Source organism: Mus caroli, unplaced genomic scaffold, assembly GCF_978045245.1.
Source record: "Mus caroli unplaced genomic scaffold, Mus_caroli_1 scaffold_14, whole genome shotgun sequence".
Lineage (NCBI taxonomy): Eukaryota > Metazoa > Chordata > Mammalia > Rodentia > Muridae > Mus > Mus caroli.
Genome location: NW_028227269.1, coordinates 95,739,676 through 95,811,764, shown reverse-complemented (window position 1 = coordinate 95,811,764; position 72,089 = coordinate 95,739,676). Strand labels below are relative to the sequence as shown.

At 39.3% G+C, this 72,089-nt stretch overlaps 1 long non-coding RNA gene across 1 annotated transcript; it reads left to right on the top strand.

Moving 5' to 3' along the window:
- The first annotated feature begins 40,085 nt into the window (after window positions 1–40,085).
- On the top strand, window positions 40,086–62,078 carry LOC110307515 (uncharacterized). The gene is made up of 4 exons (XR_002379404.2): window positions 40,086–40,149; window positions 58,329–58,422; window positions 59,381–59,533; window positions 61,731–62,078. It is a non-coding gene; the product is annotated as an uncharacterized LOC110307515 (long non-coding RNA).
- The last annotated feature ends 10,011 nt before the right edge of the window (window positions 62,079–72,089 follow it).

The following is a 72,089-nucleotide window of genomic DNA, read 5'->3' as shown; positions in this document are numbered from 1 at the left end:
AAATTCTGGTGGTGGAGGGAACAGCAGGGGGTGCGGTAAGGATCAAGGGAAACTATGTGTTAAAATGCTGTAAAGAAACTATTTCATTGAAATCTAATTTAACGAAAGAAAGAAAGAGAGAAAGAAAGGAAGGAAGGAAGAAAGAAAGAAAGAAAGAAAGAAAGAAAGAAAGAAAGAAAGAAAGAAAGAAAGAAAGAAAGAAAGAAAGAAAGAAACAATCTACTATAGTGGCCACAGATTTCCATTCAAGAAGCTCTAAACAATATCAATTTTTCTGTCTCTCTTTCTTTTCTTTCTTTCTTTCTTTCTTTCTTTCTTTCTTTCTTTCTTTCTTTCTTTCTTTCTTTCTTTCTTTTTCTTATCTTTTATTTATATATTTGTTTATTTATTTACACTCCAGATTTTATTTCCCTTCATGTCCATCTTCTGACTTTTCACTTCCCATACCTCTGTTCCACATCCCATACCTCCTCTTTGGCCCCCTCTCTCCACGAGGATGTCCCCACCCCCCACCTCCAACGCCACCAGACCTCTAAACTCCTTGGGGCCTCCAGTCTCTTGAGGGTTAAATGCATCTTCTCTGACTGAACCCGGATCCAGCAGTCTTCTGCTGTATATGTGCTGGGGGCCTCATGTCAGCTGGTGTATGCTATCTGGTTGGTAGTGCAGTGTTTGAGAGATCTCAGGGGTCCAGGTTAATTGAGATGGAAATGGTTTGGGTCTGAACCACAGAATGTGCATTCCTGTATGGCATGGCTTCTTGTTCCTTCCTGAGCTTCAGTTCCTTTATTTGTATTATGGGATGGCAATGATTCACATCGAGAATAATTTGGGTCTTCTCATTCAGATGAAGCTGGAGTTTTGGCAGACACTGGGAGGTCCAGCCAAAGAGTTATGGAAGGCAGATGAATCAGACACGACTCCCACTCCTCCCGTGAGTCAAGCCTATGAATCTGTGAGTATCTGCATTGAGCTAGTATTGGCTTTCACCCTCACGTTGAATGGGCTTGGCTTATGGATGTTTAGTCTCCTATAATTTGGCCAAAAAATGGAGATAGTAAAGGGCTCTTGGGACAATACACCAATGTGTATGTGACAAACATAGAAGCCTAGACACACAGACAAAACTTTTCAGACTTTTTTAGATAAATCATAGAATCAGTGTGCTCCTGACTTTTCTGAAATATCATGGGAGTAAGAATAACCCCACAAATCAACATGCAGTGGAGCGTGCTCTGTCATTTGCTGCCATTGCACTTTTTCAACTAAGGTTCTTTTCTGGTGTTTGGTACATCTGTTCTTCTTTTTCTCTATCAGATACAGTGATCTCACTCAGAGTATGTGGTGCTTTCTGTTATTTCTGATCCTGCAGTGCTTTCCTTTGCAGTTAACCAACGGTGCCAGGTCAGCATCTGAAGTCACTTTTCTTGAGCTCATCCTGCTGACACATACCTATGATCCCAGCATTTGGGAGGCTGAATCCAGAGAATCCTTGAGTTCAGTTTTCCTACTAAATGCTCACTCATGAGAGATTTGCATTTTAAACATTCTCACCGCCATTGATACTGACCTATGCCTTGAGCCCGCAGTTTCCATTCTTTTCTTTATTCTGCAAATGATGCTTTCGTCCCAGACTGGGTATACAAAATGTAGAGGATTTAAGACAATCTGTTCCCTTCTCTGGTGGTAATGATGCTAGACGTATGATGGGAATACAGTCAGCCAGAGGCTGTGTGCATAAAAGCCCTCATTGAAAATGAGTTCCTCAGGATGAAGAGTGTTTACATCTCAAGACTTATTCATTTGAGGCTGGCGGCACACACACCGTGTGTTCCTAACCTATAAGTCATCTTACACGGTCTCATTAGTCTACCAATTTGTCACCAAGCTTTAAAGGTTGCTTGGTTTTAAAAACCATTAAACGTTTTAGTGGAAGGCTAACCTGTCCTCGACCTCTTTAATAAAGGTTTAATAACCGTTTTTTTTTTCTCCCCACATATAAATAATTGTTCAACATATTTCAGGGGAAGGAAAACAAAGCGAGTACTAATGTAAGCCCCTGTAATTACCAGAGGCTTCATTATTTTACCAATAGTCTACCTCTCAGCCCTAAAAATAATCTTGGCAATTAGATAAGTACTTCACAACATTGGAAAACAGTCAGCCTTTGAAATGTGAAAAACTGGCCTCGTTGCTTTTCTAATTATGAAAACAGCGAGGCACTGATCTGAATTCATGTAGCAGTGAACAGTTTTATACAACGGTGGAGAATCTGAAGCTGTCTTTTCATCATGGATTGATATAAGGATTTTTGTCCTTTTCAAAATCAGCACAATTTAGCTCTATGATCCCAGCATCTGATACATGGGGACTTTCATTTGGAGAGACTGGGATTCCTATTGTATAAAAGCTACCTCTTCTGCTGCTGAAACACATTCTAGGATTTTAACACAAGGCTAATTATTAGACATATGGTCTATAATATCAAATGCCGATTTGAAATACTTGCTGAGAATGCGAATAGCTTCACATTGAGCTGAAACAATCTGCCAAGTCTTTTATTAGATAGCTGGAGGCAGATTCAAAAGATTTGGGTCTGACCCTTTAGTCTATTTCACTGTAACTGAATCATTTAATCAGATTTTATAAAACTTGGGGCTATAGTGCAACGAAATGTTAAGCACATCTTGCTCATTAGAAACAAATGAAAAACTCATCAGCCTTGAGACTCAGCCATTTATATTAAATATCTTCATAAAATGCTACCATAGACATGGGGACTTGGCTGCTGTAATCTCTGATATAGCCTATTTAAGAGATTTATAAAAATATATAGTCTATTTAATACTAATATTTCCATGGCACAAATGAATAAAAATCCAATGAATAGAATTCTAAAACCATATTTTACTTTTTATTCACCATTTAAGTATTCCATTTCTTTCTGTTTAATTTGGAATAGTCTTACTGCTATTGTCTAAGAAAACTTGAGTGTAAGGCTAAATAAAAGCCATCTAGAAGCCCTGTGTTTGGTCTGTCAAAATGGAGACATTTAAAATTTAGCAGAGAAAAACCATAATATGCTACAGGTCACCATAGAAGTCAACACCAATGATCAAGCTTCAGTTAGAAAACAGTGACACTAGTTACTATAAGCACTTGAATAAGGATTGGTTTCTTGCTCCTTCACTATAGACTGATTTCTTTAAGTAAGAGGCCCTTTGACCCCAATAGCCAGGGGCTTATAGTGGTTGCTCACTAAAGAGTGTCTCTAAAAATGCAACAGAAGTTAGTTATACAGCTTAAATTCTGCATTTCTGGCTGGAATAAAATCTGGTAAAAGGTGAAAAAGAATTTCACAAAACAGTTTATTTTTTATTTTTTATTTTTTGGCATAAGTGCTTAGACATGTCCAAATATGCAGGTGTGGGGGGAAATTTTTTAGTAACAGGATGAAGGCACCCCTGTGCACAGTTTCTGGTCATGTTTCGAGGGAAGATATTCTAACTTTCATAGGAGGGTCTTGAGAAATGTGGTACAATACAATTGTTCATTTAGTCAAAATAGAAAACTTCATTCAACCCTTGATCTCCTGAATTCCACAGTTTGAGATAAGACAGGCTTGGATACATTTTATAGAGATGGCAATTAGATCTAGAAAGAACAGGCATCCCTTAAAGAAATGTGGAGAGAGAAATTTGCAGATATTAGAAAACACAGAAAACTGTCATCAGGTGAGATCACATTTGGGCATGGATTGAGTGATTCCATGAATATGAAAATTTTTCACATTTTCAGAGGAGTAGAAGGACCCTATGTGTATGCCAATAAATCACTTCTAAAATTATGCTCTTATTATTTGTGTTTATGAAAATGTGTAAGTCAGGTAACTTACTACAGAAAGGTTATCTATATGTCTTTTAAGTTTCATTAAGTTATTTCATATTAATTTAATTTTGATACTAAAAAATTCACCTACACCGTAGATGATGTTGACATTCACTTATAAATAAAGTTGATGCCTTTCCCTCTGAAGATCAACTCTAGGGCCTTATGCTTCTTAGTCAATTATCTTATTAGTGAACTAGACCCCCCAAGCCCCCTGGCTGCTTGCAAACACAATGATGCAATGAACACATTGCTTTTAGTGAATGAAAAACTCACATCTGGTTTCATAATTTGTAATCTCATAGTAGATCTGTGCTTCAAAGTAGGAGAGTTCATCTAAGGTACTACCTAAGAGTCTGATTGAGTGCATCAAGTTAAATATTTAATGCAGTTGATATGAAGGAAAGTTTTCAGTTCCTCTCTGAACTAACTCTCTCTCTGTCTCTCTCTCTCTGTCTCTCTCTGTCTCTCTCTGTCTCTCTCTCTCTCTCTGTTGGGATGTGGGATGTAGTCATACCCATGTGTAGACATGTAGATGCTCAGGAATCTTTAGTATCCTCCTTCTTAGTTTTTGAGACAAGGTCTCTGATTAAATGTTGAGCTCACCCATTGCCTAGCTGACTAGCAAGCCCCTGTTGACCCCATGCTTCTGATTTTCAGCTCTGGGGTTACAGGCTCATGCTGTCACATCCAGGTTTTAAATGAGTTCTGGGTTTCTGAACTCATGTCCTCTTGTTTGCATAGAAAATAGTTCATCCACCAAGGCAACTCCCCAGTCTGAATTTTTTTTTTAAATTTAAACAGATGGATATATATTGAAGAATATAGAGCACACAAGTAAAACTCTGTAACAAAGTCCAGATTTTCCTTTTTTTCATCTACAGAAGTTCTGATGTTCATATATGAAGGAAGGAAGAAATGAAGCTCAAAAATAATGATGATTAATCATCTCAGATTGCTGTGAAGGTCAAGTGCACTAGAACAAGTCCAGCATGAAGGACACCCTCAACAGATGTTTCTCGTTATTGATTGAATTGTATGCCTTCTCACGCCACACCAGTTAGTAGTCAGAGTTCCTACTCTTCATTACCTTATTTGAAACAGGTTGTTTGCAGAGGGTACTAAACAAGTTAAAATGATGTGAACAGGGTGGACTCTAATGCTTATAACCAGATCCCTTATCTGGGATAAGATAATAAAAGCAAGAATTTGGAGACCAAAACTGCAAGAAGACTACAGAAAAATGAACATCTGGGTGGTGTGTCTTTTTTAAGATTGATTTTCTGACTAGTGTGTGTGTAGAACAGGGGCTGTGGAAGTTTATACCTACCATGCGCATTCAGGTGCTCATGGAGGACCAAAAAGGGTATCGGATTTTCTGGGACTGGAGTTACAGGTGTTTGGGATCCAGCATATGATGCTGGGAAATTCAATTTTATCTTTGGAAACAGCAATAAGCCCTCTTAACCACTTAAGACACCTCCCCAGCCCCTAGGTGTTGCTCTTTTATGGCAAAGAACCCCAAAGGTCAACAGAAAGCCACTATGAGATTGGAGAAGCATAGGTGGAAGTTTGTCTCAGTGCAGTTAGAAGGAACAAACCTATTGACACAAACCTCAAACTCCTGGCCTTCAATACATAAAGAAGTTGCTTTTCTATTGTTAAAGAATGGTTTCTATGACAGCTATAGGAGATCAATACCACTTTCTTGCACTTCCCAGCTTATGTCTTTATCCTCACTTCTAAATGTAACAAGAAAGAAAAAAATGTCCAGAATTTTAATAAAATCTCAAAATGATTACAGCATGTCTAAATAACTTTTGAAGCATTTAATGCAGTTTGTGTTGTATTTATAGAGAGCTTATGCTATGTGGAGCTGTAACGTATGATGTTTCATTTTTGCCAAACACCTCCGTAGAAATTTAATTTGCTTGGTATTGAACTTGGTTTTTCATTGGATTTTACAAACCACAAAAGTCTTTTATATACTCTCGACTTTTCTGATCCTAGAAGTGTGATTTCAAGATGAGCCAAATGCCTTGATCCGAAAAAGCATTATGCTAGCTGTCTCCATGGAGAAGGCCAAGGAACATAGTGGTATTTTACATTATGTAATATAAAACCTGCCTTGTTCTTGGCTCTTGGAAAAAACAAAAAACAAAACCTCTGAAGCCCTGGGGAGCTTTGGAGGGTTTTGAAACTAGGATTTTTCAAATCCTTACCCAGCTTCATGGAATATGGGCACCGCTCATTCTTCCCCTGCTGTGGACCCTTCGTCCGGTGGTACCAGGCCATTTGTGCCTCTGGAAAGAAGAAACAGATTTCAGTGTTCTCTGCAAGCTTGGGGGAATCCCAAGGAGCAGCTGTTAAGGTGCTCAGCAAGCCCCTTTCCAGAGATGTACTGCAAGTCAATCCTTCCAGGCATTCCTCGGCTACCACCCGGTACCTTGTACCAGAGGCATAATTATCTATCCACATGTGTATCACTTCCTCCTGATGCTGGGTTCTTAGACAGTGACACTTGGATCTTAGGCTTTTCTATAGCAGCAGTAATTTGCAGAATGCTTGCCTGGCTGAAGTACAGACTCCTTCTTTATATGGGTGCATAGCTGCACTTAGGCTCAGCTAACTTAGAGAATGTGAGGGAAGAAGAGACTAAATGTCTCAGCATTTTCCCCATGAGGGCCGAGTGTGGTGGAGTGTGGACTCCTCAGGTACCATCAGCTGGAACTAGGTCCTGCATACTCATGCTTTATGGGATGAGCTAGTTTTGGTAACCATAGAGACCTAGGGTCAAATAACATAGATGGTCAGGCACAAAGAGGACTATATTTGCCCTACCTCCCTTAACTACCCAGCCCATATTAACTTGCCTTAGGCCTTTAAATTAGTTTGAACTCTAGATCTATCTAGATTTTTTTCCCCATAAGATCTGTTCCATAAATTATTTCAGTGCTTCCATTCATAATCAGGTATTTTTGTGTGTGTGTATTTTGATGGCAATAGCCACAATGTATGTGACAGGTGATAGCCACAGGGTATGTCACCATGCTCTTCCTGTTCAATTCTCCTGTAGGCACATGAGGTCATTCATTCATTTCTACATTATACCAGGGTCTGAGCTCCATGCTTCAAAGAACAAATGGCTCTTGCCCCTCAGAGTGCTCAACATGAGGAGAAAAATAGATATTCATATATTAAAAATATATATATTATATATATATTCATAGATACACTATCTTAGTCAGTCAGTGTTCTGTTGCTGTGAAGAGATACCATGACTACATGACTCACATTTTGTTGGGGCTGGCTTACAGTTCAGAGGTTTAGTCTATTGTCATCATGGTGAGAATCTTGGCAGCATGCAGGCAGACATGGTGCTGGAGAAGGAGCTAAGAATTCTACATCTAGATCTGCAGGCTGCCTTCAGGAAGAGCCATTCAACCTGTCTTGAGTTTCTCAAACTTTGAAGCTCACACCCAGTGACACACTTCCTCCCACAGAGCCACATCTCCTAATAGTGCTATGCCCAGGTGACCAAGCAATCAAATGTATAAACCCATTGGGGGGCAATTCTTATTCAAACCACCACATACATATTGTCACATATACATAAACATTCTCATATACAACACTGTATGGCACATCTCTCTTTTCCTTTGGAGAATTCCAGCCCTGGGTTAAAGTTAAACCCAGCATCGGATGAATGAGACTGCCATTTTAATGCAAAAGGGAAATCCTTCTCAACACTTTCCAAGATAGATTTCCAAGGTTTATCTTTGCACATCTGTTTGTACAGCCTTGATTGTTAACAGTTTTGACTTAAGACATCTATTGAAGCTTTAACAAAAATAGAGATGGTTCAAGGTACGACGACTTTATGGAGACTGAGAACTCCCTGTGTTGGTGTTGGCCCCTAGAGAGGCATCCACCTCCAGGGAGTAATGGGTCAGCTACTTTACCTAGAAGTCTGATTTCTGAGGGACCACTTCTGTCAGACTCACTGTGGTTTGAGGCAGGGAAACAGTTTGTGTCTGAGCATTGCTTACACACTACTGCAAGGGACAAGAGGGGAGAAGCTGAAATAAACTATGTCTTAGAGCATGAACATATTTTATAATTGAAGACCCATCTTGAAATTTCATCTTGAGTCACCCTTAGCTTGGGCTAGTTCATTAACTTGTTCATCGTCATTCATTAGGTATCCTTGAACATTGATTACGTATGTTGTAAGATACGGAGAATACAAATCATAGAGGGTTAACACAGTTTACAACAACAATGAAAGCATTATCAATAACAGAAATCTCTCCATCAAGTCCTTAGTTAAGGCGATGATTTAAGCAACTTATTCCTATGGCTTTACAAAGGAGACATTATTTCTGTGTCGCTGAGCAGATGCAGAGATTGGGGCTCACAAAGGTTAAGTAACTTGTCCATTGTTATAGTGGTCGTAAGATCTAGAGAAGAAATCAGAGCCAGGTCATCTGGACCTCTCTTATTACTCAGATTTCAAATAAAAAAAAATCCCTGGGATTTCAGAAGAGAGACAGCTAATGAAAAGAGAAAGGGTGGGGTCAGGAGATGGGTCCCAGTAGTTAGAGTGACTATGGAGTATGCATGATACCCTGGGTTTGATATCTAGCAATACATAAAACTGGTGTGGTATGTGGTATTCAGAGGGTGGGAACAGGATGACAAGAGATTTCAGATTGCCTGGTGTACATGAGACCATGTCTTAAAACCCAAACAACAACATATGCAAAACAAAGATGCAACATATTTATTATAAGACAGGACAACTTGAGTAGCCAACTGAACATTTTAAATGTTGGTCTTCAATCAGTTCTCACCACCAATCTCTAAAAAGGGGGCATTGCCACTATTCTAAATTAATAGTTAAAGAAACTAAGGCTCCAGGCAATGATTTATATAGCTGACAAATGGCAGAATCCAATTCATGGAGCAGGAATCCTAGGCTCCTAGCAACATCTTTTTTGTCTCTTTGTCTATGTCTGTTGCAGTGAACCCAAAGGGCTGTGATTCCAAAGAAAACGTGTCATCTGATACATTAGATGGAAGATGGTGACTAAGTCATCGGAATTTTGGAGGCTGGATAGTGTTGGGCCAGGTGATGAGACTTATGGGAAAGATAAGGGTCAAGGCAGAAGCAAATCAAGGGAGAATTCAGTGTCTGTATGAGGGTGCCTGCTTTGCTTCACAGAAATGCAAGTGACTCTGCTTCATTCATTCTTGTATAATCAAGATGGAAGAGTGAATGAGAAATGGGATGAGTTAGTAGGGACCAGGGCTTAAGAACACTGAGGGCAGCTGGATCCTGTCTAAATAATGAGACCCCTGGAAGGTTTTTATGCAAAGTATATAGGTCTCAGCTCTGTGTTCCATGAAGGTCATTCTGCCTTATGGGCTATGACTCAAGGCGGGGAAGCATAGAGCATGCTGATACAGCACTTTTTGGAATGGAGAGACCGTACATTGCTTGCTAAGATGGCAAACTGGGCAAAGACAAATCATGTTAGGAGCTAAACAAAAGGGAATGTGGTTGGACATGTATGAGGGGGAGGGGAGGGAGTGAAAGAGAGCCCCGTGCTTTAGACTTGATCACGTGGGTAGAAGGGAGGCTATTTGCTGAGGCAGGATGCTGGATAGCTTCTCTTGACGGTCTATAGAGTTATTGGCTATTGGAAAAACCTGTCAGCTGCCCAACATGACATCAGTGATTGGAGGGTACTCCACAGGGGTTCCAGGCGCTTATATCTGTGAGTAAAAGATTGAACTAAAACACAGCTGAAACAGAACAGGGCTATTCAGTAGGAAAGGCTAGGCTTCACAAGCATAGGAGCTGCCTGGAGCAAAAAAGGAGAAAGTTTCACAGCTCAGTTGCCATGCAGAAGGACAGGAATTTTTATGCTTTCTTGTGCATGCATTGTCTATCACATGCTCTGTTATGTGCAACTTCGAGCATTGAATGTCTCATTAGCGTCTTCAGTCTTTATAGGACTTTACATTTTAGTATTACAATGGACCACAGGTAGGTCACCGGCAGATGCTCTGTGCCTTTAACGGTGGCCCGATTTACTTTTCTCTCAGCTTTCTTGGCCCACAGGTCTATTTCCTGTGCTAATTTTGCATCCTTCACACAAAGCTTTCTGAATCTCACTCTCTACCCGAGTCTCTTCTCTCAAATAGGTAGTGTGAAGACTGAACCAGGAACTCTGGAGAGCCTGTCTAGACTTCTGTAAGAACTGGGGAGAAAAAAACAAAACAAAACAAAACAAAACATCCATATTCTAAACCACGTAAACTTTAGAATCAGTGGAAGAATAGGTAGAATAGGATAAGTGCCAGCTTGAGAATTAAGTGGCCACGTTATAACTGGTGAGCTCCAATCCAAGCCTAAAAAAGAATTTCTTATAGAATCCTAATTCCTAGTTCATTTTCTTTTGAATAATTCAGTAATATTCTGTATCCGCTTAGGCCCGTGTAGTCTTTCCAAGACTTTCATGTGTGTTATCTCCTTGACACACATGGAAGGGCTGAAATTGTTGACTCCTCTCTAAAATAGGTATGGTATTTTGGAGGCAGGGAGAACTTGACTAATTCCTGGTTAGACTAGGACAGGACAGGGATGGATGGGGAGTTGCTCAAGTGTACATCAGTTTACTGGGATCCGTTAAGGATCTGACAGATTCTGATTTGATGTTGCTGGTGACCAGAGTCTCAATTTTCAAAGTACTCCATGGTAATGAGGCTGCTCCAGCTTGGGGAAGTACTGTAGGCTGGATCAGATGACCAGAGGATTACAGTTTCTCCTTTTCTCTCCTTTGTGTTCTTTTGCTATAAATGGGAAGAGACACTTTCCCCTCCATTTCCTGCCACCCCAGCCGCAGCAGCAAAGGCTTCAGTTCTTGTGTTCCAGAACAACTGAAGAGTGCACATAAGAGCTCCAACAGAGAAGGCAGGTGATTGAAGTTTATTTCACAGAAAACAAAAGGAGGGAAGGAGAACACCCTCAACAGTTGAGGGTGTATCCAACCTCCTGGCAGGGGCAGAAGGCTATGCCTAGTATCTGGACTTCTAAATCTGTATCATTTTGCCTCTCTTTTTCCACTCCAGGGCAGTTTGGGGGTGGTCTTCTTCCTGAGCTAGACAGAGGATTTCTAAAATAATAATAATAAAAACAACATTCTTTTGCACAATTTAGTTTATTATTTATTTATTTATTTTACAACAAATGAACTAGATGCAAGAAGCTATGTAAAAGGGCAATTACCCATAAAGTTGAGACATTTACCAGATGAGAGGACAGTGGTGTTTTCTACTTGCTTCTTGAAATTCATGGCAGAGACTTCACGGGAGGCTGCTGGAACATGGTGGTGACTGGGCTTGTTGTCTGTTTCCCAGAACCTTGTTCTTCCTCTTGCCTAGTCAGCTTGGCTGTCCTGGTTGCAACCTCTCTCTTTTGCCTTTCCCCAATTACTATGTTCTCATCCCAATGTTTACTTCGTCCTTAAATTGTTGACGAATTCCCATGCTGAAGTTAGATATAAAGCTGCGAGTGAATCAAGGGGAAAGACTTCATTCCAGGACCTCAAGTGACAGGAAATTTTACATCTTAGAAGCACGTCTTTGAGATCTGGGTGCCAAGTTTCTTCTGCTTTAGGGTTGTTATAATCTGGATATTTGTCTCTGTAACTCACACATTGAAGTCCTAACTCCTGGTGTAACATCAAGAGGTGGTACCTTTGAAAGATAATTCAGTTTTGAAAGTGGTGCCTTCATGGTGAAATTAGTATTTTTAAGAAAGATGTCCTAGAGAGATCTGTCTACTTCTATCTTGTGAGGTCTTTACAAAAGGAGAAGTGCAACCTACAACAAGCTGAATTTCTCAGTACCTATATCTTGGGCTTTCTTGTCTCCAGGACTTTGTGATATACAATGTTGTTGCTTTGCTAGTCATCTAGCCGATAGCATTTTATTATAGTAATGTGAATAGCTTGAATTAGGTTCTGTCATACTGAAAGAATGACAGAATCCGACATCCCCTTGGCTTATAGTCTGAAACAGATCTGGAGGCATCTGGAGTTCAGTGGGCTTCAGCATATTCAATTCACACAGAAAGTCTTACTCTTTAAGCTTATTCAATTGCTCATATGTAGAAGCAAAGGGTTGTGTTTGGAGGCGAGGGGGGGGGGCGGCTTTTATTAATAAACTCAAATAGAAAAAAAAGAGACAGGCATTGATTCTGATGTTAATACTAATCAGATGTTGCACCAAGTCCTAGTCTTTCATTCTTACAGGAAGATTGGGGTCCCTGCTGACCCCATAATTATTTATCTGTGCCCCACCGCCTCTGAATTACAGAGTTACATTTTAAAGGTAATTCCTCTGTCTTTGGCTAGCAGTGGTGTCATTTTCATGAGATGATCTTCACTTTTGTATTTAAATCCCGTTTTCTTTCATTTAAATGTTGCTGAAGGCAACCATGCTGCTGTATGTGTAAATGAAGGTAGATGAACACTTATGGTGTCACTTCACAGCTGTTCTTAAATAATGACTGCTTACTCCCTTGGATCTCAGTCTGAAATGCCTACACTAGTCCATTAAAGCCGCTTTCCTTATCATTAGGAGTTGGCCAGGTGGAAGAACCTACCTGGGCTATCAGACATAGAAGCAAACCTGAGACTTACTTAACAAAACAGAGCTTCTCTGTGTTCTGGCAGAATCCAGGAGCACTGTTGCCTTTCTGGATTTATTATATTTTCTTAAAAGCATCTAAATTAATGCCACATTAATTACTGCTGGGTATGCACCCTGCAGCATATGTTGCTATTAATTGTATCCATTATCACAAAATAAACATCTCTTTAAAACAACAAATGATGCTTCGTTTTCATATGTGGCTTGAAACGCCCTCCTCCCCAGCTGCTGTTACTTCTGTTTTGGTGCATTCTTTACAAAGAGCCACCTGTTACAATAGATATTTCATTTGCTTTTGTTTGGAGAAGAAAAAGCCTTAGCAAACAAAACCCTACCACCTTAAAACACGACACTCATACTAGCAATAAAACACGATGACATTGGAAAAGCCAGAGGAAGTTAGTTTTATTCCCATCACATGGTCTCAACACAGATGACCTCCATAGCTTTCCATTATATCCCTCATCAGTCAATCTAGATTTGCTCGTTTGAATATCATATCCAGAAGTATATCCTTCTAGTCCAAATATTTTCATGGAGCAGATTGAGAGGCTAGGAGTAGCTAGTGTAGGTGCAAGGCAGGATTCATGTCCCCTAGTTCTGTAATGGTTATTTTGTTGTTAAGCATTCGACCGTTTTGAATGCTGTGGACTGCACAGAGGAGCTGTGTGACCTTGTATAAATTACCCAACCACTCTGACCTTCAATTTCTTTCACTTCACAAGGGGTGAATAATTAATTCGTTACAGCTAATGAGAAGAACGAATGGGTTGACACAAACTTATTGGCTAGAAAAGTGTCAGGAATTTAGTTGGTCCTCAATACTATTGACTAGTGTGATAATTGATGTCATTACTGTTAGTGGAAATAATGAGCATTCCATAGTCAATATTTAAAGCATCTGCCAATGGTGTTTTCTTCCTCACTCCCATGCATCCTCCTTCAGAGACCTTGCGTGTCATGTTTCTACAGTCCTTGATTTTTCAGGGATGGAGATTGAACCTAGGGCCTTGCACTTACTTGTTATGCAAGTATGTTAGTTAAGATTACCATAGGTAAAAAATGGGGCTCAGAACTGAACAAAGAATTCCCACCTGAGGAATACCGAATGGCAGAGAAACACCTGAAAAAATGTTCAACATCCTTAATCATCAGGGAAATGCAAATCAAAACAACCCTGAGATTCCACCTCACACCAGTCAGAATGGCTAAGATCAAGAATTCAGGTGACAGCAGATGCTGGTGAGGATGTGGAGAAAGAGGAACACTCCTCCATTGTTGGTGGGATTGCAAGCTTGTACAACCACTCTGGAAATCAGTCTGGCGGATCCTCAGAAAATTGGACATAGTACTACCGGAGGATCCAGCAATACCTCTCCTGGGCATATATCCAGAAGATGTCCCAACCGGTAAAAAGGACACATGCTCCACTATGTTCATAGCAGCCCTATTTATAATAGCCAGAAGCTGGAAAGAACCCAGATGTCCCTCAACAGAGGAATGGATACAGAAATTATGGTACATTTACACAATGGAGTACTACTCAGCTATTAAAAAGAATGAATTTATGAAATTCCTAGCCAAATGGATGGACCTGGAGGGCATCATCTTGAGTGAAGTAACACAATCACAAAAGAACTCACACAATATGTATTCATTGATAAGTGGATATTAGCCCAAAACTTAGGATACCCAAGATATAAGATACAATTTGCTAAACGCATGAAACTCAAGAAGAATGAAGACCAAAGTGTGGACACTGTGCACCTTCTTAGAATTGGGAACAAAACACCCAGGGAAGGAGTTACAGAGACAAAGTTCGTAGCTGTGATGAAAGGATGGACCATTTAGAGACTGCCGTATCCAGGGATCCATCCCATAATCAGCTTCTAAACGCTGACACCATTGCATACACTAGCAAGATTTTGCTGAAAGGACCCAAATATAGCTGTCTCTTGTGAGACGATGCCGGGGCCTAGCAAACACAGGAGTGGATGTTCACAGTCAGCTATTGGATGTATCACAGGGCTCCCAATGGAGAAGCTAGAGAAAGTACCCAAGGAGCTAAAGGGATCTGCAACCCTATTGTTGGAACAACATGATGTACTAACCAGAACCCCGGAGCTCTTGTCTCTAGCTGCATATGTATCGAAAGATGGCCTAGTCGGCCATCAATGGAAAGAGAGGCCCATTGAACTTGCAAACTTTATATGCCCCAATATAGGGGAATGCCAGGGCCAAAAGAATGGGAATGGGTGGGTAGGGAAGTGGGGGGGCGCTATGGGGGACTTTTGGGATAGCATTGGAAATGTAATTGAGGAAAATATGTAATAAAAATATTAAAAATCAAAAAAAAAAAAGATTACCATAGGTGTGATAAAACACCATAACCGAAGCAACTTGAGGAGGAAAGGATTTATTTGGCAAACACTTCCATATCTTGATAGTTGCACACAGTGTCACCATTGGCACTTGGGCCAAGGGGAGGTTTGTCAATCCAGAGCCTGGCCATTATAAAGAAGACTGCTAGTTTCCCATGAATGAGAGGCATTGGTCCTTGACATGGCCATTCCCATGTCAGCAATGCATAGTCACTGAGGACATGTCTGCTTATTACACATTTACTCTGAGTGTTCGCAGCTCCCCTACAAACCCAAGCAGCCCCTCTGAGGATTGTGAACCCATGTCTCTTCTTAGCTCCACTCTGTTTGGTACGTGGAACACTTTGCATCTAAGTTGTTGATCTTTTTCTCAAAATGGTTCCCTAACACACACCTAGGTATCACGTAGGACATGACTGGTTTTATCCCCTTTCACATCCACTGCCCTTCTTTAGTCTCAGCCTCTATCAATACATAAAATGCAGAAGACTCTCATTAAAAAACAACAAAAAAATACAGCAAATAGAAAGCAAACAGTTATGTGACATTAAACACACATAGTCAAAAAACATACTCTAAGTGGATGCAGGGGTTACTCTGTCAAGTGTGGAGATGAAATGGATTTTAATATATTTTCTTAGCTGACAATCCATCTACTTGAGCCAACTGATACAAGACATATGTATATTCTCATAATTGAAAATAATAGTTATGTATAGAGAGCCTTAGAGGAAGGGAGAGAGGGGCGTTTAACTCTTGCCTGCGATGAGAACAATTACCATCTGGGCATAAGGACCCTTTTGAGATGAAAGCCATTAAGCAGAAGGTTTGAGAAAAGTATTATTTGGTTCCCTATTTACCTAAAGGTAAGGTGGGGCATAAGCTTGTAAAGGCACTACCCTATCTGTCTATAATGGAAAGCATGGGATTTAGTTATCAGTGTCAACGCTAGATTTCTATCAACTCAGAGGGGTTATCAGGAGGAAGCACTATAAGATTTTACCAACCAGGGCTCCTCTTCCATTAGTTGCCCCTTTATTAACTGTCTCCAAAAAGCTGCTCTAGACAGCCAGTGTGCTCCTCCTTTGTCTTGTTACCGCTCTAACGATGCACTGTTGTTTTATGAAGATGTTGGTCAACCTCTGGTTCCAACCACTTCACTGGAGTATTAGCTTAAATGTTCTCATCTGTAATTAAAACTTATCAATTAACAAATGCCCATGGCTTGTTTGTATTTTGCTGAATTTGCAGAACCCAGACCAATGAACTTATGTAGAGGAATACCATTAGTATTTTTTCCTGCTCCTACACTGTTCAGGAAGCAATAGAGAACATTTTGTACTCAAATGAAGATTATACTGGGTTAGAATGTTTCCTTCCAGCACACCCCGCCCCCTTCTCGTCTCCACATCTTTCACACCGACAGTATAATTCACTGCTTAGCTTCGAAAGCTCCATTTACATGAACTGAGAAATTTAATAGACAATAGTCTTTAAGAATATGGGATCTATAGAGGACACTCTCCATGAAAAAAATGTTTTGCGGTTAGAAAAACAAGAACCTAGTGTTTTGATGTCTCCAACACGCTAAGGTTTCATAGAGGTTTCTGAGAGTAGAGAATGCAAGAGTTTTGTTTTGTTTTGAAATCATTTTATAAGTGGCTATAATTTGTGCTGCTTCCCACATGTTGGAGATAATTACATTTTAGAGGAATGTTTAAAAGACACCTAGCACCATTGTCAGCATTATCCCATGGGCCTTGTCTTTCTCGCTAGCTTGTTGCACTTATTGAAGTACCATGTGAAGTTCTTTAACCATTCACAGCTGCTTTGCAGTTCTCTGCATATATATCTGGACACAATTATTTCGTCTGAAATACCTCTCTATCTGACCTAAACTGTTGTTGTTACTCCTTCTTTCTCTCTCTCCCTCTCTCTCTCCCTCACTCCCCCCCACCCCCGGTCTCTAGGTCTCTGTCTGTCTCTGTATCTGCTTCCCCCACCCCCCTTCTCTCTCCCTCTGTCGTATCTGATTGAATCCAGGCAGGGCTTCGTACATAGTACGCAAGTACTCTATTACTGAGCTTCAGGCCCAGCCTTTTGAATTCTTTGGCTTTGGAACTCCTGCTCCTACTTCATTTCTTCTGGGAAATCTTTCAGTCTCCTCAGGCAAACTCATCACATAGCCTTTTGATGCTTTGTTGGCGAGACTATTGGAGGTTGCCTCAGGGAGGATTTACAGCTCCTAGAGTAGGTGTGATAGAGGGCTTATTGGTTTTACTTGCAGTGAGTCATCTGTACTTTTGTAGGGGTTTTAGAAAAGGAGAAAAGAGAACAAAAGTAGATTTTTAGTTTCAGGATTAGTCATTTCTGTAAAGTCTATTATTTCAATTATGTAAAGTGGATGTCAAAACAATGAATTATGCATTGTAATGATTAAATAGTGTGGGAGTGATATTATTATTGGGGTTTGGAGTTTAGGAATAAGGAAGGAAGAATATATATATATATATATATATATATATATATATATATATATATGAGAATGACTAACAAGAATTTTGTTCTTTTTATTACTGTTGGTTTTGTTATTCTTTTCTCATGGGAATGGGGAAAGGTCCTGGGAAGGAATTTGCAATAACATCGAGCATTGAAAGCTTTTCAAAATTCAAAGCTACTGAATCACCTTGGGCATCTTGTCAAATCACACAGGTTTGTCAATCTGGGACAGGTCCTGAAATATTACCTTTTTAAATAATATCCCAAGTGTAAAACAGATGAATAAGGTGTGCTGTTGAGATAAAACAAGTATAGGTAGGTATTTCCCAGGATAGAGGAGATGAATCTGTGCTTAAGAGCTGTCTAAGTTTGAGTTTGGATTTCCACTGATGTGAAAAGATATCATGACCAAGGTGACTCATAAAGGAAAATATTTAATTGGGGTTGGCTTAAAGTTTCAAAGGTTGTTCATTTTTTTTTTTAAATCATGATAGTATGGGAGCATTAGGCAGACATTGTGCTAGAGGAGGCTATGAGATCTACATCTTGATCTGAAAGCAGTCAAAAGGAAGCTCTGGATCACACTGGTTAGACTTGAATGTTTATATGATACCTCCAAGCCCTGCCTCCACAGTGGCACACTTCCGTTAACAAGGCTTCACCCAATAAGGCCACACCTCCTAATAGTGATACTTCCCATGGGCCAAGCATATTCAAACCACCATATTTACTCCCTGGACCCCATAGGCTTGTACAAACACATGAGTCTATCGGTGACATACCTGGCCATAGCATAATGCAAAATACATTTAGGCCAACTTCAATAGTCCCCATAATCTGTAGCAGTCTTAACAATGTGAAAAGTTCAAAGTCTCTTCTGAGATTTATGTATTATTTTAACAGTAATCCTCTATAAAACAAAAATCAAAAGGCAGATCCACATATTTCCAACATCATAGGATACACATTAACACATTAACATTTCAAAATGTTATAGTAAGGAAATACTGGTCCAAAACAACACCAAAAGCCAGCTGCACACATTCTAAACTCAGAATCTCTATGACTGATGTCCCACTCCTTTTAACTTTGATGACAGCAATACAATTCTTTCTCTTGGGTTGGTTTCACTGCCTATTATCATATATCCAATGGCTCTGGCATCTCTAACTTCTTGGGGTCCCCAAAGCAATTTCAACTTAACAGCTTCTTGTTACAATGCCTGGGGTCCATTCACACATGATCTTCTGGGATTCTTTAAAGGGCTTAAGTCACTTCTCCTCTCTGTCCTCTGTAGCACTCTAGGCTCTGACTATATATGGAATATATATATATATATATATATATATATATATATTCCACTGTTGTTGTTCTTGGTGGTCATCCCATGGTATTGGCATCTCCAATATTCTAAGCTACACATTCACCAATAGCCTCTCATAGTCTCTCCTCATGGTACCCAACTTCAGTCCTGGGCCTTAACTGCCATTGAGACTTCACTTTCAGTGATGGCCTTCCCTAGTATCTCACAGTGCCAAGCCTTAGCTGTTGTTCATGACCCCTTTATGCCTTCCAAATCAGTATTACCTGGTGATTCTTACTCATTACCAATCTGTCTCCTAGCATGAGGTCTGTCTTGGAACACAGCTTCTTTGTGCTCTCAGAAAACACTTTTCAGAAGATTTTACCTTAGTGATGCTGCTCTCTTCTTAATCACCACTAATATCTTAGCTCCATCTAAGCAGCATAAATTGTTCCAGTAGTCCCCTCTATTCTTGAGTCTAAAGTGAGAGTTACGTGGCCGAAGTTGCCAAGTTCTGCTGCTTCTTGGGGCTGGAACATGGCTGACTTGTTCAATTATATCTTCATCAGCTTTCTGTTTTCAATGGTGTGGTTCAGTACCTAAGCTTGGCTTTCCTGGGACTTACTCTGTAGATTGACCTTGAACTCAGAGATCTGCATGCCTGTCTCCTGACTTCTGGAACTAAAGGCATGTACCACCATGCATGGACCTAAGATTTTCTTTACTTGGACCTTTCTCTGTACCAGAAAGGTCCTGAGCACAGATATATGCTTGCTTCTGTCTCGTGGGATTAAAGCATGTGTCACCAGGCCTGGGCCTAAGCATTTTTGAAATTCCTTTTTCACAAGATCTTTATAAGTTCTAGATTGTAGTTCATTCCATATATAGTCAAGTAGACAACCAAGAATAGGCATCCTAATCTATCACTTGTCAATCTGACTCACAATTATATCTCTTTATGTCCAAACAAAAACACATCATAATAACGTATAACATAATATACCTATCCCTTGTTCAACTGCAAACACATAACAATAATCTTAGTTGGGTGGGATCTTGCCCCAAGGTCACCATTCCCTTAATTCCATTTAATACTTTTAAATTTAGGATTTAGCTCCTTTCCACTTTCTGATGCTCCTTTAATCATTGAACCATACACTTTGCATTCTTTCCTTTCTAAACTTCCTATGTTGTGGGAAATATTTTAAAAATTCAATTCATACTACACTATCAGGCCCTGGTGGGCTGGCCAGCCTGTTCTCATCTCGTGGAGACTAAGAGCTCCAAAACCCCTCCATCCATCTCTCTAAGTTCCCACTGGCAGGTCACTACCATGCCAACCTGCTTCAAAATTCCCACGGCCTTCTGGGTGCTCTTGTGGCAAACCCATGCTTTGATGCTGTATCTTTCTCTCTGGAACCCAGTCAAGCTGCCGCATGAAGGAAAACACCACCAAAAATTAGTTCAGAATCAGTGTAACTCAATAGCTGGGTGCCAACAACTAGATTCCTATGCCTGACCAAATTGCACTTCATAAGTGTGAACCACAGACCAGAGTATATGCTAGGCTTTTTTTTTTTTTTTTTGAAATTTTAGTTTGTTGATGCAACTAATCCAAATCTCTTCACTTTAGCCTCAGATAGACTCTTCAAACAAGGGCAAAAAGACAGCCACATTCTTCACCAATATATCATAAAAACAATCTCTAGGCAACATACTAAAATTCTTCTCCTCTGAAACCTCTTGAGCCAGGCCACCAATGTTCAGTGTTTACCTCAGTACCACTGTCTTCTATCCTCCTAATAGTGTAGGCTATTAAGCTCTATTTAACTCATTTTCCTGCTTTACTTATCCAAAGTCCCTAAATCCTTATTTCTCTAAACAAAATCATGGACAGGCCTGTCACAGCAGTACCCCACTCCTTGGTACTAACTTTGTCTTAGCTTGTGTGAAAAGACACTATGACCAAGACAACTCTTATAAAGAATGGCTTACAATGTCAGAAGTTCAGTCTAATATCATGGCAGAAAATATGGCAGCATGCAGGCAGACATGGTGCTAGAGGAGAATCTGAGATCTAGATCTTGATCTGAAGACAGTCATGGATATACTGAAGACAGGAAGAAGCTCTGGATCATACTGGCCAGACTTGAACATATATATGAGACCTTAAAGCCCTGCCTCCACAGTGACACAGTTCCTCTAACAAGGCTGCACCTCCTCCAATAAGGTTGCACCTCCTAATAATGCCACTTCCCATAGGCCAATTATATTCAAATTACCAGGAGAGCATTTACTGTACTAGTGGGAAGACCTGAGTTTAAATCTTCAGCATCTACCTAAACAGTCAGGTGTGCCACATGTACTCTTCAGCATTGTAAGGTACAGAGACTACAGGCTCCCTGGGCCTTGCTAGATGTCAGTCAAGCTAAAGAGTCAGTGACATACCCCATTCTAAAGGAATAAGCTGACAACAAGAACATTCTCCCAACACTCTTTCCTTCCTACTGGGTATGCACAAGATTATGAACCTATGAACACATGTATATACAACATACACAGAGATACTCACACGTGCACGCACAATACACATATACACACAGACATACACAAATACACACACATGCATATATGCAGACACACAGAGACAAAGAGACAGACATACACACACACACACACACACACAGATAGAGATAGAGAGAGGAGAGAGAGAGAGAAAGAGAGAGAGAGAGAGAGAGAGAGAGAGAGAGAGAGAGAGAGAGAGAGAGAGAGAGAGAGAGATTTCTCCCAGTTGGAAGTTGCAGAGCTGTAGCCATTTAATCCCAAATAGTCACTCAGGAACTCATGTAGCAAGAACATAAATAAATTCAGACTTAGGCTTTTTTGCCTTTCTACCTGTGATTCAGATATAGCTATTTAATTTTGTCCTCTATAAGCCTGATCTTGAACGTGATTAAATATAAATTGGTTGCTAGGAGAAACAGTAAATGAGACTTCACAGTGGGAATAGATAGAAAATTTAGCTGTTAGGAAGTCAAGAGAGAAGAATGGGAAAGTAAATTATTAGCTATCCACATTTCTATTCATCATATATCTTTTAATAATAACAGGGTATCAATTAGGTGCAGATATCATCTTCCTCCACATTAAATGTGTTAATTGACACTGCATTGCTTTAATCAATCTTGTTAAGCACTAATTACATAGCTGCAGCTTTTCTTCTCATCTCTCTATCATATTTTTTTTGGGGGGGTGGGAAGTGCAAAAGGAAAATTGGTCACCAGCTGATAGCAGTCAATGTAAGCCCCCAGATTTTCTACCCTGGAAGGGGAACTTGTGTTTCTCATCCTGTCATATGGCATGAGGAAGCTGTAAATGATGAAAGAGTAGAGTTAATAAAATGTTACCTGTTTAGCTACTTGTTGCATGGTCTAAACAACAGTTATAAATTGGATCTTGTTCTCTGAAAATTATAGTAATAGTAGTAGTAGTAGTAGTAAGAAATGTAAAACAACATTTAAATATTGTGATGGTTTGAATATGCTTCACTAAGGGGGTGGCACTATTATGAGGTGTGGTTTTGTTGGAGTAGGTGTGGCCTTGTTGGAGGAAGTGTGTCACTGTGGGGTTGGGCTTGATACCCTCCTCCTAGCCATGTGGGAGAGTGTCTGTTCCTGGTTTCCTTTAGATGAAGATGTAGAACTCTCAGCTCTTCCAGTGCCATGCCTGCCTGGATGCTGCCATGCTTCTTGCCTTGATGATAATGGACTGAACCTCTGAACCTGTAAGCCAGCCCCAATTATATGTTGTCCTTTGTAAGAGTTGCCTTGGCCATGGTGTCATCTCTTTACAACAGAAAAACCCTAACTATGACAATTATAGTGGGTCCAATTCATGGTAGAACAAGGTCAGGGGCTTCACTTTCTGAATTCTAGCTTCAGGGTGGCTCAGAGAATAGAGAACAGCATAGGTCTCAGACCTCATCAGAGGTGATTCTTTGGATTCTCTGCACCATGGATGAAGGATAACACAAAGATTTGAAAGTTATCAGAGTTTAGAGAGTAATTATCATTGGACATCTAAATCACAGCCTTACCCCTTTGCAAAAAAAGCATCATAGGGCAGCTGTGTTTGCCAAAATAATCTCTGCATAAGATCAAGACAGTCAGCATTAAATCACAGTAGGGGAAGGCATTCATGAGCCCACAACTAACCCAGGAGCTAGGAGAGTTGATGACGTCCATCGGGAGAGATAATCAGGTCTTCTTGTTGTTGTTATTGTTACTTGTTTGTTTGTTTGTCTTCAAGATGTGGCCTCTGTGGTTGTCTGCCCCCCATTGGATGCCCCTATAGCTGTGAATATGAACCAAGAGTACTTGATGAAGTATTAACAAAAGAGAAGCCAGAAAATTGGGAGAGGGCAAGGAGGTAGGGTGACTTTTGGAGGTGTAAAAGGAAAGGATGGGGTATGAATATAATTTAAACACAGTGTATGGTATTCTTAAACAGTTAAAAAATGTTATGCTTTAAAAAGTGGTAGAAAGAGGGGGACAAGAGGTGATTGGTGGGTGAATATTATCACAGTTATATGCACAAAGGAAAGATACCACATTGAAATTGGGGAAAAAAAAGACTTATGTTTAAATTGCACTAACTGAAATAGACATTCATTACAATTAGAATGTTTATTTGGGAACCTTCATAAGTGTCATGAATGTACCCACTGTGAGGCTAAACTGCTCTGACCCCAATCTCTTAATCTACCTCTCGGTACTTGCATGAACTGCACAAAGAGATTCCAAAATCTCAAGAAAGTACAGTGGCCTGTAAAAAACTACTCAAATTATAGTTTGTATTTTTCTTACATAGTAGGATGGGGGGAGGGAGAAATCATAAATGAAATTAAATGCTTTCTGAGTCTCTGTTGAGCCTATTTTTCAAGCATTGCAAGTGAAGTTTTAAGCATCTATAAGAATGCAATTATGCTTTCATTGCTTAATGTATGGACTTAGATTCCAACTTAATTATTCTGAGACTAAATTTATATGTCATTTGTATAGTAAATCTTGGCAATTGCTCTCCCAACTATCATTGGAAATGTAATTAACTTGGGTTAGATAAGTTTTTACAGTGAGAACTAAATGCAGTGTAATACCACAGCATTATTTAAAAGGCAAAGGCCAAATACATCTTTCTAAAGTTTCTTGTTTGTTTGCAGTTTCTTCTCCTTGAAGGCTAAATGCTGAATTTCTTTCTTTCTCTACTTTCACTTTTTTTTTCTTTTGGCTGTTAATTGGTGGCTCTTTTTATTTTCTCTTTTCTTTTGAAAGAAAAGAATTCTTCTCTTTTGTATTACATGTTTTATGAAAAATACTTTAGAAAGAAGCGTTTCTCTCTAGGATAAAGTTGTTTGATTGTTTTCAAAGCTAAGCTCCTTTTGTGTAGCTAGTTAACTATGAAATTCCTTTTTTTTTGTAATCTGTAGCTGAAACTTCCCCAGAAGGGATAGTCTACTGAACTTAAAACACATTGCATTTTCGCGACAGTGAAGAAATGGTGCCTTGTATTACTTTTATTATGATAGACACAAGGGGTAATTGAAGGGAAAGATGCACAAAGAGGAGGAACATCATCGGGTTATGTAATCAGCCTCTATTTGATGTTGAATCACAGTATCCTGCCAGAGTCTATACAGGCTGCCATATGAAATACTGTAGTTTGTCAGGCTTAAACAGCAGAAATGTATTCCGTGTGATTCTGGAAGTTGGAGGCTTCCTCATAGCAAGAGGCCAGCAAGGCTGGTTTGACTGTGAAGCTTCTTGCCAGAGCCCCACTTAGCATCCTCAGACGACCTTGATCTGTGCAGAAACCGAAGGAGAAAACTCTTTTCTCTGTTTCTTTAATGAGGGCAACAATTCCATCTCTAGAACTCCATTTCCATGAGCGAACATAAACCCAAGTAAAACCCCAAAGGCTCCATCTCTAAATAGCACAAAAATATGGATATTGGGATGGAAGAATGCGTTCCAGTCCATAGTAGATAATTACCTTCCTTGAGATTTGAGATTTGGGGAAAGCATGATATTTTACATCACAATTATATGCTGCCGTGCCTGGGCATGTCATGTCAGATTTTCTGTCTCTTATTCACAGTGGAACTACTATGGGCAGGAAAACCTTTAAGAGGTGGAGCCTAGCTCTTTCTCTCCAGCTTTCTCTTGCTCTTGCTCTTCCCTTCCTCCTCTCTCCTCATTCTCTTCCCCCCCTCTCTCCAAGTGCTCAGGACCAGCCTCATTTCTATTCTTCCTCTTCTCTTCTCTTCTCTTCTCTTCTCTTCTCTTCTCTTCTCTTCTCTTCTCTTCTCTTCTCTTCTCTTCTGTTCCCTCCCCTCCCCTCCCCTCCCCTCCTCCCTTTCTCTGCCTCTACTACCCTCTTAACTCTGCTACCCATGCCCTAAATAACAAAATAAACTCTATTCTATATTTAAAAAGAGGTGGAGCCTCATGTGAGATCCTTAGATTACTGGGGATATGTTTCTTTTATTTTCCCCAAATTTTATTTAAGTATTAAATTTTAAAACATACATCAATCAATCATGTGGTGTACTTTCTTACATTAACATGAGTAATGACATAATTCCATCATAGAAAAATGTTTCATATATATATATATATATATATATATATATATATACACACATATAAGACATATATGATACACATATTTGATATATAACTATGATGATATATAAATATACATATTATATAAATAAATATAAATAGTGGCTTTGACAAGTTTTTCTGCTTTGATGCTCTTACCAGAGGCCCAAATCTGATAGGGTCCCATATCTTATATAAGAACCTCGAAAATTGCAAGACAGCACACACACACACACACACACACACACACACACACACACACACACACATATAAAGTTAATTTTCCCAGAAAATGTATAATATCAATGAAAAACTTGTGACTACAACATTATTTAAATCTCTATCACAAAAGAACTCAACATCTTTTTTATGATAAATTATTTTTTATTAGATATTTACTTTATTTGCATTTCAAATGTTGTCCCTCTTTCCTGGCTTCCCCCCAAAAACCCCCTATCCCCTCCCCTTGCTCACCAATCCACCCATATCTGCTTCCTGCCCCTGGCATTCTCCTACACTGGGGCATCGAGCCTTCCCAGAACCAAGGGCCTCTCTTCCCATTGATGACCGACTAGGCCATCCTCTGTTATATATATGCAGCTGGAGCATGAGTCCTACCATGTGTACTCTTTAGTTAGTGATTTAGCCCCAGGAAGCTCTGGGGGTACTGGTTAGTTCATATTGTTGTTCCTCCTATGGGCTGCTATCCCCTTCAGTTCCTTGGGTCCTTTCTCTAGCTCCTTTATTGGGAACCTTGTGCTCAGTCCAATGGTAGACTTTGAGGATCCACCTCTATCAAGCACTGGTGGATCCTCTCTGGAGACAGCTATAACAGGCTTCTGTCAGTCAGCACTTGTTGGCATCCACAAAAGTATCTGGGTTTGGTGATTGTATATGGGATGGATCCCTAGATGGGGCAGTCTCTGGATGGCTATTCCTTCAGTCTCTGCACCACACTTTGCCTCTGTAACTCCTTCCATGGGTATTTTGTTCCCCCTTCTAAGAAGGAACAAAGTATCCACACTTTGGTCTTTCTTCTTCTTGAGTTTCATATGGTTTGTGGATTGTATCTTGGGTATTCCGAGCTTCTGGGCTAATATCAACTTATCAGTGAGTGCATTCTATGTGTGTTCTTTTGTGACTGGGTTACCTCACTCAGGATGATATTTTGTAGTTCCATCCATTTGCCTAAGAATTTCATAAAGTCATTGTTTTTAATAGCTGAGTAGTACTCCATTGTGTAAATGTACCACATTTTCTGTATCCATTCCTCTGTTGAGGGACATCTAGGTTCATTCCAGCTCCTGGCTATTATAAATAAGACTGTGATGCACACAGTGGATCATGTATCCTTATTACATTTTGGACCATCTTTTGGGCATATGCCCAGGAGCAGAGAACTCAGCATCTTAAGGACTGGAACTTTTTTTGAATCAAGTTTTAAATATTTTTGAATATATATATATATATATATATATATATATATATATATATATATAGAGAGAGAGAGAGAGAGAGAGAGAGAGAGAGAGGGAGAGAGAGAGAGAGAGAGAGAGAGAGAGAGAGAGAGAGAGAGAGAGAGAGAGAGAGGAGAGAGAGAGAGAGAGACTCCAGAGGTTACAGAGGTCAATTGCTAACTTTGCTATTTCTTTAGACTGATGGCTAGCCTTTCTCCCTTGTAGTTGTATCTGTAAAATCTATTACTTTCTGTGAGTTCCATATTGCTGAAAAGCAGCAGTACAGCTTTAGATTTTAAAAAAATAGATCAGTGTAACAGATTTTAAAGAAAATAGTTCCTGTTGATGAAGTGCTAATTCTGAATAGATACAGGTATGTTCAAGGAACAAAAATTAAATAAATGTAAATAAAGTTTAAAACTTGTTTTTTGTTTGTTTGTTTGTTTGTTAATGAATCAAAGCCCATAGCTTACTCATCGGGCTCTGAAAGCATGTTTTATATTGCTTCTCTCTTTTCATGTTTTTATTAGGTTTTATTTGGCATCATCTAGAGTGGCTTTGAGAACAGCCACTGAAGGACGGCTTTTCCGAGTCCAGTCTTTAAAGAGACCATTTAATTTTCGTTTGAAACTAGAATTCTACTCGAGGCTAACCATCTAAAGCAAAATTTTAACAAAAACTAAGTAGCACTTTGCATAATATTTTAATGGTGTCTTTATTTGCTTTCCTCCACATAATCAGAAAGTACCAGTTGTGGAATGTAGAATGACTTATTTTTCCATGAAAAAAAAATAAGACAAATAAAACTTTCGCTGCTTAACTAAGTGCCTCTGTGTGTGCGTGAACAGTGAAGAGGAAAAGGCAAATCACCTGTCTAACTCTGGAAGCTTGCAAGCTTCCTGTTTTGTCCTCACCTATAAATGTGATGGCTAATCTCCTCCGTGAAGGGCTTATTAGAAGAATTTTCTGGATTAGGTTAATGGAGGTGGAAACATGGGCAGCAAATGTGAATGGTATCACAGCATGGGCTGGTGCAAAAGGGAGGGAGTCAAAACTCTCTCCTCAACATCCATCACTCTGTTTTCTGAATGCAAGCACAATATGACAAGATGCCTCCTGCTCTTGCCACTGTGCCTTGCCCAAAATGATGGGCTGTCCATCTGAGCCAACCTGAGTCCTTAAACTGCTTACGTTCGATGCATTGTCTAATCACCCAGACCACTGACTAGTATACTGGCTAACACATTGTTTCATTGTTTTTATTTATTGAAATTATCCACCTCTCATATCCCAGTTCCTATTTTCCCACCCTCTACTCCTTCTAGCTCCTCCCTCCTTCACTTCCCATTAGGATCAACCCGTTTTCTGTCTCTCATCAGAAAACAAACAGGTTTCTAAGGGATAGTCAAATAAGATAAAATAACAAGTAATATATTGTAACAGAATAAAACAAACAGAAGGAAAACATCCAAGAAAAGGCACAAGAAACAGATACAGATGCAGTTTCCACACTCAAGAATGCCATGAAAACACTGACCTGTAAGATATGATATACACACAAAGAGCCTGCGCCGTAAAAAGACAGAAGAAAAATAAAAAATTAGTAAGATAAAAGTTTCAAAAATGGAAAGACCCCAACATGACATTATGAGACAAGGAATCTCCAGAAGTGTTATTGAATTCATTTTCTGTTAGCCATGTATGGCTGGATGCACAGTCTACCCTCAGGAGTAGTTTGTTTTCCTAGTAAGATTCAATTTAATTTGCAAGTGGTTATTAATTGGAGATTGCCTCTGAGTTTGGGATAGGGGCCCATGTCTTTTCAGCTGTAGGTTCCCCAACTGGTGCAGACTTGTGTAGGTCCTGTGCATGCTGCCTCAACTTCTGTGAGTTCATGTGTGCATCTATCCTGTTTGTGTAGCAGGCCTTATTTTCTTCATGTTCTCCATCTTTTTTGTTTTTTACACACTTTCTGCTTCCTTATCTGTAGGGTTCTCTGAGCCCTGACCTGAGGGATTTGACGGAGACCTCCTGTTTAGGGCTGTGTTCCAAGGTCTTTCATTCTCTGTAGTTGATCTCAGTTGTGGGTCTCTGTATTTTACTTCTCAAAAGCAAATGGAAGCTTCTTTGATGATGGTTGAGCAACACACTGGTCCATGATATGATATGGTCATGATATCTTTAGGGGTCATTTTATTTATTTTTATTATTATTTTTAATAGTAGCACTTGCTTTTGCCCTGGGTCTCTGGGCTATATCTAGTTTCAGGTTCTAGGTCACCCAAGCAGTGCTAGGTGTAGCTTCCATCTTTGGAATGTGCCTTAAGTCAAACCAAATGTTGGTTTGTTTGGTGCCACCATTGCACCACCCCCATGTTTGGTGCCAAGATTGCACTAGCACATCTTGCTGGCAAGACATCATCATTGATCAAAGTGATTTGGGATGGGTTAGCATTTCTCCTTTGGTGTCAGGCAGAGTACCTACTTTCCTGTACCAAAGACACTAGCAAGAAAGTAGTGAGGTAGGTGGTGAGGGCTCTATTTAGGCACAAGCTCAACTTCTCTAGCTTCAACATGTTGTATAGGCATTGTCTTCTGCAATGGAGACATTCTGTCAGTTTGTGGTGAGCAACCTACAGTAATGGCAACAGCCTGGGTTGTTTAAGGGCTCCCATGAGACCTTTTTGTGGTTCACGCTTTTGTTTAGTCCAGAGAATGAAAACCTATGCCCTTTGTCTCTGGGAAAAACAACAAACTTAGCAGAAAACAAATGAAGATAATATACAGCTTCATTAGCTTGAAGTTGAGAAGTGAAACCCTGCAAAAAGTTAAGAGATCCAGGAGTCAAAGGAGCCAAAGAAGAGAAGCTCTTTATCCCATGATGGCCACTTGCAAGCATGAGCAGAGGGGCTCCAAGACTCACTGTAGTGGTGTGGATATTGCTTGTTCCACAGGTTGGGATCTTGGTTCTTCCAGGAGCAGTTTTAGAAGATGGGAGCTTAAAGATGTAGGGGTCCTTAGGTTATTAAGGAAACTTACTCAGAAGGAATTGTGGGATTCTGACCTCATGAAAGAAAATGGCTGTGAGTGGTACAACTGTCAGACACAGGTCTCTGAGGACAGAGGCATAGGGGCTGGGATGCCTCTCATTTCCTGGTTGATGACAATGGTTTCAGATTAGATCACACCCTGAAAGGAGCCTTGAAAATTCTTTGAAATCCCAAGCAATTTCTACCCAAACAAAAGTATATTAATTTTTGCTAGGAAAATTATATTCTTTTTGATGTAATGATCCAAGTTACAACATTTAATTTCTGATTCTTCTAGAGCAAATGTTTTACCATTCTGAGTTGAACTTCCTTCCTGTGCATACCCTAGATCTGACCCAAGTGTATCTGTCCATACAGGCTCAGTGGGTAAAGTGGTTGCTGTCAAGCCTGACAGCCTGAATTTGATCTTTGGATTGTGGTGTAAGAAGAGAACTGATTCCCACAATCTGTCCTCTAACCTCCATATTTCTAATCAGTCATGCTCAAACCCCTGTACATAAATAATAAATAAATAAATGTAACAAAGCAATTAATATGGATACATAAAATTTATTCCTTCAGAAATTCTTCTTAGGGTTGTGCCAGTATGCTATTTCAAGTAAATTAATTGAACTTATTAATTAAGTTCATATCATTTAAATCATACAATATGCTTTTCTGCTTGGCTTCTTTTCCTTGTAGACTACTCATCATTGTATGCAACAGTTTCAGAGATATCTATGTATGTATGTATGTATGTATGTATGTATCTATCTATCTATCTATCTCCCAAAATTATTCTTTCTACATCCATTCATAATGTGCCTACACTGATTCCAATTCTATAAAGATTTTGTTCTTGTCATCTGTAATAAATGTGGTGATAGTAAGCAGGTAGGTTACTAGTTATTTATCAGTATTTCTATTTTAATGATGGAGCTGTTAATCCCATTCATGGGAAAACGTATTTAAATTTGAAACGAGAGAAGCTCTCCATCAAGCATCCCTTTGATTAATTTGTCCTGTACATTTCCTTGATACAGGTTGCTGACCATGTTTCCTCTTCATAAATAAACCGTATGTTAAGGTGTCTTTGTTATAAGGGATGAAATTGATTACTTTATTATGACCCTGCTTTGCAGGTTTAAAATATTATAGCCTAGTAGATTGCTGTCGTCTTATTAATTATGAATTAATTTAATTTGTGGAGGTTGAAAGCATCAACTCGTTTTCTTTAATTAACTGTTTTGTATTGCAGTGCTACAGGCATCCTTTATTACAGTGATATGAGCTAATGACAGGGTCTTCCATTGTGAGAGGATCTTGAATTTCATGAACATCATAAATAATATGAATCCAATCTTGTTTTCATTGCCACTCATGTGTGCTGATGTTACATCCATCAATTGACTTATTAGCAAGAAAACACAGAAGGTAGTTCCCTGAGGTTTGCCATCGGGGGTGTAACAGGGACTGCCTTCTGCTTTTGGTGGACTTTAAGCTCCTATAAGTCCTATCTACTCAGAACCAATAGACTCTTTTAGATTTTGGTTCCCTGAATGCCCATGTTTTGATGAGTTGTTATCATCAGAAGGGGCTAGATATGTCAAGAGGCAGAGTATGGTCAGAGGAAGGAATTTGTTGGTGTTTGCCTTTGGAGAGTTATTGAAATCCCCATTGTGCTCTCTCTCTCTCTCTCTCTCTCTCTCTCTCTCTTTCTTCTTCTTCTTCTTCTTCTTCTTCTTCTTCTTCTTCTTCTTCTTCTTCTTCTTCTTCTTCTTCTTCTTCTTCTTCTTCTTCTTCTTCTTCTTCTTCTTCTTCTTCTTCTTCTCTTCCCTGACATCAGGTGAGCAGCCCGACTCTGCTATGTAGCCTGTTTCATTTTGGGCCTACAGCAATTAGGTGAAATAAGGTAGAGTAAAACCTTTGAAAGCACGGGCTAAAACAAATCGTCTTTATCCTTAAACTGCTTATATTAAATACTTTGTCATAGTGAAACAAACAAACAAACAAAAAGTAGTATAAGATCTTTGGATTATAGAACTTGCAAAAGTTTTGACAAATTGGTTTTACTTCCAGGCTACCATTAGTTCAGTTCTAAACAAACAAACAAAAGCTCAGAGAGATAATGCCTTAGTCTGTTCACAAAAAACCACCGAGGTATACAGTATGTGAATGAAAACATTTCTTGATGTGGTAGAAGTCCAAGTGAAGCTTCTATAGGCAGAGTCAGCGTCTGATGAGGGGGCTGCTCATTGCTAGGAAACGGCATCTTAAATATCCCCAGGAAAAGATGAATGCTTTGTCCTTACATTACAGAAGAGCCAGAAAGAGAAAAGGGCGTTAACAGTTCCCTTTAATCCTTTTAGAAGGTCTTAATCCTTATAAAAGGAGCTGACATGATTCAGTTAATTTATACAGGTCCTACTTAATAATACCATCACATTGGTGATTAACTTCCAGTATATGAGTTTCAGGAGCACAGTCAGATCATGGCTGTTGGTGATTGGAGGGAATGAAATCACAAATGGATCAAGTGGTACCTGACATACAGTGAAAAGCTCATTAGAAGCTAGTAGTATTATAGAAGTTGCTTTTCTGATTATTAATTAACTGTCCTCTAGGACTCCACTTCTTACCCTTCAGTTCTGCCTTCTTTTTCTATTTAATTCTTCTATAAGTCCAGGATTCCCATATATTCTTCCACCTGGTCCCAAGGACGTGAAAGACCAAATAAATCTGTTTTAATGTAAGGGTTTAAAACTGCATTTATTATTCTGTTCCTTCAGATGAACCTTTTAACACAAAAGGCACTTTCTATTTTATCGACTATTGAATAAGTGAGAGATTATGTTAATACCATTAAAAATTGAAGGAAACATTTTAATTCATGCCTTAAGTAGTAATAGATAGATATATATATGAGAGAGAGAGAGAGAGAGAGAGAGAGAGAGAGAGAGAGAGAGAGAGAGAGAGAGAGAGAGAGAGAGAGGTGAGGTGGGAAAGGAATGTGTTGATAATTTGAAGGCAGGAAAGGAAGTTGATGTTGGGTATCTTCCTTAACAGTCCACTCCATTCACTGGGCCAGGGTCTTTAATTGAACCCAGATCCTGCTTGTTTGGTTAATCTAGCTGGCTAGTTTGCCCCAGGGATCCTTTCTTTCTGCTCCTGTAGTATTTGAACTGCAAGTGGGCCACCATGCTCATCAGGTCTTTCATCTGTACCAGGGATGTGAATTCACAGTAAACACTTTATACACTTTATGAACTCTCTTCTTGGCTCTTCATTAAGAAGTTTTGTCAAATATTGTTATTAATTTGTCCCGCGTTACATGCATAATTCTTGGGTATATGACTTAAAAGATGTCATCTTTATTCTAAGCTAGTACTATTCACCCATAAAACCAGTAATTCCTGACACATGTCAGGCATTTTTGTAGTTATTGATGTATTAGTCAAAATTAACCCTATGTTTTAGCATGAGGGTCATTGGTAATCTTGATAGTTGTTAGCATAATTGGACTTGTGTGAGAGAGAAGAATAGAGAAATTGGAGAAAATAAGTGCAGATAATTCCTTTGGGGATTCTTCCTTCAAGAAAGGAACAAAATCAACTTTTGATTTATGGGTAGTATTATTTGTACAGTAATGGAATAACTGAGTCAGGCAGGTCAAGGGTGTTGATACAGAAAAGAAAGGCACCTGCTGATGCAGTGTCCTTGAGAATTGAATTGAGGTAAACTCTTTCCCAAAGCAATGCTGGCCTGCAATAGTTCTTTGATAGAAGAGAGTCACCTATAGTAAAAGGGAGAAGCTGAATACGGGTTGCCACTGTTCCCTATGAGCAAGGCTGCATTTTCCTCACATCAATGTGAGAGAACAAAGCTGCCTCCCACACGGTGGCTTTTTAATATCTGCTCAAATGTACTTGCTATTTTTCTGCTTCTGTTTTGTTCTAATTAATGGCTCTGTATGTAGTCAAAGTCAACCCACAAAATACACACGACATCTTCAGTGTGTGTGTGTGTGTGTGTGTGTGTGTGTGTATACAGCCTTTTATTTTTTAAACCTAAAAATGGTTTTGAATAAATTTGAGGGAAAGTGTGGTTTTAAAAGTATATTGGAAAATATTTTGTTTGCTCTTTGTCCCCAAATCTTGGGTTGCATCATTTGTGGAAAACTACAAGACGACTAGAATTGTCCAGTTGACTGTGGCACACATGCATAGACTTAAGGATCTGTGCTCAACTGATTGCTCCCAGTGACAGGGTGCTGTTTCTGCAGTGGTGCTGATTCTGGTGCAGGAGAGGCTGAGGGATGGATGCACTGAGAAAAGGCTGCTCTTTTCCCTCTTGTTCAGGCAGACGAGGGAGGTTTTAATTGCTTTAATTACTGCCGTAGGATTCTTTGAAATCCCCCAGCATCTCAGCACAGTCTTGGTACCATCACTGCCTCTCTAGGAATCAGGTCCATGAGTAGTGGAGGCCTGGAGTAAGGATGTTGCTCGCATGAAATAGCCTTTGATTTCTTCTTATATAAAAGCTACTTATCATGACTACCACCTTGCTTTCCCAGTTGTTCTGAACTGATTTCTTATTCCTATTGGCAGAGTGATATTTTATTTAAATGAAACATCTGAAGAACTCTTTTTGTTTGGGGTCAGGGTAAAGAAAAAAATATGCATAAAGTTATTTCTCCTGAATATGAGCTTCCAGTGCTCACCTCATGGATAGTCCTGTTTAGAATCTGGAATCAGAATTAGATAAAGGCATAAAAGATGACATTTGAATAAATAAGGGTATAAAGGAGATAACAGTACGATGTCAACGTTGCTTTCCTGAGTTTGAAAATTGTGCTTTGGTTTCTAACATTTGGGGAATCCAGATGAAAAGCACAGTGAGATTCTTTGCCCTCATTATCTGATGCTCTTGCAAGTCCAGAATCATTTGTGTGTGTATGTGACAAGTTAACTTGCTGCTCTAGAGTTTTTTGTATTCTCCCAACTCTGGCAGATGAATTTCCCAATAAAGCCAAATCTAAGTCTGTACTGACCACCACGTGACAATGGGGGAAAAGTGGCACTTTTTTGGGGGGGGAATAGGAAGTCTGTTAGAGATGATGATTTCAGAGAAAGGGCATCCAAGTTCCTGGGGGAATAACTTTGAAGAAGCCCTTGAAGCTAATCAGAGAAAATCCATTAGGAGAAACTGTGGCCACGTGTGTCTTGCTGTCCTGTGGGAGAAGAATCTGATTTCCCTCCACAGACTTAAGGAGTTAAGTGGGACCAATGGATTGAAGATACAAGAATGGAAATTTGTGCTTTTTATGTGGAGGAAAAAAAAATCTAACTTTGATGTAATTAATGGTATTATGTTTCTAACATGTGCTTAGTGTTTACGAATAGAATTTCTGTAGACAACCTTTTTTGTCTTTTTAATACTACAAAAGAAGATTTAGAATTTTCTATAATCAGTGTACAAACAAGATCTGAAGCCTTTGCCACCTTTGGTGGTCTGACAATTTATGTGATAAATTAGTGATGTTTCAACTGACTTATTTACTATATTAATAAAATTTCTTGCACTAAATCACTAATGTTGGTCGTGTGTAAACATGTGTTTACGTGTGTGTGTGTTTTCTTCTTAAGGCACAGTGTTGGAAATCCTTGCCACAAAGCGATTATTTGTATGGATTATTTATGTGGCTAATATTAGATGCTGCACAGTAGCTATTAGGTATGATTTATTTGTCTGTAGAACAGTAGCATAAGAGTGTTCCAAATATACCTACAGGGTGCAAGTTTGAAATTAATGTGCTAGGGTACTTTAATATAGGGAATATGCTGGCTGGGTTCACCAGTGTTTGGTGCAGCCAAAGGTTCTTATCTTGATGGATGGTTGTGTTTCCTCTTGATCAATGAATGAAGCATCTTTTAGGTCAACAAAGAAAGAAAACAGTTGGTGGGCTTGCCTACTGCTGGATTAAGTTCAGAACCTGGAGAGAACTCTGTATTATTAGGACAGATACTAGAAAGTATGTTTATCTGACTCCCCAACACATCATTTTTCAAGTTCAGGCCGCCCACGTTGGATGATAAAGAACCTGTATGCTTTCTTTACTCGTTGAAGTGTCTTAAATTAGCTAAGTACGGTCACAGAATCTATCTTTATATTTGTACTTGTGTTGTGCCAGGAAGCATTTGTGAACTCCAAAAGACCACCAAGGAGCAGATTTTGGTTATTCTAATTTCTTTAGGGTGTCTTAATTTAAGTTCGATCTTGGGCCATGCCACCATCTCAGAATGGGAGAGTACATCCCAGAGCCCAGTTTTAGGCAAACATTCATAGAGGAAGCAAATAAGCAAGGGGTGTTTCTAGCCTGGCACATATTTGATTGGGGGGGTCATTATGGCCTTTCACTTAATTGGCTGGTGCCTGGAGCAAAATCATAAACTTAATTTCTATCTTCCTTCTGATTGGTGGTTGTTAGCAAGTGAAGTGTCGGGGACAGGCTTGTAACCTGGAGGTGCAGATTTGCTGGGGAGTAACCTGGAAACTGGGGCTAGGTGTCTGTTCTTTAGTTAACTCGGGTGTAACCTTAGGTCAGGTTCTCTAAGATGGAGTCTGAACCCAAAGTATCTGGTCTCTCACTTGGGATGATGTTTTCAAGGGATAACAGTTGCCTTTTGACTATCTTCTAGTTAATCATTCTGTGTATATGTGTAGTTTGTGTGGGGGGAGGCATGTACGTGCCATGGTATATGTGTCAAGGTCAGAGGATAACATGAAGGAACTGGTTCTTTCTACTGTGTGGAGTTTAGATATTGAAATCTGGTCACTAGGCTTGACAGCTTTTGCTGTTACATATCTTGCTTGGCCATGGGTTAAAATAAAAATATATGACAGGTGATTTATGTCGAATCACATGAATCACTTAGAGATATCTTTACTTGATTCCAGGAACACGGGAAGTCCTGTAGTTTTAGTTCTTATTTTCTTGAGAGACTAACTTGAGTAATTATTGCCTTTGATGATAATGCCATTGAAGTCAGGCTAGGAGACCAGTCATGGTCCTGGAAAGCTGTGGTTGGCTCTTTTTGTGTGTCAATTCAAAGACTGTTTTTCAACTATCGAAGATCAATCTAAAGGAGATGCAAGTAAATCAAACAACCAAACAAGCATCTCTCTCTCTCTCTCTCTCTCTCTCTCTCTCTCTCTCTCTCAACTTTCTTTTTAGCACCAGAAAGTTAGTCTGCCTTCATTTAGAACAAAGCACTGAAGATTTTGTTGAAAGAATAAGCAGTGGTCAGAAGTATCAGAATGATAGATCCAGGTGGCAGTGGGAGCTGCATCCTTCTGACAGGGATGTTCTTTGCCTTGAAGCACCTTTGCAAGCCCCTAGAAAATCAAGACTTTCTGGAATGATCTTCATTAAAAGTCAGGTGAAGACAGCTGCTTCTTTCATGGCTGGAGCTGGCCTTATTTCTTCAAGATTTGAATACTGTCTCCATATTTCAATTAATTCTAGGGGAAAAAAAGTGGCAGTAACTCTTCCCATGTGGTCTTCAGTTTCCCTGGGAAGCTCTGAGCCTCCACCTACCTCCTGTGAATAGCAAGGACTGTGATCCACAAACAAATGAGTGTCCCATAGCGCAGACCAATTAGTTTAGAAAGAGCCTCATTAGTTTTGAAATTTTTGCTATCAGGTCCCTGTAGTTACATTTCCCAAATGGCCATTTTAATTTAAAAATTATGAAATTATTTTTGCTTCCTTGTCATCATTCCTTGCTCCTTTATATCTGCACAACACTCCTGAAATTTCTGAGCTACGTTTGATCTTTTACTTCTTTTTATAATGATTTTTAATGTTTTATTTATATTAAATGGAGTGAGTAGTTTTATATTAATATCCCAAACCTTCCCAAGCACTCTGCAAGTGTATCTGACTGTTCTCAGGTTAATGGTCATGTAAAGCCTATGGAGAGACCTGAAGAGTTTAAACAAATGATTTTCCTGCTATGACTGGCATTCCTGCTCCACGATAGACTATGAAAACTTCTTGCCACTGATGGAAGTTTTGGAGATGAAGAAGAGCACTGTGGTCCTGTGTTGACTGTATGGCTCTATAGAGAGTTAATTATCAGTGCAGCAACTTGGGCCATCACACTGAATATAAAAGTTAATGAAAGTAAATGGTGACTGTACCAGGAAAAGCATTCATTGAGTTTGATTATATCAGAAACCATAAGCTTTGAAGTCAGGAGGCATCTTGGCTTGTTCTCCAGAGTATGTACACATGTGATGCCTCAGAGACTCCTTATTGTCTCTGGAAGCTACAAAAGCTTATGCGGGCACCCTAGACAGCTATTCAACACCAAATTGAGAGGATAAATAGAGACAGCCCCAAAGACAGCTGTGTTTTCTTTGTTCTCTTACTAATTGTGATACAGGAAGCAGGATCTGGCTTTGAAACATCTGTCACTAGCCATCTACTGGAATACGGGCCCTTGCTTACTTTTGGAATTCTCTTGTTCTTCTGGGGAAATTTAATTTGCTGCTGAAGACTGGATTAATCACCTCTTTGGTTCATTGGCTATCATGGCTGTAGGTGAATTTAAGGCTCCTTTTGGTATCTCACTTCATTCCATTTTTATCCATACTGTTTAGTTCCATGACTCCAGCCTTTCAAAATATTTTAAACTATTGTGTGTGTGTGTGTGTTTGTGTGTGTGTGTCTGTACAGACATACCACAGTGTACTTGTGTAATTATAGAGTTTAAAGAGCAACTTATGAAGCCTATTCTTTCTTTTATTACTGTGTGTTCCTTGAAATGGAAGGCAGTTTCAAGCGTGTACAGCAAGCACCTTCAGCTGCTAAGCCATCTTACTGACTCAACTCTACCTGCTAAATGTGTTTATGTAAGCCCATTACCAAAATATGCTCCCGTAAAACATAGATTCCTGTTTGTTTGAATAAAGTTCTAATTTACACATAATATTCAATTAATTTCTTTTTTATTTTTATTCCCAACAATGTACTTTATAATATCTATCTCTTTTGTATGTATAGAAACCTGAACCTTACTCTATTTCATGTCTTGACCATATTTTAGCTTTCTATTATCCAGTGATGTGTGTGTGTGTGTGTGTGTGTGTGTGTATACACACACACAAAATCTTCAGTTTCTCCCATTGGATTGGCAAAAAGTAGAAAGCTGGAATCTTCTATTGATAAGGACATGTTCCTGATGATAGGATAAATTGGCTTCTCACTGAAAAGTTGTGTGTGTGTGTGTGTGTGTGTGTGTGTGTGTGTGTGCACGAGCCTAGGTATGTGTTGTGTGTGTGTATACATTCACATATTTATTTATATACATTCACATATTTATTTACAAATGAATATGCATCAGCAGAGAGATATATATTCAGATTATGGTAGGTACACACAGCTCTGCATGCACATAAATGCACCATCTGGTATATCAAGTGTGTTTCTGTAAGATCATGGTACTTTAGACTGCAGTACAGAAAAAGAGTCAGAAGGAGTTATAATCAAAGGCTAGGTGTCAGATCATCCTGTTTCCATGTGTGTTACAGTAAACTCGACTCCTTGTATGTCCCTCCTGGTGATGCTAGAGCAGGGGTCACCATCCTTCTCTAGCTGTGACCTATGTCATAACTTGAGAAAGCTCACAGAATCCTTCTCAAGAGAAGATGTTTAAATGCATGAGATAAAATTGACATGATTTCTCAGGTGAGCAATTATGTTTAGACTGTTAGGAAATGCAAACTGTGTGGCACTGTAATTAATGCTGTGTTTTCTTCAATGCCTCAGGCGGTTTCTAGTGACATATACCACAAGCAGTTGCGTATGAAGGGATGGTGATTGAAAGGCTATTTCAAGATCTTCAGTAGTTTTCCTAAGATGTCTGTGATCAAACTGAAGATAAAGTCATGGCTATTGCCAGACTGCTGAAGTGTTCGCAATCCCGAGTTCAGAATCCTCAGTTCAAGCAGAAAAATTAATCTGAGCTTTAGGTCATCGCAGGCTATTAATGACAGTGCTCATCTACAGGCATCCTTTGAGTGTCTGCTCAAAGAGTTAATTCACATTTTAATTTTAGAGTTTCGGCGTTGTGAGGTGTAAGATCCTTTCATGTAACCCTGGAAGTTGCGAGGTGGGGAAATACCTAACCTAGGACACCTGGCCACCAAGGTAGGTTTCTTCACTCTTTTGTTCCAATAGTGTGAACTGCAGGGGGTTGTGAACTCTATGGGGTGATGGTGTAGTCAATGCTTGGTCTCCTTGGCTGTATATTGATGAAAAGCAAAATGTAGAGCTGAGATCTCTTCCCAGCACCCTCCTTCCTTAGCTCTCTCCATTCCCTTGTCTTCACATCACAGCCCTTCTGTGTTTGTAGACATATCCCAGAAAGCAGAAATTTTCAGATTTCCCAAGAGTCTCTGGTGGTTTTGTTATTCGTTGCTCAGGTCCATAATTCCCCTTTTATTCGGTAGCTTCTGCAGCCTTTTACATGGAGGGGAAGGAACCAAGGGTTCTTGGTAATTTGTCATTGTGACAGGAACCTATTAGTTTTACTATTTGAAAAACAGCAACTTCATGTTGTCTTTTATAGGATTGTCACGAGAGTGAAAATATGACATAATGCAAGAAGCTCAGCTGCTCAGCACACATAGTAGGCACACATACGAATTTCCCTACATTTTCTGAGCTTGTAGCATACCAGCAAAAATCCATGTGTATCATCCACTGGGATAAGCAAAGATAAAAGAAATCATATACCCTGGGGCAGGAATTCTCAATATTAACTAAATTTGCAGTCACCTAAGTAGTTCTCATGATCATAGTTCTTTAAGTAAGAAGCCAGGTAAGAATTTGTTTTGTGTGAGTTTTTTTTTTGCTTGTTTATTTATTTTTGTTTATTTGTTCTTAATTGTACAATGGAGCCTCATTGTGTATCCATGGTTGTCCTGGAACTCACCATGTAAACCAGGCTGGTCTAGAACTTCCAGAGATACACTTGTTTCTGCTCCCATGTGATCATATTACAAGCAGCATATCTTCTTTGTACCCAAGTATTTATATATATATGTTTGTCGGAAGATTTCAAATATAAGAATGTCTGAATGACTTTCCTTCCTTTTTTTTTTTTTATATCCACTAACTCTTAGTGGTCATTGTGAATGATAAAACTTCTAAATGAAATATTCAATTATTATTTAAAATCATTTATGTTAATGTTTTATGAACACCTCCTCATGTATACACACAAAATGAACAGATCGACAATATTTAAAAGTACCGAGGAATGGGTTGCATTAAGGAGAATGGAGTGAGATCATGACAGGTTCTAGACAATACAGCATCTATTCTTATATGTTGCAATGAGTATAAAATTCTTAAAATTAGTGAGATGATCCACTTTGAAAAAGGGTGACTAACTTGATAGAAAGAAAGAACACAACAATGTTCCCCAAGATGAGAGTGTCAACCATTTTTATTAAGTTTGCCTGTAACGTTAGGTCTGCAGGAGATTTGACATATGTAGACTGTGACTCTGGCCTGTGTGATGGATCACCTGGCTCCTTATGACTTGAAATCTACCTGATTTGGAATGTATTATCTAGAGTTATTATAAACTCTAGTGTCTTAATGTTGCCTGCCAACTCAGAGTTATGTCTGTATGCTCTTTCCTTGGAGTGAAATGTAGGAGGAGGAAAAACAAAGATTTGGCATGAAGGGTGCTTCCTCGTGGAGGGGGAGAGACACAGATGGCCCTGCTAGTAGGGGAGAGGCAATGTACGCTCTGAAGAATATTGTAACTGGGAATGGATTATGGATTTCCCTCAGAAAGCATTCATAAAGCAAGAGCTGATGGGCGTTTACATAAATACATCAATGAAAAGAAAAACATGACCTCATACAAAACACATCCCCTTTATCCTCTCTCTTCCTTTCTTTCTTCCTTATTTCTCCATTCCCATTCCTTCTTTTCTCACTCTCTCCTTCCCTCCTCCCTCCCCCCCACCCTTCTGAAACAATATATCCCATTTCTTTTTTTTTAATTTTTAATATTTTTATTACATATTTTCCTCAATTACATTTCCAATGCTATCCCAAAAGTCCCCCATAGCGCCCCCCACTTCCCTACCCACCCATTCCCATTCTTTTGGCCCTGGCATTCCCCTATATTGGGGCATATAAAGTTTGCAAGTCCAATGGGCCTCTCTTTCCATTGATGGCCAACTAGGTCATCTTTTGATACATATGCAGCTAGAGACAAGAGCTCCGGGGTTCTGGTTAGTACATCATGTTGTTCCAACAATAGGGTTGCAGATCCCTTTAGCTCCTTGGGTACTTTCTCTAGCTTCTCCATTGGGAGCCCTGTGATACATCCAATAGCTGTCTGTGAACATCCACTCCTGTGTTTGCTAGGCCCCGGCATCGTCTCACAAGAGACAGCTATATTTGGGTCCTTTCAGCAAAATCTTGCTAGTGTATGCAATGGTGTCAGCGTTTAGAAGCTGATTATGGGATGGATCCCTGGATACGGCAGTCTCTAAATGGTCCATCCTTTCATCACAGCTACGAACTTTGTCTCTGTAACTCCTTCCCTGGGTGTTTTGTTCCCAATTCTAAGAAGGTGCACAGTGTCCACACTTTGGTCTTCATTCTTCTTGAGTTTCATGCATTTAGCAAATTGTATCTTATATCTTGGGTATCCTAAGTTTTGGGCTAATATCCACTTATCAGTGAGTACATATTGTGAGAGTTCTTTTGTGAGTGTGTTACTTCACTCAAGATGATGCCCTCCAGGTCCATCCATTTGGCTAGGAATTTCATAAATTCATTCTTTTTAATAGCTGAGTAGTACTCCATTGTGTAAATGTACCATAATTTCTGTATCCATTCCTCTGTTGAGGGACATCTGGGTTCTTTCCAGCTTCTGGCTATTATAAATAGGGCTGCTATGAACATAGTGGAGCATGTGTCCTTTTTACCGGTTGGGACATCTTCTGGATATATGCCCAGGAGAGGTATTGCTGGATCCTCCGGTAGTACTATGTCCAATTTTCTGAGGAACCGCCAGACTGATTTCCAGAGTGGTTGTACAAGCTTGCAATCCCACCAACAATGGAGGAGTGTTCCTCTTTCTCCACATCCTCGCCAGCATCTGCTGTCACCTGAATTTTTGATCTTAGCCATTCTGACTGGTGTGAGGTGGAATCTCAGGGTTGTTTTGATTTGCATTTCCCTGATGATTAAGGATGTTGAACATTTTTTCAGGTGCTTCTCTGCCATTCGGTATTCCTCAGGTGAGAATTCTTTGTTCAGTTCTGAGCCCCATTTTTAATGGGGTTATTTGACTTTCTGGAGTCCACCTTCTTGAGTTCTTTATATATATTGGATATTAGTCCCTTATCTGATTTAGGATAGGTGAAGATCCTTTCCCAATCTGTTGGTGGTTTTTTTGTCTTATTGATGGTGTCTTTAGCCTTGCAGAAGCTTTGTAGTTTCATGAGGTCCCACTTGTCAATTCTCGATCTTACAGCACAAGCCATTACTGTTCTATTCAAGAATTTTTCCCCTGTGCCCATATCTTCAAGGCTTTTCCCCACTTTCTCCTCTATAAGTTTCAGTGTCTCTGGTTTTATGTGAAGTTCCTTGATCCACTTAGACTTGACCTTAGTACAAGGAGATAGGAATGGATTGATTCACATTCTTCTACATGTTAACAACCAGTTGTGCCAGCACCATTTGTTGAAAATGCTGTCTTTCTTCCACTGGATGTTTTTAGCTCCCTTGTCGAAGATCAAGTGACCGTAGGTGTGTGGGTTCATTTCTGGGTCTTCAATTCTATTCCATTGGTCTATTTGTCTGTCACTATACCAGTACCATGCAGTTTTTATCACAATTGCTCTGTAGTAGAGCTTTAGTTCCGGCATGGTGATTCCACCAGAGGTTCTTTTATCCTTGAGAAGAGTTTTTGCTATCCTAGGTTTTTTGTTATTCCAGATGAATTTGCAGATTGCACTTTCTAATTCATTGAAGAATTGATTTGGAATTTTGATGGGGATTGCATTGAATCTGTAGATTGCTTTTGGCAAGATAGCCATTTTTACAATGTTGATCCTGCCAATCCATGAGCATGGGAGATCTTTCCATCTTCTGAGATCTTCTATAATTTCTTTCTTCAGAGACTTGAAGTTTTTATCATACAGATCTTTCACTTCCTTAGTTAGAGTCACGCCAAGATATTTTATATTATTTGTGACTATTGAGTAGGGTGTTGTTTCCCTAATTTCTTTCTCAGTCTGTTTATTCTTTGTGTAGAGAAAGGCCATTGATTTGTTTGAGTTAATTTTATATCCAGCTACTTCACCGAAGCTGTTTATCAGGCTTAGGAGTTCTCTGGTGGAATTTTTAGGGTCACTTATATATACTATCATATCATCTGCAAAGAGTGATATTTTGACTTCATCTTTTCCAATTTGTATCCCTTTGATCTCCTTTTGTTGTCGAATTGCTCTGGCTAGGACTTCAAGTACAATGTTGAATAGGTATGGAGAAAGTGGACAGCCTTGTCTAGTCCCTGATTTTAGAGGGATTGCTTCAAGCTTCTCACCATTTACTTTGATGTTGGCTACTGGTTTGCTGTAGATTGCTTTTATCATGTTTAGGTATGGGCCTTGAATTCCTGATCTTTCCAAGACTTTTATCATGAATGGGTGTTGGATCTTGTCAAATGCTTTTTCCGCATCTAAGGAGATGACCATGTGGTTTTTGTCTTTGAGTTTGTTTATATACTGGATTACGTTGATGGATTTCCGTATATTGAACCATCCCTGCATCCCTGGGATGAAACCTACTTGGTCAGGATGGATGATTGTTTTGATGTGTTCTTGGATTCGGTTAGCAAGAACTTTATTGAGGATTTTTGCATCAATATTCATAAGGGATATTGGTCTGAAGTTTTCTATCTTTGTTGGGTCTTTTTGTGGTTTAGGTATCAGAGTAATTGTGGCTTCATAGAATGAGTTGGGTAGAGTACCTTCTGTTTCTATTTTGTGGAATAGTTTGTGAAGAACTGGGATTAGATCTTCTTTGAAGGTCTGATAGAACTCTGCACTAAACCCATCTGGTCCTGGGCTTTTTTTAGTTGGGAGACTATTAATGACTGCTTCTATTTCTTTGGGGGATATAGGGCTGTTTAGATCATTAACCTGATCTTGATTCAACTTTGGTACCTGGTATCTGTCTAGGAACTTCTCCATTTCATCCAGGTTCTCCAGTTTTGTTGAGTATTGCCTTTGGTAGAAGGATCTGATGGTGTTTTGGATGTCTTCAGGATCTGTTGTTATGTCTCCTTTTTCATTTCTGATTTTGTTAATTAGGATGCTTTCCCTGTGCCCTCTAGTGAGTCTGGCTAAGGGTTTATCTATCTTGTTGATTTTCTCAAAGAACCAGCTCCTTGATTGGTTGATTCTTTGAATAGTTTTTCTTGTTTCCACTTGGTTGATTTCACCCCTGAGTTTGATTATTTCCTGCCGTCTACTCCTCTTGGGTGAATTTGCTTCCTTTTGTTCTAGTGCTTTTAGGTGTGTTGTCAAGCTGCTAATGTGTGCTCTCTCTAGTTTCCTTTTGGAGGCACTCAGAGCTATGAGTTTTCCTCTTAGAAATGCTTTCATTGCGTCCCATAAGTTTGGGTATGTTGTGGCTTCATTTTCATTGAACTCTAAAAAGTCCTTAATTTCTTTCTTTATTCCTTCCTTGACCAAGGTATCATTGAGAAGAGTGTTGTTCAGTTTCCACGTGAAGGTTGGCTTTCTATTATTTATTTTGTTATTGAAGATCAGCCTTAGTCCATGGTGATCTGATAGGATGCATGGGACAATTTCAATATTTTTGTATCTGTTGAGGCCTGTTTTGTGACCAATTATGTGGTCAATTTTGGAGAAGGTACCATGAGGTGCTGAGAAGAAGGTATATCCTTTTGTTTTAGGATAGAATGTTCTGTAGATATCTGCCAGATCCATTTGATTCATAATTTCTCTTAGTTTCTCTGTGTCCCTGTTTAGTTTCTGTTTCCATGATCTGTCCATTGGTGAAAGTGGTGTGTTGAAGTCTCCCACTATTATTGTATGAGGTGCAATGTGTGCTTTGAGATTTACTAAAGTTTCTTTAATGAATGTGGCTGCCTTTGTATTTGGAGCATAGATATTCAGGATTGATAGTTCCTCTTGGAGGATTTTACCTTTGATGAGTATGAAGTGTCCCTCCCTGTCTTTTTTAATGACTTTGGGTTGGAAGTCAATCTTATCAGATATTAGAATGGCTACTCCAGCTTGTTTCTTCATACCATTTGCTTGGAAAATTGTTTTCCAGCCTTTCATTCTGAGGTAGTGTCTATCTTTTTCTCTGAGATGAGTTTCCTGTAAGCAGCAAAATGTTGGGTCTTGTTTGTGTAGCCAGTTTGTTAGTCTATTCTTTTTATCGGGGAGTTGACTCCATTGATATTAAGAGATATTAAGGAAAAGTAATTGTTGTTTCCTGTTATTTTTGTTTTTAAAGTTGGCATTCTGTTCTTGTGGCTGTCTTCTTTTAGGTTTGTTGAGGGATTACCTTCTTGTTGTTTCTAGGGCGTGGTTCCTGTCCTTGTATTGGTTTTTTTCTGTTATTATCCTTTGAAGGGCTTGATTCGTGGAGAGATAATGTGTTAATTTGGTTTTGTCGTGGAATACTTTGGTTTCTCCATCTATGTTAATTGAGAGTTTGGCTGGGTATAGTAGCCTGGGCTGGAATTTGTGTTCTTCTAGTGTCTGTATAACATCCGTCCAGGATCTTCTGGCTTTCATAGTCTCTGGTGAAAAATCTGGTGTAATTCTGATAGGCTTGCCTTTATATGTTACTTGGCCTTTTTCTCTTACTGCTTTTAGTATTCTATCTTTATTTAGAGCATTTGTTGTTCTGATTATTATGTGTCGGGAGGTATTTCTTTTCTGGTCCAGTCTATTTGGAGTTCTGTAGGCTTCTTGTATGTTCATGGGCATCTCTTTCTTTAGATTTGGGAAGTGTTCTTCTATAATTTTGTTGAAGATGTTTGCTGGTCCTTTGAGTTGAAAATCTTCATTCTCATCCACTCCTATTATCCGTAGGTTTCGTCTTCTCATTGTGTCCTGTATTTCTTGGATGTTTTGAGTTAGGATCTTTTTGCATTTTACATTTTCCTTGATTGTTGTGCCAATGTTCTCTATGGAATCTTCTGCACCTGAGATTCTCTCTTCCATCTCTTGTATTCTGTTGCTGATGCTGGTATCTATGGTTCCAGATTTCTTTCCTAGGGTTTCTATCTCCAGTGTTGCCTCATTTTGGGTTTTCTTTATTGTGTCTACTTCCCTTTTTAGGTCTAGTATGGTTTTGTTCATTTCCATCATCTGTTTGGATGTGTTTTCCTGTTTTTCATTAAGGACTTCTACCTGTTTGATTAGGTTATCCTGTTTTTCTTTAAGGATTTGAAACTCTTTAGCTGTGTTCTCCTGCAATTCTTTAAGGGATTTTTGTGCTTCCTCTTTAATGTCTTCTACCTGTTTACCAGTGTTCCTTTGTATTTCTTTAAGTGTGTTATTAAAGTCCTTCTTGAAGTCCTCTACCATCATCAGGAGATATGCTTTTAGATCTGTGTCTAGCTTTTCCGGTGTGCTGGGGTGCCCTGGACTGGGCGAAGTGGGAGTGCTGGGTTCTGATGATGGTGAGTGGTCTTGGTTTCTGTTAGTAAGATTATTACGTTTACCTTTCGCCATCTGGTAATCTCTGGGGTTAGTTGTCGTTGTCACTGTTTAAAGATTGGAGCAGAAGCTGTGTTCCACTCACCAGCAGTCTCAAAATCCTGTGGCGGGGGTCGTGGGTAGCTGGCAGTACCCCGGTGCTGGTCCAGCCGGAAGAGTCCTGTGGTCCTACCAGGCCGGTTTTCTGCTTCCCTAACTAATGCAGTCTCAGGTCCCGCACGCAATTGGATTGATTGGAGCAGAAGCTGTGTTCCACTCACCAGAAGTCTTAAGATCCTGTGGCGGGTGTTGTGGGTAGCTGGTGAGTGTCAGCCGACCCTGCACCCTAGCTACCCTGGTGCTTTTCTGACCGGAAGAGGCTTGTGGCCCTATGTAGGCTGGATTTCTCTCTCCCCAACCAGAGCAGTCTCAGGTCCCGCGTGATTGGACTGGAGCAGAAGCTGTGTTCCACTCACCAGCAGTCTCAAAATCCTGTGGCAGGGGTCGTGGGTAGCTGGCGGGTGTCAGCCGACCCTGAGCTCTAGCTATCTGGCCGGATGAGGCCTGTGGCCCTACTCAGGCCGGTTTCTGCTTCACTAACTAATGCAGTCTCAGGTCCCGCGCACAATTGGATTGGAGCAGAAGCTGTGTTCCACTCACCAGAAGTCTTAAGATCCTGTGGCGGGTGTTGTGGGTAGCTGGCGAGTGTCAGCCTACCCTGAGCCCTTGCTACCCCGGTGCTTTTCTGACTGGAAGAGGCTTGTGGCCCTATGTAGGCCGGATTTCTCTCTCCCCAACCTGAGCAGTCTCAGGTCCCGCGTGATTGGTATATCCCATTTCTTAAGATCACATTTTCAACTTAATTCTGAGATTCTTACATTTTCTTTATATTTTAATGTTTCCCACAATGCTGTAACCTAGCAGGTAAGAGCAGATTGCTGCAAAGTGGCAGAATAAGTAGCACAATAAAAACAATACTTCTGTCTTCCCAGATGAAAAGCTCTGTGATGGCAAAGTGACTAGAATGTCTTTCTCTCCCATTAACAACTTAAATTTTGCAAGCTGCCCAGCAGCCAGCATGGGTGAGTCTGTTCTGTGTGACACAGACTCTGTTTCTTTCCTTTTCTCAGTCATATCTAGCTCTCTTTGTCCTGTTTCCTCACTTTCTACTCTGTTGAATGCCGATTAATTTGATGGATGACTCTTTGCTAATAGTTTGAATGTTAATGTATTCATTAAAAATAATAAAAAGCATTTATCTAATGCTTCTTAATGTCAGAAAGCATGTTACAAGCATCCACATATAGGATCTCCAACCAAGTTAACATTTCCACTTCTGAGGAATCTTGTAATTGATTCTGAGAGAGAAAATGGTCAAAATGGTAGACCTTTGGATTGCTAGCTGAAGAGGGGATGCGTATCTATTGTGTGTCAAATCTGATTGAGCTTCATAAATCACAATGATGATGTGCCATCTACTTAATCTTGGGCAGCCTGTTAGAAAAATATATAAAACTCAGATTAGAAGCCCTACGTTAGACAACACTGTCATTTATTTCCCATGATCATCTGTCATCACCTGAAATCCTTGAGTCTATGTTTCCTATCAATAATAAAAGCAATGCATTTAGAAAGTCTTTCATTGATAGACATTCTATCTGTGGAGATTAGACATTATTGGCCTATTTGTAATTTGAAATCATCCAGTGTTTGTTACTAATGAGGTTTAAATTAGTCTTCTTCTCTTAGTGGTGGGGCATTGATATCAAGGCTTGAACACGCTGGGGAAAAAGTCCCCCAAGCTATAGTACGATTCTTTGATCAGGATTTCAGAAACAGAATCCCTAAGGCCAGTTGATTCTCATTTCCATGAACATTTATTCAGGATGATATCTTGAAACTCTTTAACCTAGCGAAAACTCTACCCTGATATAAGATAGCCATAATAACATGTGCCAGGCTTATTCCAAAATATGATTTAGTTGGGGAATATATAGTAAAATAAGATGTGAGGGGACCTATTTTCACTATTAGGAACTGCACTAAAATTGTATGTTTTGTTATTGTGTTGGTCGTATGTATTAGTGGTGTTTCATGTAGTACTGCACCTTGGACATATGGAGTATTCTAACAGATTTCAATCTTCCTGCCAAGTTCTTCTTAATCTTCAAAGATCCCCATTCTGTATTTTTTTTTTGGCTAGTTTTTTAGTTTCCACTTTTAAAAGAGAACATATCTTTCTGAGTTTGGTTTATTTTATTTAACATGATGTTTTCTGAGTCCAGAAATTTTCCTGAAAGTGGGAAATTCTATTCTTTGTGGGCAGGTAATATTCCATATAGCTGACATATTATTTCTATTCATTCATTCATAGAAATCCTAGGTAAACCATGTATCATCGGTATGAATAATGCCCTGATAACCATGGGCACACCGGTGTCTGTTTATATGCTAATATCAAACCCTTTGGATACATTCATAAAATTAGGACATGTATAATAGGTAAATCAATTGTTAGTCTTTCTGAGAATGTTTTATGCTGTTAACTGTAATAACAACACAAATTTATATTGCTACTAATGATGCTGAAATTTCTATTTTCCCAACATTATTTTCAAAAATGTTTGCTGTTGTTTTTATAATCATCACACTGTAAGTGGGGTGAGATGATATCTCACTATAGTTTCAATATTTATTTCTCTGGAATGTATGTTTCTGCTTGAGATATATCTATTTATTGCATTTGTGCATTTTAAAACCACACAAAATGATTTTATTCTGTATTTTCTTGAGTTCTTTATATATTTTGCATGTTACTTCTTTATGGTAGGCACCATTTTTGTCCTAGTCTGCAGCCTGTTCCTTTACACAACTTGTTCTCTTCTCCCTGCAGAAAAACAAAAACAAAACCACAAAGCCACAGGCAGTGAAAATGGAAATACACAGCTGAGACTGTGCTAAACTAAAATGCTTCTGAAGTCATATTTTAAAAAGTCATTGCCTTTACTAATTAATGTCTTGAGATTTTTCTATTATATTTTCTTCTAGTATTTTGATGTATCCAGCCTTAAATGGTCTTTGATTCATTATTTGTTGAATTTTGAGCATCATGAGAGAGAGAGAGAGAGAGAGAGAGAGAGAGAGAGAGAGAGAGAGAGAGAGAGAGAGAGAGAGAAAGATGAGAGGAAAAAGTCTTATTCTTTTGGCTGTTTCCCAGCATTTGTTAGACTTTGCTAAAATCAGTAGGCTATAGGGATGGCTAGAAGACTCAACAATTAAAGTCACTTGCCACCAAGCCTAATTACCTAAGTTTGATCCTTGGTCCCCTATATGGTGGAAAGAGAGAAGTGACTACTGCAGTTGTCTTTTGAATGGAAGAGAATCAACCAACCATAAATATGTCTATTTCTGCAGTATCTATTACATCTTTTAGTTATATACATCTGTCAGTAAGTTGCCTTTACTTTTTATTAGTATATCTACATAGGATATTTTGAAATCAAGTATATGATACATTGTATCTTTATGTTTTCATTGTTTGTTTGTTTAATGTTGTTTTAGGCATTTGAGAGTCTTTGAATAGTGTATTTGGTATTTTGATGGGAACTAGGTGAAACTGTAAGTTGATTTACATAGTATGGGCATTTAAACATAATCCTTCCATTCAAAAATGGAGTTCTCTTCTCTCTCTGTTTCAGTCTCCCTCTCTCCCTTCCTCCCTCTGTCTCTCTGTCTCTGTCTCTCTTTTTTGTCTCCCTCTACCTCTCTCCCTCCCCTTTCCCTCTCTCTCTGTGTTCAAAAGTTTCTCTCATTAGTGTTTTGTAATTTTCATTCTATAGGCCCTTTTTACTTTGTTAAATTTATTTCAGAGGACTTAATTATTGCGGTTATCATGAAAAGGATTGACTTCATAGTTTTTTGGTTGTTTGTTTGTTTTTTATTTTCATAAAGGTCATTTTCGAAGTCTGAAAGTGCTACTGGCTTCTGTGTGCTTATTTTAGATCCTCCAATTTTGCAGGACTCACTTGTTAATTCTGATAGCATTCTGAGAAAATCTGTAGACTTTCCTAGATAAAGCATCCTATCATCTATAAATAGAGATAATTGATTTTCTCCCTGTTTGTGGATTCTGCCTCTCTTGTGATTGCCTGATTCCATTGGCTAAGATTTCCAGTACTATAGTAGATGAAAGGAGAGTTAAATCCTTTTATTTAGATCTAAAGGAGATAGGTTTTCAACTTTTTCATATTCAATATCATATTGACTATAGGCTAACTATCTACAGTTATAGTTATTCTGAGATACAATCCTATATCAAATTTGTTCTTTAAATGTTGGGTGTTTTTCCTTCACCTATTACAATGATCACAAGGGTCCTGTTCTCTATTCTAATGATATGATATGTTACATTTATTTCCATATGTCAATGTCTTCCTAAATTATTGGTTTAGATCCAAATATATATAGTTGTGGGGGGGATGTATGCGCCATAAGTGTGTAAGTGAGAGATCAACTTTTGTAGTTCTCTTCTACTATGTGGGTCCTGGTTATAAGAACTGGGTTATTATGTTCTATGGCAGGTGTTTTTACTCTTTGAGCCATTTCACCAGCCTCTGTCTGTCTGTCTGTCTGTCTGTCTGTCTGTCTGTCTGTCTCTCTCTCTGTCTCTCCTCTCTCTTTGATTTTTTTGATTTTGTTTTTAGAACTATTTAGTGTTTTAAACATTCCTTTTTGTATTATTTTTCCTGAATTTCATAATCTTTTATTTTTATTTGTTTCAAGTTGTCAAATCCCCATGATTTTCCATAGTTTTTAAAGTTTCTTTTGATATGAAGTCTTGTTTTTTTTTTTTTTCCCCAGTATGGTCAGAGAAGTTACAAGGCATAGTTTTAATATTTCTTTTTTAATTAACGGAACTTGCTTTTTAGTTGAATACAAATTCTATTCTAGAAACAGTTCCAGGTAGTAAGAATATGGATGGTATTGTGCATCTATTGCATGCAAATATCTTTAATGTCAAATTCATGTGTTCTATACTATATAATTCAATTCTACTTTATTGTAGACTTTTTGTCCAGATTGTCTGTCCACTGATGTAAGTGGGTGTTGACATCTCCAGCTACGATTACCCTGGATCCTTTCTCTGACATTAAGTCTAATGACGTGTTAGAAAGCTGGGTGCTCTGGAATGAGGAACAGAGCATTTCTGATTGTTTAGTATTGTTTGTTGACTTGGCCCTTTGATTATCCTCTATCAGCCTACTCTGAGTCTTTCATAGTTCTTGTCTTTAAGTTTTTCTGATAAATTAGTGTTTCCCATTTGTGTTTGGTTTTCATTTATGTGAATTCTTTCTTACAATTTTGCTCTTCCTGTTTCTTCAGTGGTGAAATGAATTCTTGTAGGGAGCATATTTCTGGACTTTGCTTTCATATCTATTCATCCCATTCTATATATCCTAATGGAGTATTTTAGACTATAGATTCAAAGTCACTACAGATATTTAAGGGCTTATTGCAATCATTTTTATTATATATGTTCTATTTGTTTGGACTATTTTGTACTGTATTCTTCTTTTATGTTTTTAATGTTGTGCTGTGATAGTTAATTTTTTATTAGATATTTTCTTTATTTACAATTCAAATGTTATCCCCTTTCCTAGTTTCCCCTCCAAAAATCCTTTATCCTTTCCCCTTGCCCCCTGCTCACCAAACCACACACTCCTGCTTCCTGGCCCTGGAATCCCCCTATACTGGGGCATAGAACCTTCAGAGGACCAAGGGCCTCTCCTCCCAATGATGACCAACTAGGCCATCCTCAGCTACCTATACCGCTAGAGCCATGAGTTCCATCATGTTTACTGTGGTTGGTGGTTTAGTGCCAGGGAGCTCTGAGGGTACTGGTTAGTTCATATTGTTGTTCCTCCTATGGGGCTGCAAACCCCCTCAGTTCCTTGGCCTTTTCTCTAGCTCCTTCATTGGGGACCTTTTGCTTCATCCAACAGATGGCTGTGAGCCTCCACTTCTGTATTTGTCAGGCACTGGCAGAGCCTCTCAGGAGACAGCTTTATCAGGCTCCTGTCAGCAAGCTCTTGTTGGCATCTGCAATAGTGTCCTGGTTTGGTGGTTGTTTATGGGATGGATCCCCAAGTGGGGCTATCTCTGGATGGTCATTTCTTCAGCCTCTGCTTTTGCCTTTGTCTCTGTAACTCCTTCTATGGGTATTTTGTTCCCACTTCTAAGAAGGATTGAAGTATCCACACTTTGGTCTTCCTTCTTTTTGAGTTTCATGTGTTTTGCAAATTGTATCTTGAGTATTCTGAGCTTCTGGGCTAATATTCACTTATCAGTGAGAGCATATCATGTGTGTTCTTTTGTGATTGGGTTACCTCACTTAGGATGATATCCTCCAGATCCATCCATTTGCCTAAGAATTTCATAAATTCATTGTTTTTAATAGCTGTGTAGTACTCCATTTTGTAAATGTACCACATTTTCTGTAGCTTTGATAGTTTATAATATTAATGAAGCTTGGTGTTTTCTGACTTTCTATTTTGTATATTTAATTTACCTGTGAATTTTAAAGAGCATAAGTTATTGTTTCTGGATGAAGGATTACCTTGCATACATTTTGTAAAGTTAACATATCAATCATTAATCTCTTTGATTTCTTTTTATCTTGAAAAGTTTTAGTTTTTCCTCTCTTTCTGAATGATAGCTTTGCCTGGTATAGTATCATAGGTTGACATATGTTGATCTTTAAAAAGAGAATTTAATAGTTCTTTGAGAATTCTATACAATGCATATTGATCATATCCAACCCTCAACTCTTTCTAAATCTACCCTCCTTCCCTACCCACTCACATTTGTGTATTTTATTTTATTTTGCTTTTTTTCAAGTCATCAAAACTAGTTTGTGCTGCTCAAATATTCTTGGATACATGGCCTTCCACTGAAGCATGGTTGACTTAGCAAGGGCTACTCTCTTAGAGAAAACTGTCATGTCCTCTGCTGGCAGTTAACAGTGGTTAACAGGTCCACAGCTCCATATAAGAATTAGCATGCAGGGCTGGAGAGTTAGCTCAGTGGTTAAGAGCACCGACTGCTCTTCCGAAGATCCTGAGTTCAAATTCCAGCAACCACATGGTGGCTCACAACCATCTGTAATGAGATCTGACACCCTCTTCTGGTGTGTCTGAAGAGAGCAACGGTGTACTTAAGATATAATAATAAATAAATCTTAAAAAAAAAAAGAATTAGCATGCAAAGCCCACCTTCAAGCTAAGAATTTTTTTGACTTGGGCTTGCACCTATCTTGTGCAAGCTTTCACAACCACTGGGAATTCATTTGTTCAGCTTCACTACTGTGCCCAGAATATACCCTTTTCTGTAGTCATTCACCACCTCTGTCCCTTACATCTTTTCCTGCTTCCTCTTCCATGATGGTCTCTGAGCATTGGATGGAGTGATACAGTGTATGTGTATCATGTAGCTGTGAACATTCCGCGGTATCTCATCCTCCACAACATACTTAATATAGGCTGTCTGTGTTAGTCACCATCTACTGCAAAAGAAGCTTTCAGATGATGGCTGAAGGATGAATTGATCTATGAATATAATGATAAGTAGAAGCCAGCTGAATCTTATGACCATTCAGTGGAATCAGAATAGTAGGTTCTTCTCTGAAGCCTATGACTTGTATATTCATAAGTTCTTGGCCACAAAATGGTACCAGATATGAGTTTTATCTTGCAGAATGGGACTATATCTTATCAGAATATGTTTGATTATGATCAAGCTATTAATGCCATTATTGCACCAATCAGCATGTCTTTCTACATCAGTCATCACTAGAACCTGCAATATTCATGGCTGATTATGATTGATGGTTACTTTTCTCTTCTGTTTGAGTGTCTAACCCCTTCCTACACAATGACAGCTAGCACTATAGATGAAGCTTCCCGGTTAGTATCGATTGGATTTCTTCACATTTTGCTAATCAAGTATGTTGTATTTTAAGAAATGGGACTGTACTGTCATGTTCTGGAGAGTAAGCACAAGAAATTGAAATGGCCTGTGATATTTGGGAGTTTACTAGATACTAGATTTATCTTTTAGTACTTGAGATATGTCATTGGATTCTCTCCTGGCCACCTGTTCTCTACTGAGAGAAATGCTATTATTCCTTCTGACATTTCCCTAAACATGTATCACTGATCGGAGTATTCTCAAAATTCTCTTTTTCTTTTTTTTTATACTTAAACATGACCTTTCCAAATACTAGTTTTAAATTTATTTTCTGTTTATTGTAGTTACTAAAGTTAGAAATAGTTAATAAATTGAAAATTATTTGAATATTTGAATAGCATGTAGTTAACTGTTGCATTCTTGGGCAGTACACTGAATCTACAGATGTGCTTTTGGGTATTTACATTTTTAATGAGAAATACTTGACATCTGTCATCTGCTTAATGACCTATGAAAGTGATTCACAGTTTTATCCAAAGACAGAACCATATTCTTTTCTCTGAAGGCATTACTTTGAGAACATATACTGTGTTAGAGTAAAATGAGCTTTAAAAAACTGCAGCTAGCATGTCCAGTTTGATTTGAGTGTTTGAGAATTTAAGCAATGTTCCACAGACATATATGCCTCATTAGTAAATAACAACATAGAAGTGTCATCTTTTCAATTTTTATGTATTAGACTTCCAAGTGGATATGTTATGGCATAAATATTTAACAAGCTAGCTGGATCTCTTTGGTTAATAAATGAGTCTCTTTGGTGTTTCTCCCACAAAGCGAGCATACAAAGATAGAAACGATAATGCAGTGCTAAGGATACCATGAACCTTTGGTATGCTGGGTGATGTGCGTGACTTGCAGTGAGCTCAGTACCTCTTATTATATTCAATAGATGCGCTCTTTCCTGAAGTACCTATGGTCAAAGTCCCGGTAATGAGTTTACATTAGTATGATTTTATTTCACTTGAAGTTACTGAAATACACAGCAGATCATAAAAGGGAAGATCACATGCATTAAGCACCATGGCATGCATGGGCGGGGTGGCCGGGAGGGTGGTGGTGATGTGAGATGCTTCAGTTCTGAGGTGTAGTAAGATTTTTCCAGTCAGTTTTGAATCTATAGTTTAATCTTTTACCCCCAGATTATATTCTCTAGTCACTCCCCTTAGAAAGACTGGAATCTTCACTGTCTGAGGTGGAAGAAAAGAAATGGTATTTGACAGGTTGTCAGACTTCTGGCGTAATGAAAACATTGTCAGGGAAGGTGCATGGTAGGGTTAGGCTGAGCTCCAGCAGTCCTTGTTAATAAGGGAAATGAAAATGATACTGTTCAAAGGTTTGTATCTTTAGAAGTCACATTAGTTATGACCTCTTGCAATCAGATGCCCAACACACACACACACACACACACACACACAGAGAGAGAGAGAGAGAGAGAGAGAGAGAGAGAGAGAGATATGAGTGAACTTCCTTCACATACTAAAATTATTTTTGACAAGGAATACTATTCTTATATTTTGCAGAAATCATTTCAAGAAGAACTTGTAAAATGTTACAATGCCTTGGAATATGAAGGCATAGGGCTTTCTTACTTCCCCAGATGGCAATGTTCCTATATATAGGACATTTTCTAAAAAGGACAGATCAGAGTGGGGCACCATAGGAGAGTAGACCAAAAGCTCAAATCAGTGAGTTCTGGCAAGGGCAGATGGGTTGAAGAAAGTCGAGAGCACCGAGGGATAGCTCTGTTGAATAGAGAATTCACACTTGGAAGATTTTATAGTTTTGCCTCGGGTCAGCCTGGAGCGACCAGGCAGTCTCTCAGTAGCAACCTGGATCTGTGTTTTATTTAAGCAGATATGAGCCTTACAACTACACTTCATCTCCACTTGCAGTGTCTGCAGGCACATGATACTAGCGCGAGTTTTCCTGTACACAACTTTGAGCTCTGTCTAGCACTCACAATTGTGAAGAAATTCAATAACTTCAATTAATGTTTAAAAGGGATTGTTACACATTTTGTTTTGTTTTAAATCAGGTTTAAAACTACGACCAAGAAATAAAAGCAAAGTGAAAAGGGGGGGGGAGGGGCTTGTGCCAGTCCTTAGAAAAATGGTTTGAACAGTAACTGTGATGTTTTGAATATAAAAGTCTTTCAGTTAATTTCAAATTTGAAAATAGTGATGTGTACATTTAATATTTTCTTGAAAAATTCAAATAAGCTGATAGTTAATAGATGTATTTAGATGCCTCAGGCAATCAGGAGGGAATTACTCTTATTAGGAGAAAAATTACCTGAAGCACAAGAATAGAGATTATTTTTCAGAAAAGATGATTTCATATCCTATAATCTTAAAGTATCATTTATCCTAATCAGAAATTTAATTAATTATCCAGAACATACTTAGAAAGAAATCATGATACAACTTTTCATTGTCATTAATTTTTTTTAATTACTAAAAACACGTTTGAGGATTTCTGATATGTTTTGATCATATCCTACTCCTCCCCCACTTTTCCCTGATACACTGTCTTTCCTTTTTGCTCAATAATTGTCTCCTCCCATTCCCCTCCCCCCACCTCCAGGCAAATTTTTGCTGCCCAAATATTCCACTGGAGCATGGTTGACTTATTAGGAGCTGCACTTTTAGAGAAAAACAGACTCTTCCTTTGCCAGCAGGTAAGAAGTAGCTCCTTGCCTAGGGATGTCCTTCTTGCCTAACTCTCCTAGAACACATTTTTGTTTGATTTTGCCTTTACTATTTAAAGTCCAGCTGTAAGAAGTTACATGTTAACCAATAGATGTCTTTTTAATAAAAGAGATGGACATAAATAAATAAAAGGTTATTGTGTTATTGTTCGATATAACAACCAATTTTATTTATATTTCCTATCAAATTAATTTTGGCATTTTTTTGATTAGATGTATTTAGATATATCACTTTCCCTATAATGCTTTACAGTACATCCATTGTCTTAATTAAAGATAAAAATAAAAACATTAGCTATATTGGTTAGCCCAAATTTATATATGAACAATGCTTTTAGTTTTGAAAATAATATTGAAATAGCAATAAGGCAGATAATCATTGTGACATTGCTTAACCCACCTGTTAAAATTAATCAAACCCTATACTACTAATTGTTTAGAACTCCATTCTGGCTTTAACTATAATTTTGATGAGGAAGAAGTGCTCATTAGGAAACTGCTTATGCAATTGAAATTATTTCTTGGGGCCTATATATTTGCTGCCCAGAAATTATGCCTCATAACTGGAATATATGTTGTATCCCTGAAGCAGCAATCATGTTATCTTGGCAACTAAATGAAGTGAATCTGCGAGCTGGAACTGGCAGGCTATGAAAATGATAATTGCTGCATGCCTTCAACATGGGAAGTAGCTGTTAATTATGTTCTAGGTTGGCTTCTACAATGACCTCATGTAGAAAGATTATCTTCATCTTAAAGGCGAGAAATCAAAATTCAGAGAGACACACTCTTTCCACCCTCCAAACTCACGTCTTTTCTACCTGCTGCATTGGCTGAAGATCATTAGTATTTTCAAGAGAGATTCTGTTAGATTAATAAGACAACTCACCGATTCATCAGAATTATCATGCCTTTCCTTTTTCCACAGACATCAGAAATTTCGTTCAAGAATTCTTAATGAGATTCCTAGTGTGGCGATTTTATTAACTCAGGATTTAGAGTACATCAAGTGAGAATGGAGGATGCAAGTGCATGACAAGATATTCGGAGAACAATTTAAAGGCAAGAACTCTGTAATGAGGTATTTTTAGAGCAGATATCAGATTTCCTGTATACATTCTCTCATTCCCAACTTCCAATTTGGCCATTACTCATCATGGCTGTTAGGTAGTTGCTAATGATGATTCTCATGATTGAATTTGCAGATGCTCTGGCCCTTTCTTTTTGTGTGTGGGTAGATATTCTTCACTAATACATTCTTTTCTGAGATTCTGAGACTTTAGTGGTTTTCATAGACCTCTTAGGACAAGTGGAGAATAAGGGGAACAGGCCTCTTGCTGTGTCTACAGAGCAATTCTTGCTGTGTTCCCTTCTTGAGCAACTTTTTTGCTGTTCTTTTGATATAGCTGACAGCTGCTAGCTAAAAATATCTATTTTGTTATGTGCTTACTCAATTTGGTAAAGCTACATTAAGATGAGTTGTTGATGATGTCTATCTGATGTCTATCTGAAATTCCTGTTCTTCCCTGATGTTAAATGAAGGGATATTACTATATTTTTGGTGATGGACAACTCCACTGAGTCTTTTCCTTGCCAATGCTAAGTTTTCTTTCTGCTTTTATACAGCATTTATTCATTCATTCATTCACTCACTAACTTTTAATAGAGTTTGGCTTTGTTGCCCAAGCCAGCCATACACTTTCAGGCTTTCTCCACTTCCAGTGTGCTAAGGTTAAAAGTGTTCATTAAAAATGTATCTGTTAAGTTATTAACATGGTAAAATAAAGACCAAAGGGCCAATTTTCAGAAGCTGTTCTTTTCTTTAATTCTTATTTTGGAGATTTTGATTTAATTGCAATATTTCTCCATTCACTTTTTTTTCTCCTTAAATTTTTTTATGTACCCTTCCCATCTCTACTTCAAATTCATGGCCTCTTTTCTCATTAACTATTATTGTATGTTTCCATGTTTTTTACGTTATATATATGCAAATATGTATTTTATATATGCATGTATTTCTAAATATAGCTTGTTAAGTCCATATTATGTCATATTGTTTTAAATGAGGACATTGTAACAAAGAAACTTTACCTTGGGACAAAGGCCATTTTAATGGATGAAAGGACAGGAAGGAAGGGAGCAGGGCCTGGTGGAAAGGTCTCCCTATTGGCTCTTCTGTGAGTCTAAAGTCTTAAAAGTACAAAAGCTACAACAGAGAGGCCTCTTTGTTACAGTAGCTTTGTTGTGATCTGACTAAGGACTTAAGATTCCTCCAGGTTTTTTATAGTTCACCCTGCAGACTTCACCAATCATGTACATTGCTGGAATCACCCCAGTAAAGTGATTTTTTAAAATTATTAAATATTATTATATTTGCCCTTGTTGTTTTTGTGATACCAGGTAGGCATGCACAGTTCACAGCATGAGCTTGTGTGTGTGTGTATGTGTGTGTGTGTTTTGTGTATGAGTTTGTGTGTGTGTACATATATGTGTCAAAGAACAATTGTGTGGAGCCAGTTATCTTCCTTCCCTTTTATGTGATTTTTGGGAAGTAACCTAATGTTACCAGGCTAAAGCAGTACATGCTTTCAACTGCAGGGGTCCTCCTGGTGGCCCTAAGATCTCTGTTTATCAGTCAAATCTGGTCACTTTTTCTTGCCACCAGAAATCTCATAAGATTTCTATCACAGTGTGATTCGTACTCCCTTTAGTTTCTCCCGAGACCTCTGGATCGACAGACAGTGTGGTCTACTTTATGCTGATTATTTTCCGTAGATCACTGCCAGATGCTAACTGGTGTCTCAAAGGGTCTGAAATTAACAAAGGATGAGTTTCGAGTTTAGTAAACATGTGGGCAGCTGTCACTACCATGATTCATCTCTTTCAACAAAAGCTCTGGAAAAGGTGGCCAAACCCACTACGGATATACTGAAGGAAAATGTTGGAACAATAAGAAAACTGTACCTAATCCAGCCCCTGCTCTGAGATCGGCTGTGAGAGGAGACTGCTGTGCCTGACACCCTGGTGATGTCCGAGGGACCTTCCTTTCATTATTCCCTGGTTCAGTCACTGCATTGTGAGCCCCAGGAGGAAGCAGCTTCCACCCAGTTCCAAACCAGGCCTCAGAACATGCACATTTAAATCTAGTTGAGGCAAGAAAAGGAGATCTTTGTGCTGTTTCCACTGTACCCGTATTTGCCAGTTATTTGTCAGAGCTGGCTTTTGACCATGCAGCTTCATGTGTTCATTCAAAACCAAATCTTTATCTTTTTTTCCAGGCTGCTTCTGCCCAAGGAAGCTGGGGGATGTATGTGCTGGACTAGTTTTTTGTCATCTGGACATAATTGGAGTAATTTGGAAGAGAGAACAAAATTGAGAAAATGCTTCCACCAGAGTGGCTTGTGGGCGAGCCTAGGGAACTTTTTCTTGATTAGTAATTTATGTGGGAGGGCCCAGCCCATTGTGGGTGGGGCCTGGACAGATGGTCCTGCATGCTTTAAGGAAGGAAACCGAGCAAGCAGCCGAGCAGCACTCCTCCACGACCTCCTTCCTTCTGCAGCCCTCAGCTTCTGCCTCCAGGTTCCTGCCCGGTGTTTGTTTGTACCCTGACATTGCTCAGTGATGAAGTGATGATGTGGCAGTGTAAACAAAATAAACCCTTTTCTCTTTGAGTGGTTTCTGGTAATTTCTCATCGCAACAATTACATTAAGAGGTTGCCTATCCAATAGCTGACTGTGAGCATCCACTTCTGTGTTTGCTAGGCCCCAGCATAGTCTCACAAGAGACAGCTATATCTGGGTCCTTTCAGCAAAATCTTGCTAGTGTATGCAATGGTGTCAGCGTTTGGAAGCTGATTATGGGATGGATCACTGGATATGGCAGTCTCTAGATGGTCCATCCTTTCGTCACAGCTCCAAACTTTGTCTCTGTAACTCCTTCCATGGGTGTTTTGTTCCCAATTCTAAGAAGGGGCACAATTGGATGGATCACAGGGCTCCCAGTGGAGGAGCTAGAGAAAGTACCCAAGGAGCTAAAGGGATCTGCAACCCTAAAGGTGGAACAACATTATGAACTAAACAGTACCCCGGAGCTCTTGACTCTAGCTGCATATGTATCAAAAGATAGCCTAGTGGGCCGTCACTGGAAAGAGAGGCCCATTGGACATGCAAACTTTATATGCCCCAGTACAGGGGAACGCCAGGGCTAAAAAAATGGGAATGGGTGGGTAGGGAAGTTGGGGGGGAGGGTATGGGGGACTTTTGGGATAGCATTGGAAATGTAATTGAGGAAAATACGTAATAAAACAAATATTAAAAATAAAAAAAGAAATAAACATGGGGACCACAAATTTGTCAATGACATCAGTATAATAATGGAATGTACTATTAAAATTAGAAAGGGAAAAAAAAGAGGTTGCCTATGTGTTCAGCCTCCAATTGAACTCTCGGTTTGTAGTGACTAGTCCTGGGGGGCGGGGAGGGGAGATAGAGAGAGAGAGAGAGAGAGAGAGAGAGAGAGAGAGAGAGAGCGCTCCAGGTCACTTGGTGTTTGCTTTGTGAGGCACCTGATACTGGGATATCTTCCCTGAAGAATGTCACTTCTCTTAGAGATTCCAACTCTTTAATTCAGTTGTCCCTCAAATATGAATAAATGCGACCTGAACTCTGAACTCAGTTCTGGGAATAAAGTGTCAATTACACAGATATTGTTAGTCTAGGGGCTCTGTACTTTTCTTCTGATTTCTACTGAAGATTCATCCTTTTAGTAATCCAGGTATAAATGGATCTTTTGTGATTTCTTCTACTTAGTGTATGCTTCATTTGTCCCCTGATTATCCCTTGCTGGTACTATTTCTATCTAGAGTTTGGAATTTCAGCGTTGTCAGATGGCATTTGAGCTAACAAAGATGTTCAATATACAGTGGATTAAAGAGAGCTGGAATTTATCAGCACTTCACAAGGCCATCAGAAGACTGAGCAATGCAGAGTCAGTAAGCAGCCTTGCCCTCTATATATCCACAGTATAGTGTATGGAGAGTCAAGTTGGTTATTGCTGCCTTCACTGTCTCTCAGCAGCAATAAGAAGGAAAAGCAAGCAAACAAACAGTGAACTTCATGTCCAATCCCTTCAAGTACAAGATCCCAGAATAGCATGTGTCCTGTCTACTCACAGGCATTGACTCAGTCTCAAGCCTGTAGTTAGGTGGGGAAGAAGCTAGGAAATTCAATCTGTTTTAGGGCATAAATGACTTCTGTTGACATCCTATTCCTATGAAGGGAAGGGAAGTTGTTATTGGGGGCAACTAAATAGAAGGCTAGGGGCTGATTATAAAGTTCAAACGGAGCCTGGCTGGCAGTGAGCATATCCCGAGGATTCAGAATTTAATATGAGGTTCACACCTTTCGATGCACTGATGGCTTCCTGGAGAGGCATGCTTCTAGACAGATGCATTCACTCCTGTGTGTGGGACCTAAAGGGGTCTGACAGCAGTACTTTAAGAACTCTGGGGAGAGACAGATGGCCCGAGTTCATAGCTGCATCCAGTCATAAAACAAAGTTAAGCTGTGGTCTGAGAGGATGGTCACAAATGATCATCATATTACCCAGTTAATCACTCCTAAATGGCTTGCCTTTGTATGAAGAGGAGTCCATGTTGAGCTCAGAGGATGCTACCCCACTCCTTCTGTCTGAGGAAATCTGACCCTTGAAGATCTTCCTGTGTGAGGTTGCTAATAGCATCTGATTCACAACACTGGTAAAACTGTCCATTTTCTCCCCTCCCAAGTCTTTGACTAAGTTATGATAAGCCAGAAATGACTTGGGGTGAGAAAAAGAATCTTACATTTGGCCCACTCCCTGCATAATGGGTACATAGGATGTAAACAGTCTAACAGCTTGCTTCCTTTGAACAAAGTTAGAAACTTTGGGGCCCAACCTGCACAGCCAGGCCAGACACACATTCCAATGAGGCAATATCTCAGGTCCAGAATGACAGCAGACTCAGAAACAGTAATGAAGGCTGATCGTAACCACAGCGCATGGCTCCAGAGAAGGTCCAGTTGTCAGACTCCTATAAGCCCAGTGAGATGACTTGTCTTCTATGGAATGCACCTTGGTGGGAATCCTGGAGTTCTCAGTGACCCAGCAGTGCTTTTGTTTTATAGCTCCAGTTTATAACTGCCACCAATGCCTCATTTAATCTTATCTATTTAAAATAATTGTAGTGGTTTCTGTTTTCTTGTTTGTATTCGGAAAGACCCAGACAAGATTTCGGCTAGTATGAGCTGTTTAAACAGCTACAAATAAAGTATAAAATAAAAACAACCTCCATTTCATAATATTCTGTCAGCCTTGTATTTTTCTTCTTGAACTCTGCTGAATTTTAATAAACTAGAAGAAATGTTCAGGGTAAATGGAAAACAATAAAAAAAAATTAAAAGCCCATATTCCAGTAGCAGTTCCTTCTTGGATAGTTCATTGTCCCTTGGTGGGAACCATATAGTTAAACACACATGCTTGCAATTTTAAGAAACTGCCTCAACAAGGAATGGTATTTTTCAGCATAACATGTATTTATCATTGATCTGTCATAAATGTAGGCAAAAAAGTTGGTTTCCTGAGTGGCCACTGTATTTTTATTTTTATTTTTTATGTTTTATCTATGGGAAAATAGATAAATATGGTGTTATAAAATATGTTCCTGGGAAAGTTGTACATTTACTTCTTTTAAAGTCGTAGACAAGACTACCTCCCACCCACAATGACTTATGATTTGGCAGACCCACCACAGATACTACATATTGCAGGATCTGATGAGTCTCTTCTGTTTGAGAATGTTCAGCATGGCAAGAGACTGCTCCCCCAAATCAAAGCAACCCTCAGAAATAGCAATTGAGCCCAATTAGAAGCAGGTGTAATAACCATGAACTCAGGCAAAAGCAGACTGTGTATCAAAGAGAAGAGATGTGGGGTGTGACCATTCGAATCCAGCCTTAAAAGCTGAGGTAATTAAAGTGCGATTGATCACCAAATAATGGAGTCTATCAGCCTAAGAATGGAAGAGGGAAGAGCCAGAAATAAAAGGACAAAACAACCATGAATAGCAGAGGTAGACCAACGAGAGGGATCAGTGAATAAGCTCTAATGGGCTCAGAAATGAGAGCTAACAGTTCAGCTTCCCTGAAGCCTTCTGAAGGGTGTATTAATTCAAAACCAAGATGAAAGAGCAACCCATAATCCTGAAGTGTGGAGAAAAATAACAAAATATCAATATGTGTGTGGCAGGTGGATTTAAGAGCATGATAATGGAAAGGCCATCGAGCCACAGTATGGGAAATTATAGGGGGACGGACGAATGGCATCTGAGGAGCAGGTGGGAAGTGGCAGGGGGTGGGGGGAGCATTGTACTTGAGACTTTCATCAAGGAGAACAAAAATAAGTCATGTAGATGGGAGGTGAGAGCCAGAAAAGCATGGTTTCTTTTTCTTTCTCACCATATGGTACCACAAATCATAGTTAGCAAGGAGGGTATTGCATCCTAGGGCTCTCATAGCAACAATTCCCTGACTTGGCTAATGGCATCAGTGAACATAGTGGGTATCTCTCAGCAGGGATGCCTTGAAGGGGAGCCAGTGTTACTTATGGCATCATGCATGAATAGAGATGATAATTATGGGGACATGCCATTTCACCTATGGGATAGGGGTACGCGCCACAATGACTGCCCTGAATATGACAGGGATAAAGACAGGACCACACAAGTGTGAATGTAAGCAAGTGAAATTGTTCTCTTTGCCTCTAACCCAAGAAATGCAGATGTTATCAAGCCAAAGTGTCAGTCTTCCCATAGTGAAGGCTTGAAGGCTGCTTAAGTAGTTAGACCAGGAATGCCGATATTCCAGCAACTTGAAAGTGCAGGGGAAGGTGAAAGAAAGATATGAAGCCAAATTTACTACTTAATGAAAATCTTTATTGGTTGGTACCTCAGCTGGTAAAGTGAATGTCTTGCAAAAGAACCTGAGTTTGGTCATCCAGAACTCACATAAACAAAACAACAACAACAAAAATTCCTGAGTGTCAGAGCTCAGGCAAGTTATCAATCACATCACCTGGGAGGCAGAGCCGGGCAGCTTGCTTGGTCTCAGTGGCCAGGCAGCCTAGGCTATGTTGCCAGCTTCCAGACCAATGGAGGACTTCTCTCTTAAAAACTCAAGGGAGGGCTGGTGAGATGGCTCAGTGGGTAAGAGCACCCGACTGCTCTTCCAAAGGTCCGAAGTTCAAATCCCAGCAACCACATGGTGGCTCACAACCACCCGTAATGAGATCTGATGCCCTCTTCTGGTGTGTCTGAAGACAGCTACAGTGTACTTACATATAATAAATAAATAAATATTTTAAAAAAAAAACTCAAGAGAAATGATGCTTTCTGAAGAATGTCGCCCAAGGCAGCTGTCTGTCTTCCGCATGCCCACATACACAGGTCAGGGCACATACAACAAGGACAGTAGAAATAAAGCTGGGCTGTGCCACTTTGAGTCACTCAATGATACAAAGCCAACTCAGGAAGTCGGGTGGCCAATGTGGATGGAAGGTTAGATCGAGGGATTACAAGTTCCCCTTTCATGCATGCCTGCAGAGTTGGTGGGTTTGCATTCCTAGAGAAATAAATATAAATGCTCATAGGGATCAGGTACAGAGCAAGGCAAATGGAAGTCTGATGGCGGTGAGGAGTAAGGATTCTGGGGAGAGTGAAACACACTAGGAAAGTACTGGAATTCATAGTTAATAAAGTAAAACAAGACCAAATGAAGGAGAAAGATAAATACCTGACATTCCTCTTGGTATAGATAAATTGTTGGGAAGAAACATGTTTGAGCACTATTGAAGTATTTCAATAGTGAAAGTACAAAGTATTGTGTGGAAGACAAATGAGATCTTCCCCACCCTCCAAGGGGAAGTGGATGGGGAACTAGAAGGAACAGTTGTCCTCTCAGCATCCTTGTGAGCCATGGTACAGCCCTCTATCTGTCTTAATTTTTGACTACAGACTATTTTTCTTTCATTATTAAGATTTTCTATTTCACTATTAAATTTCTATTATAATGTACATCCTTCAAAACAAATCAAAACAAAACTCAGAACAGTTCTATGGGGTTTAAAAGGCTACATTTCTTCACGATATTTTTTTTTAACTTTAAGATTTATTTGTTTATTTTGTGTATGAGTTCTCTATCTGCATATAAACCACACACCAGGAGAGGGCATCAGATCCCAATACAGATGGTTGTGAGCTACCAGGTGGTTGCTGGGAATTGAACTCAGGACCTCTGGAAGAGTAGTCAGTGCTCTTTACCACTGAGCCATCTCTCCAGCCCTCACAAAATTCTTTTCCCTTTTTTCTCATCTAAATTAATTTTTTTTACAATTTTTAAAATGAAAATATATATCTTTCCCCTGTCGTCTCCCTCAAACTCTTCCCATACCTCTCTAACATCTCTCTCAAACTCAAAGTCTCTTTTTCTCTAATATTGTTACATGTATGCATATGCTTAAATTTAGAAACACAAACTTTGATCTTCATTTAGTGCTACTTGTATGTATATGATTTCAGGACCAACTTCTTGGAATTAAAACCCATTAGGAAGTACTTCTCCGGGGAAGAATAATTCTCCATCTCTAGCAGTCCGTAGTTGCTCAGCTCTTTGTCTAAGGGTGGAGCCCTGGGATGTGCCTTTCTCATTAGCTTGTCAGGGGATGTTGATGCTCAGGTCTTTGTAGGCAGCTGTATTGTTGAGTTATCATGAATGTAGCTTCCCTGTCATTTCTAGAAGACAGTTTCACAAGAGGCTTCCTGATCCTTTGGCTGCTTTCAGTAGCCTTTTCCTTTCAGTAACCATTTCCAAGATATTCCCTCAATGTGTGACTTGTGCTGTAGATGTATCATAGGGGTGGAATGTGCTATGATCTATTGTTCTCTGAATTTTTATCAGTTATGGATTTCAGTGGTAGATTTCTCTGTTTGCTACTAAGAGAAGCTTCTGTGATGAGGAAAGGGAGGTATACTTACCTGTGGGTAGAAAGACAAGTATGTAGAGTGCAGTTATGAATTATATTAATTTAAGAAAGTGGCAGTAGTAGGCTCTTCTCTAAGATTCATGCTCCCTCTAGGTCATGGGTACTGGCTAGGCTTCCATGTGTCATGATTTCCTTTCTGCTGAGCAGTTGGGTTATAAGTTCAATTAGACATCTGTTGGTTACTATCAAGATAAAGGCGATACTTAGTTTGATAGAAATACCTTGCTTGTGTCTGATGTCTGGGTGGGAAGGGCTCATTCTATTCACTAGTGTCTCTGCTTTAATCTCTCTGCTTCAGAAGTACCTATACTCTCTGTGTTGGCTGGTTTTGTGTGTTAACTTGACACAAGCTGGAAAAAGGAGCCTCTCTTGAGGAAATGCCTTCATGAGATCCAGCTGTAAGTCATTTTCTCAATTAGAGATCAAGGGGAAAGGGCCCAGCCCATTGTGGGTGGTGCTATCCCTGGACTGATAGTCCTGGGTTCTATAAGAAAGCAAGCTGAGCAAGCCAGGGTAAACAAGCCAGTAAGCAGCACCCCTCCATGGCCTCTGCATCAGCTCTGTCTTCAAGTTCCTGCCCTGTGTGAGTTCCTGTCCTGACTTCCTTTGGTGATGAATAGCAATGTGAAAATGTAAGCTGAATAAACCCTTTCCTCCCCAACTTGCTTCTTGGCCATGATGTTTTGTGCAGGAATACAAGACCTGACTAAGATACTCTCTCTTTTCCCAGGGTTTACTCATTGGACTGATGCTTTCCAATTTCTCAGGGCATGCCTGATCCTTCCTCATCACTTAATTAATAACAATTTTGTCCTGTCTCTTTTATGGATGTCAGCTATGAGGGCCCATAAAAGCTCTCCTGACTTTCTTCTGCAGAATATTTGTTTCTGTTGAGACAAAGCAGTGGTATCAGAGTGACTGATGTATACTGATAGTTCTCAAAGTAGGAAGCATGGTAGGCAGAGTTTAAAATGTCCACATCCTCATTGTATACAGTGAAATATTCATTGAAAGTACTTTCTAGACGGAATTATAGTTGGTGACTGAAGCTGAATTTTAAAAGAACTATTCAGGATTGTGAAGGCTAGTTCAATATAACCAGCAAAAGAAAAGACAGGAGAATCTAAGGGATAGGAAGGGGAGGACAGATGAAGCACACATCAGAGGATTATCACCCTAGATGGAATTGGCTCACTCTTATTGCTTTTGAAGATGAAGGTAGGGGCCCATGTAACACAGAAAGTCGTATGCATCTAGAAGTTCAGAAAAATCTCTGACCATCAAAGACATGGGGTTCTTAACACACCCCGGGAAGTGGATCCTAACAGCAATTGGAAGTGCTTGGAATCAGGTTCTCCCCAGAGTCTTTTAACAAGAACCCTGTCTGATCACACTCAGGCAGAGTTGGAGCTTAAGCCTCAGTCAAGCCAGCTGGACTCTGGATCTGTAAAGCAATGAATGCTTCTGAGTTGCTTTCAGGCTCAAAACTGTAACAATGTGTACACAATCAATAGGAAATGAATTTGGAGGCAAGGCAGTAGATCCAATCGGCCCCAGAGAGCAAGTTTGGTACCCTGTGAACTCTCAGTGTCTATAACCATCATGCTTCCATAGACCTGTGTTAAACTGAACAGTTATTGGCATAGGGACTCCAAAGTTTAATTATGTAAGGCAAATCCACTTTCTGCCATTTTTCTTTTTAGCTCTGCAACTATATGCAATTTGGTTAACAACCTTTCTACAGAATCTTAATATGTAAGATGAGGATAATAACAGCATTTGGATCATGAAGTTGCTGTATAGGTTAAATTACACAGGCATGAATATGGGCATAGGTATGTAATGAGTCTTTAAAATGTTGTAAAGATTGTATGCCTGGGCCATTGTTTCACTTGGCACGTTCTACCTCTGCCCATCAAACTATCGAACAAAGGAGGTTTAGGGACCATTGCTAGGACTTTAGCTCTTTAGGAAGCTGGAGCCTGTTTAGGATTATGTGGAGAAGGCTATCACCATCTATCACCAGCTATCACCATGGTGTGTGCTCATAGTGTGACTACAACACCATTGTTGCTCCCGGTATCTGTGAACAGTAGAGTTCTATGGATCATATCTCCTGACATCTAGGTCTGGAATAGGGGAGCTAACAAGGAAGAGGGAGAGGCAAATAAAATACATAATTAAAAGTCAACAAAACACACGGAAGCCAGCAATAGTTAGGACAGAATAAACAACAAATTGGTAAGAGAAGAAGAGAATTTGATTGCTGCCGATGAGATTAACTTAATACTGCAATCTGGTCTTCCATGTTCAGTATGATCAAGACAAATATAACAATGATACTTGTTTTTTTTAAAAAAGAAGCATGAAATTGAGTATCTAATTCAAGTATACCTAAAAATAGAGGAGTGGTTGTGATGCGACAATACAAATATCTGATAACTTATAGTTGTTTAAATTAAAGCTAATTAATACCGCATAAATACCTACTATCATATAGTTAGTGAAATAAAGAATTGGAGAGTGTTTAGATATAATCCATCCATAGTATACACAGTAGGCTGTGAAAATCTGTCTGGAAAGATGGCAGAAAGGAAGGTGACAGACTGAGCAGCTTCAAATCACACCTTTTTGTGACTTAGAAGCATGACAGAGTGAGTGGGAGAGAGGCAGAACTCCACAGAGAGCCTCAGCTTGTGAGTGTCTCATAGCCAACTTCACAGGTGAACTCTTTGCAACAGCCATTTCACCCCATTCTCACCGAAATCTGCAATTTGATAGCCCTTCCTCACAGGCAGCTAATTATCTTGCTTCGGTTTACTGAGAGCATACACTTCATTAGCAGAGGCTTCACATATACACATCACAAACTTTCTCACCCCATCTGGATCAAGACCCACTGCCCCTGCCTCCCCTTCCTTTCATAGAAAGCCCACTACCGCTTTCGAACACCAGCTCCCATCTTCTCTCATCCCTCTTGCAGTGCTCATCTGCCTCTGCCTTTCTGAAGCTCTTCTCTCATTCTCATCTGAATTCAGCATGCTATGTCCACATGCTTCATAAAAAATGTCACCAGTCCAAATAGAATACAAAGGACAATCAAGTTCAACTACATGCTCAAGAGTTAAAAGACATCAATCCTCAGATGAAACTTTTGTCTGAGGACCCTGAGACTTGCTGATTCCTTTGCCCAGAGCACTCTCAGATATAAGCACAGTTTTCTCTTCAGCTTCCTTGAATACCTAGCAAGCCTGTGTTTTACATTTTCCTTATGTAGAAATACAAAAGACTATCTTCAGCACATTTCTCCACTTGTAGATGCTTTTCTCTCCATGTCACAACTTAAAAATGTAATTACCATTTTTATTTGCTTATGCTTATCTTCCTATACAAGCATCTACGCCTTGTAAATAGAGTTTTAATCTGTTCCTTTTGCTGCTACAACTTCACAATCTAGACAATGGAAATTAATTGATGTTATCAGCAAATATTTGCGAGTATGTATACACATGTGTAGACATGTAGTCAAACTGTGCAATTCTCAAAGTAAGGGAGGGCTCTG